The sequence below is a fragment of the Nyctibius grandis genome, chromosome 27 (assembly GCF_013368605.1).
Source record: "Nyctibius grandis isolate bNycGra1 chromosome 27, bNycGra1.pri, whole genome shotgun sequence".
In the NCBI taxonomy this organism is placed as follows: domain Eukaryota; kingdom Metazoa; phylum Chordata; class Aves; order Nyctibiiformes; family Nyctibiidae; genus Nyctibius; species Nyctibius grandis.
The window spans coordinates 4969644-5038799 of NC_090684.1; the positions used below are offsets into that span (position 1 = coordinate 4969644).

A 69156-nucleotide genomic window follows, 5' to 3' on the forward strand; every position below is an offset into this window, starting at 1 on the left:
CATAACACCACTGCTAAAAATTGCATCGTACCAGCTCCGTGGCAGCTCTCATACACAACCCTGCTTGCTCTGATGGGGATGAGATTTTTTTTGGGGGGGTCCACCAAGGGTTTTCCACACTGGGCAACCAGCTCCGGTGTTTGGATGAGCTGGTGAGGGGAAAGGGGAGGATGGGATCTCTTGGGATCTTGTGGCTGCGTCTACTCTGGGGTTCCTCTGCTTTCAAGAGACTCAAAGCCCAAAGTTTGAGCCTCTTGATCTTCTGCTTCTGCAAGAGACAGGGCAGCAGAGCTGCTTTTTCATGCCTGGCTCATCCCCAAAGTCAGCGCGTGACCTTGGTTAAATCATTTATGATTCAGAGACCACTGAAATCACGGCGGGTGACCTTCTCTCTCGCACAGGCTGAGGCTCCTGCTTCGAGAGGAGCCCTCTCCAAAGGGGAGGACGCACCAGAGAAGCACCAGCGCAGTGCCGCCGTGCTCGCCCCTTCGCCCAGCTCACGAGGTTTTTGGGTGATTCACGAACCTGCCAAGTTACCCCGACCATTTGGTGCGGGAATACACTTTAATTACAGAAATTCAAGGAATGCAGCTGCACTAACACCACCACCGGTGCACAAGGGTCGGAAACCACTACGAGACATCCTGGGCAGAAGATGGATGCAGCTCATCCTAATTTCTCCCCAAATCCAGAGAAATTTCAGCTCCAGCACTGGGTCTACCCAGTGCTCAGCTCCTGCCATCAAGCCCCAAGATCCAGCTCATGGCACCAAGTTTTTTTCCCCTTCTTTTCTCCTTCCCTTCAACTCTCGCTGCTCCACTCACACAGCTGGGGCAGGGGAAGGCAGGAAGGAAAGAAGAAAAGCAAAATAAAAGGCAAGGGCTTCTTCTTGGCCCCATGCAGGACTGGAAGGGGGGCATGTTTTGGAGATGTGGTGACTGGCTCTTCCTGGCAGCTCCTTCTACTCAGTGGTGGGGGAAAAATATAAGCCAGACAAGGCATTTAATGCTTCTTCCTTACGTAGCATCTCTTGCACTGTGGCAGCAAGGGGTTTTACTGCAGGAGGCTCTCAGCATTAACCCTTCTCTGCACTGAGGGAAACTGAGGCACGGGCAGCCTGGGAAGGAGCAGGAGGGTCCCGGCTGTAGAGTGTACCAAAATCCAGCCCCGCTCCTTCAGGGTGCAGGGACCAGCCTTGCACCAAGGGTATCCTCATTCTGCATCATCCCCTGAGCACCAGCTCTGCTTTGGCCCTCATGCGGGGAAGGGCCTGACCCCCAAAAAGCTCTTGGGGATTTTTTTTTTTCTTTTTAAACACTCAAAGCTAAGCTTTGCTCTCCATCCTCCAGCTGAAAGTCCCCAGGTTCCAGCCCCACTGAGCTGGACTTGCTCAGAGTAAGGAAAGAGGCCAAGAGAGCACCGGGATGAGAGTCGAGACCATGGCTGCACCCACCAAACCAGCCCCTTTCAGCCCAGCCACCCAAGACCCAGACACCTCTGGGGAGGCAGAGCTGGGGCGATGGAGCTAGAAATGAGCCAGAAGTCGGGGGACTGAAGGTTTGTTCTAGTTCAGGAAGACACATGAGATCATTCAAAATCATGCCAAAAACTAATATATGTGAGCAAAGGCCAGCAGTGCATCGGAGAGTTTGGTACTCCAACCACATCCTCCCAAGGATGGGGGAGGACCTGGTTCAAACCCAGCTCCCATCCCCGTAGGAATGCTCTGCCCCACCACCCTGCATCCATCTCAAAAGAAAATTCATCCCCACCACCCATTTAGGCAGCATTTCATCTCAAATCTCTCATTTCCCCACTATTCCACAGCAGCAGCAGCTTTCCCAACCGCTCCCAAGGACCCACGCTCCCCTCCCCACCACCTCCCAGCTCTTCAAGGGCGCATCCATCCATCTATTTTACCAATCCTTTATCCCAGCCTCCGCATGCTCCCGGGGCCCTACAGCCTCCCACCTCCACGGGACCTCGGGGCTGGTTTTCAAGGCTGCCAAAGCCACCTTCAGCCCTGAGACCATCCTTGAGGTTGGATGGAGAAGCAGACACAAGAGGGGAAGGAGCAAGAGTGATTTAGGCAGAGAAAGGCACAAAACAAGAGGGGAACCGCTGCTGGGCAGGGAATAGAGGTTTATTCAGCTGTTGCCTCCAGAAACTTGAGGCTGTTTTTTTTTTGCTTTAAAAAAAAAAAAAAAAGACCTAAAATTATATGAACTCAACCATTTCCAGCACAATGATATATAATTTTATGAGTCAACATGCCCTCCTTGTTTCCACCACCCTTTAGCCCAAGTGCAAACAGCCCACGGGAAGGAGGGCTCAAAGCCAGAGGGAATCGCATGGGTTGACCCGATTTATTTAGGATGAATAAGGTTTCAAGGGGGGGGAGAAAAAAAAACACTGAACAAACCTTCAACCCACTCCAGGGACGGTCCCAAACACATAGACACGAGACAAGTTCAATGGAGACGTACAGGTCCTGCAAACCAGGCAAGGGGGAGCACGGCGGCAGCGCTGGGCTGGAGAAGATCAGAACGTGCTTCTCAGCGATGGAAATGTCCCAGCTCGGTCTCCTCTGGGCACAGGCACCGCCGCGGAGATACGTTGTCGTGGGGAAGAGGGGAGGGACAGAGCGACACGACACGACAAAGCGGGATCCGGGCGGCGTTTTAGAGGATGGAGGGGACGGGAGAGCAGGGACGCCGCAGAGGACAGGGAGAGCTGCAGCGGGACGCGAGGGGAGCCAAGCCCACCGTGGATCCTGCCACACCATCTATGCTGCTTAGGCTTCGGGATTTTCCATAGCCTCGGTGAAGAAAAGGGACAGGTTAGAGCCGAGCAGCCTCTTTCCCAAGGCTCGGAAAGCAAAGAGCACCAGGGTGAGCACTGCCCAGCCCCACATCTCAATTCAACCCTTTAAAAAAAAAATTCAGGATGGGTTTTTTTTGAGGGCAACCAAGCTGCTGGAGATCCTCCAGCCCTCCCCTCCCTTCCCCTTGGCTCCCCGTGCAGTTGAGTAGCTGAATCCAGGACTCAAGAGTCATTGATGTTGGGAGACCAAATTGGTCCTGGGAGGGTGTTGGGTTTTTTGTTTCCCCAAATTGCTCTGAATGAGGAATGAGTCTGGGGAGTTCGTGGGCTGAAGCAAATGGGGAAAAGCAGCAGAACTCAAAGAAATATGGGATTTGGAAGGAGTTATTTCCCTGGCTCTGGTTTTTAAGCCGGCTGTAGCAGCAAGCTGTTGCTGACACCTTTCCTTATGGAAAGGAGCAGGTAGACGTGCTCATTATTTTCCATGAGAAATTGCATTAAAGAGCAAATATTTCTATCGCTTTAAGCATGGGAATCTTTCACACTCCCCCAAAGAGCCAGAAATATGCTCCAGCTTTTATTGAAAAGCAACAGCCAGAACAAACGCTCTCGCAGGTCAAAAGCCACTTTTCTTTCTGGAAAGAAACTAAGGATTTGCACTGAAAATTGGATTTTTAGGTCCAAACAGCAGCGCTGTTCAAAGATGAACCCCAAGATCTGCTCTCCGGATCACTGCACCTTGCAGGGACAGCTCTGCTGCCAAAATATAGAAAATTAAGGATGCTCCCGGCCGCGATGAGCCCGACCGCCCTCGCTGCATCTTCTCCAAGAGCTTTTCCCTGTTCCCGCAAGCACCAGTGAGCTCCGGAGCAAGCAAGCGCGTGCGAGCGTGTGCGCGTACGCGGGGGGGAGAGGAGGGAGGCGGCTCCCTGACAGCAGAAAAACAAGGTGATGGATGGCCCCCCTCGGCAGTGCCAAGCTCGGAAACCGTCCCAGCGTCGAGTTAATGGAGCGTCTTTGGGTTCTGCTTTGATGCGAAGGCACCGATGGCGGGTGCTGGCCCGGCCAGGCTGGTTTGGGCTTGGAGGGAGGGATTAACGCTCACACCGGAGTGATCACGGCATCACCCCCACACACAGCCCCGAGGAGGATGCTGAGACATGAGCATCATCTGGAAAAGGCTCCAGAGCACTACCTCTTTACATCTGATTTTAACTCCTCATTAAATCTGATTTTAACCCCTCATTAAATCTGATTTTTATCCCCTTTTTATACTTTTTTCTGAATCATTTCCCAACCCCAGCAGCCGGCAGGGCAGGCACGGGAGTCTTGAACCTCTTCCCCATAACTCAGCCCCCCCCAGGAGACACAGCTCCTCCACCTTCGAAGCAGAGAAAGGGCTGGGGGGCAGAGGACCGCTTGCCTAAACCTGTTGCTGACTTCAGCAAAGCTTTTCCCCTTCCCACAGGGGAAGTGAGAGCAGAATCAGGCCCCAAAGAGAAAAGCAATTTCCTTCTTTACTCTTTGGCATGAATCCACGCAGCGAGTGAGGAGGGAAGTGAGCGCAGCCCTGAGCCAGGGGGTAGCCCCATCTCGAGCTGGGGATGTTTCCCACCTCCAGCAGCTGATGCAAAGATGCCCTGGTCCCCAAAAAACCACATCGGGCTCATCCTTCAGCAAACCTTGTTCTTTTCCCGGGAGCGCTGAGGCTCTTCGAAGAGCTCACACATTTCCCTGCCACCCTGAGCCACGCGCATGGGAAGGAATCGCACCGAGATGCAACCGGTCCCTGAAAGCTTGGGGTTACCGAGGGGTCCAGCACCCAAACAACATCAATTTGGCAGAGAGTTGTTATGGGGTCGGGGCTTGCTGGAAGCCACCTTGGCGATACAAGGACCCGCTGATGTGGTTGAGCACTTTATAGGGATGCTCTTTGCCTTCTTGCTCAGATCAAAAGGTGGAAGGAGGGCATAGGAACGGGGCCAAAATCATGCTGCCAGTTTTGATTAAGTCTCAAGCGTCACAGTTTGGGGCAGCACTTCATAAAGATTCTTGAGTGCTCCAGGGCCCTTCTGCAACAGGACTCCGAGGGCAAACCTGCCCCGAGCCCAACACTTCATTTTCTCCATCAATTAATTCCCAACGCACATAAAGCCACGCTCACAGGAGCACCTGGGAAGGAGCTCAGGACTCCATCCCTGAAGGCCATCGTGGTTTTCTACCAAGCTCAGGGCCAGATGCCACCACAGAGTCAAGCTGCAAAGCGCCGGAGGATTGCGCTCTGCTAATTGCTGCCGGTGCCGTTCGTTAACGGAGCCGGTATCCCAGCAACTCGCATAGGTGCTAACTGAGGTCACCGGGATCGCTTTATAGATGGGTTTGTTGCCAAGGAGCCGTATAGAGGCATCTTATAAACAGAGCGGTGGGGCAGCGTGTAAGCCCCGGGGGCTCTGGCAGCGCCGCGCTCCCCACACGCAAACGCTCGCGGCTCCCGAGCGCACGTGCACGCTCGCACATGCTTTGAGGCGGCAGCAGATGGGGACGGGGTAATGCAAGCAGGCACCGCTCCGGAACGGCTGTGCTTGTTTATAACGGCGGCCTGGCGCTCGGCTGCGTGTTGCATGCGCTCGTACGTGTGTCCCCATGCAAACATGGGCTTGTCCTTGCTCCCCCCTCCAGCCAAGCATCGCCGGTGGACGCTCACGTGAGCATCCCCGCGCTCGACCCCACACCGCTCAAGCCACATGCCGGTCGTGGCCCTGCACTAACAGCAAGCAACGGAGTGAAAATCAGCAGCGTGATGTTCTGGCTTCTGGCAACCAAGCCAAAAATTGCCGCTTTGCAATGCCAGTGTGCCGTCACCGAGTCAGTCCCCTTCCTCCATTTAACCCCATTCCCTGTGGCTCCTCTTGAAATCCCACTCTGGTTTCAAGCACTACCTTCTAGACCATCATAACCAGTCTAGCTGGCATGGGGGATGCTGGACTCATCCTGCCTCCATATCGCTCCATCCAAGCAGAAGATGGGTACTCACATGCCAAGACAGACCCATGGCCCATGTGTCTGTGCCCCAGCAGGACACATTTTGGGGAACTGTTTAGCGCTGAAGGGAGACAAGGGGTCCGGAGCCATCCCCGGGAGCAGGGGAGCAAGGTGACACCACTGGAAGCAGGAATAGGGACAAGAAACACCTGCCACATGGCAATCCACTGCAATCCAGCTCAGTCTTCTCCAGGGCCCAGGTCCAAGGGATGGTGGGCAGGCGTAGCTCTTCTTTTTGAGCTGCCCCAACGAGACCAACCGCTGGAATCGGGCTCTAACCGTGATGGATGCTGAGATCTGCAGCATATTCCTGAACCAGCTCCATCTCCTGATTTCCACAGCTTGTACAGACATCAGTACCTGTCCCAGGATCTGACAGATGGCCATCAGCAAGTTGGGCTCAGAACCAAGTTCATCTCAATTTGCAGAGCTGCCAGCATCCCAGTACCAGAACAAACAGCCTCAGCAGGAGATAAATCAAGACCAAGGGAAGAGGCACCTTTGAGGCTCCCAACAGCTTTCAGCTGGAGTGCAGGAGGCCACTTTGACCCTCTGATCATCTCTGGTCACCACTAATCCAGCCCACACTAGAGCATTTCACCAGGGAAGACATCAACCCTGACCTCCCAGGACAGCATCCCACAGGTCCATCCCCAACAGCCCAAGCAGGATGCAGATATTGAGGTTCTCTCTTCCCAAAAGGACTCGCGCATCACTCAAGCCCCTCTGGACACCAGATTCACCTTTCTCCAGGTGCAAGGCCGTTTCAGCAAGGTGGGGGTAAGTGACCCACGTACACATGTCTTTTAGTTGTATAAAGCACCCTGGCGTTTGCAGGAAGGACACCAGAACACACCAACGAAGATCACCAAAGTGCCCTTTCCAATAGCTGTTGCCACCACCATGCATGAAGTAAATCTCCTGGTCTCCTGCAACCAAGAAATGTGATTTGGGAGCCCAGCAAGAGCATCACTGGATCCTCAGCTATTGGGTCTACTCTAGTTCTCCTGGCTTCAGTGGGACCAAGTTCAAATGGTTCAGCTGAAGAGCTGCCTGACTCGAGCTCCTTGTAAGGATGAAGATCAGCACTGGCTTTCATCCCTCTCCTTCCTCCCTTCCAGTTTAGCATCCCCACCCCAGTTGGGGCAGGACTAGAGCCCCCCCACTTCTTCTCATTAGCAGGCATTAAGAAAAGCGACCGACTTCACAGAAAAAGGCACTTCCAGGAAAAACCTGAGGCTTTTCAAGCAAATGTTTGTATAGAACCCTCCTGCCCAAAGATGTGCAAAGCTTTTCATTTTTACCCTCTTTCTAATGGACGATGCGGAGCAGAAACACCAAAAGGAATCCTTGAGATTTCCCAAGAGGAAGCAACCAGTTTGCTTCTACTAATGTAATAAATGTGATTGCCCCCAAATATCTCCCCTCGCTCCAGGGGCTGTTGGAGATCCTGGCCCAGGCCAGCCTGGGATGAGCTGGGCTGCCTTGCACATGAAAACAGGTGACTCCCCAGTGTAAAAGATACAAGGAGGCGTGAGATGAACCAGAGCACCAGGGCTGGAGGTCACAGACCCAAAGCTGAGGTCCTCCCTATGTCCCAAGCCCATCCAGTCTTTACCAACCCAAAGCAGAGCTACAGCAACAAACCCTTGAGGGCTTCCAAAGCACCAACACCACAAGCCAACAGGTCTTGGTGTGCAGCTCAGAGACGTAGCACATTATCTTTTCTCCTGCCTTGCCCCAGCTCTCATGCACCGTTCCCTGTGAGTAACTGGGATTAGACGGTACCGAGGAGGCAGATGTAGGTCAGCTCTGCAGCTACACCATCCCACACCACCCTGGACACACAAGAAAAACTGCAGAACTAAAAAACTGAGCCATGTCCTAAGAACTATCCCAGCAATCGAGGGTGCAGCTGGATTTTGTGGCACAAGGTAGGCACTGGATTTACCCTCCCAGGGGGCTGAGGTGCTGGGAGATGGGCACAGGACACGCTCGCTGGTGGAGCAGAGAAGGCTGGAGGACAGTGCGAAGGGACCAGGCTGAAGAGGATTGTTGTTTTGTTACGGGAAGAAGAGTTTTGTGTTTTCCTGACTCATCTCCCCCACAGTTTCCCATTGAACACCTCAACACCTAGCAAAGCTCACTTCCCAGACCCAGAGGAGACAGCCTTGCTGGCAGCCCGGTGCTTTTGGCAAGGCAGCACTTGACACATCACGTCTCCCCACGCTCAAACCCACCAAAAGACATCAGAGGGAGAGAGGAAAGGAAAAAAAAAACCTGTGGATTTTTTCCCTACTGAAAATCTTTTGACCACCTTCAGTCACAACCTCACCTCCTCCCCAGGAGAGATGTCCCCCTCACATCACCCTGAGACAGGTGGCTGAAGGCCAGGGAGAAGAGCTGGAGGGGACAGGAGAAGCTGGAGCACTGGGGAGCAAAGGGACAAGTGCCCCAAGGAGGGCAGTGCAGCCACATGGGGTCAAAGACCCCAAATGGTGGCAATCAGGGGAGAAGACCTTGGGGGAGGAGAAAACAAAAAGGGTAGGGCTAGCATGGAGAGACGTGGTGGATGGAGATGAAGCAGATGGAGAGGCAGGAAGACAAGTGGATTTGGGGAGCAGAGAACAACAGCTAGGCAGGCAGATGGAGATGAACCACCATCTTGGACAGATGCAATAAACCTCTACCTCACTCCTCCACCTCACCCTCCCCAGCCCACGGGCCAGCTCACACCTCCAGCATCAGCCATACCTTTCTGAATGCCTCCATCCGCTGCACAGGAGAAGTCACCCGTGGCCAGCAGGAAGCACGTGGAGGATTTCTTGTTCTTATCCCGGGTGCTGGAGCGTCGCATGGGCCGCTTCTCCTCATCGGTTGGTGACAGTGGCTGCTCCTCATCTGACAGCACCACGTTGGCCTCACCATTCTGCTTAGAGTCTGCAAGGAGGTGGCAGAGACCCATCAGGAGTCGATAAACCCACAGGACAAGGTGCTTGGGGTGGCCAGAAGGGTTTGCTTAGACCATGCAAGGAAGGAGAAGACCAGATTGCCCAGAACAACACCCACAAATTCAGGTACTGATCCCGGCCTGGACATGCTGACTTAGAGTGACCAGGGGAGCAGGACCACACCAGGATTTAATCCCAAGCAGAAAACAGCAGCTCTTACTCCTGCTGAGGGTTGTATACCCTGTGTGAAGCCAAGCAGGGTTTGCCAGGGAAGAAACACCCCCGGTCTTTGAGATCCACCCACCTAATTGGTGGGAATTAGCTCTCCAAAATTCACATTGCTGAGATAAGTGCTGTTCAGGTTAGTGGTGGAGCGCTAATTTATGTCATAAGACTCTGGTTCGTTAGCTGAGAGGATGCTATGCCAGGTGAGGGCCTGGCCTGAGGTCCTGGGTCAGTGTTGGGGTGAAGGGATGGGGATGACCTCCAGAGCAGGACAGTTACTCTCACTGCTCCACACTGCCGGGGCTCCTGGGGCAGATGGGATGCGTAAGCACGTGGAAAAGGGAGATTTATATGGGAGAACACCTAGCTGGGGCATTTGGAGCTCCCTGTGTCCCCACAGGTGAAGGACCATCACTGTTAGACACGTGGCCAGATGCACTGCTGCTCAGGGCTGACCTCAGCGAATGCCACGTTGGTGCAGGGGACAACCCCACCATGGTCCCCTCCTGTTTCCATGCTGCAAAGCCAGCTGCTCTGGAGGTGCCACTGGCAGCAAACTAAGATGAAAAGGGCAAAGCAGCCTCTGTGGCCACCAATGATACCATGGCAAGGCACTCGCAGTCCCCCAAGCTCAGCCCAAGCGATGCTGCCCACTGATGACGGCCTACAGCTAGGGCCATGCCCTCTCCTGACGTGAAGGAAAGACTGGCCAAACCCCAAACTTCACCTGAGTGCATAAGGCCAAGTAACAAATGTCTGTGGGCTAATTTTGCTCCTGCCTGAGCACAGGATTTGGAGCAGCCTTGGCCTTGCCATTCAGGGATACTACATCCGCTAGAAGATGAATGAGGAGGTGGAGTCCCAGGGAATATCCACAGATTTATCCATTTTGGTGAAGCTCGCCCTGATTTATGGTGGGAGGAAGCAATAGAAAATCCCCCCCAAGGGCATTACCAGGCTAAGATGGGAAATTGGGCAAATGGTCTTACATCTGTGAGGGCAAGAAAAAGGTTGGCTGGGTAGGGACACCTTGAACCACACCACAGTGACTTGATCTATGCCATTAGGAGATCAGGATATGGCCTTTCCCCTGGGGTGCCCACTAGATCCCTCTCCTGCATGGAGGGGGAATCTTGATCTGCAGCATCCTGGTCCACCAATGCGGTACCCAATACCCAGACACCCAAGGACCCCAGCCCTTTCTGCACCAAGTTCTCACCACCCCAAGAGCCAAGGGCCACATCCTGCAGCAGGGCAGTCCCCAGGGTCTCTGGGACATAGGAGACCACAAATGTTGCCTTGGTGGCTCCCAGAGGTCTCCCCCTCCCTTTGCCCCATCTTTGGGGTCTCACCTGACCGTTTCCGCTCAGCCGCCCCCTCCTCTACTGCCAAGGGGCAAGTGTCGCTCTGGGTGCTGTTACGGGGGGAGTTTTGCTCGGATTTGCAGTAGGTAGGGGAGTCCAGCGGGGCTGGACGGGGTATATGCTTTTTCTTCTTCTTTGGCAGCTTCTGCTTGGCCATGGCCAATGAATAGTACATCCCAAAGTTATTGACAATGACGGGCACGGGCATGGCGATGGTGAGCACCCCGGCCAACGCGCAGAGAGCCCCCACCACCATGCCCGACCAGGTCTTGGGGTACATGTCGCCATAGCCCAGGGTCGTCATCGTGACCACAGCCCACCAGAACCCAATGGGGATGTTCTTAAAGTGAGTGTGGTCGCTCCCGCGGGGGTCGGACGTCTTGGCTCCAATCCGCTCAGCATAGTAGATCATAGTGGCAAAAATCAAGACCCCCAAGGCGAGGAAGATGATGAGGAGCAGGAATTCGTTAGTGCTGGCCCGAAGTGTGTGGCCCAGCACCCGAAGACCCACAAAGTGCCGCGTCAGCTTGAAGATCCGGAGGATCCGGACGAAACGGACGACCCGTAGGAAGCCCAGTACGTCCCGGGCAGCTTTGGAGGACAGGCCACTGAGACCTACCTCCAGGTAGAAGGGTAAGATGGCCACAAAGTCAATGATGTTGAGCAGGTTTTTAACAAAGAGAAGCTTATCTGGGCAGCAGATGATGCGAACCAGGAACTCAAGGGTGAACCACAGGACGCAGACCCCTTCAATGTAGGTGAGGATGGGCTCCGTCTCCACTTTATGCGTCAGCAGGATCGTCGTGGTGTTGCCAACCACGAGGGTCTCCGTCACATTGACATCAATGTTGAAGGCCTCATGCGTCTCCAGGCAGAAGGTTGTGATGGAGACCAGGATGAAGAAAAGCGAGGCAAAAGCAACTACCTGCAAAAGCAGAAATTACACGGGCCGTTAGCTGATTTGGGTCAACCCCTCCTGATTAGTTGATTTGGGTCAACCTGTCCTCTTTGGAGGAGAGCAGCAATTTTATGAACTACCATGAGAACAACTTTGGGGCAGCCTGAGACACACCTCTGGTGTCACCTGCCTTTGGTACATCTCTTCTAATCCCTGCCAGTGAATAGTAATAGTAGGGATGGGAGAAGTCCTCATTCAATAAAAATGAGTGCAACAGGCTCGAAACACCCCAGGAGCTATGCTGCCACCACCCACTTCCCCAAGACTGAGGATGGAGAATGGGGAGGGTTCCCTGGACCTGTCCGATGAGTTGACAGCAAACCTCAGGGTCTGGAGCCATCAGTCCAGGACCTTTCTCCAAGTGCTGCGATATGTACAGGGGAAGGTGTGATGGGCTCCAGCTGTGGATGGAGATGTGCCAGAGATGACAGTGATGGGGATGAAAGGAGACCTGCAACAGCCTGGGTTTGGAGCAAGCCTCCACTGGGAACACACCTGAAAAGGGAACTTTGAGAGGACTGATTCAAAGAGCTTTCCCCCACATTCATTCCAAACCCCCCCACAGATGAGATGTTCACACCATTCACGACTGTGAGGTTTGAGGTCTGGATGTATCAGAGATGTTCTTTTGCCCCCTCCCTGCTCGCTAAGGGTCAGTGGTGGACAACGTGCCCACGAACAGTCCCAGGACTGAGAGGGCAGGACGAGGAGGAGAGAAGCAGGCAGAGCTCAGCGTCGTGCTGATGCCTGGTCCTGGGGACACCCAGACGCTCCCATTTCTCCCCTCTGCCCGACTGGGGAGACCTTTGTCCCCTCTGCGTTGCCTCCTCCCTGCAGCACGCTGCCGCTTCGCCTCGGATGTGGAAATCACAGGCTGTGTCAGAAAGAAAACACTTTGTCGTCCCCCCCATCAATCCAGCTCAGCCCTCCTCCCCGGCAGGATGAGCTCATGATGAGTCCATTACCCAGAGCATCTGTTTCCAGGAGCCCCCGAAAAAAAAATAAAGCCTCTGAGCACAAAAGCTCTTCTTCTACCTTCCTCCAGCACAAACGCACGGTGAGTTTGGCTTCCTGGGAGCAGCTCATGCTGCAGCACCTTTTGCTGCTAACCCACCCTGCCCGCATCGAGCAGGATGCGACCTTTTGCTGTCAAACCCACCCGCCCAGCTGCGTTCAGCAGGCAGCCGCACCGAGACGACAGCCCGGGTGCTCGGCTGGAGTGAATCAGCAGCAGAAACAGCCTGAGTCACGCTTGAGAAAAACCCGGCCCCGGACACTGGTGGTAACACGCTGGCAGCCCTGCGCCTGCCGAGAGCATCCTTGAGGGGTGTCCCCAAGGGCAAACCCATGTGGGTCCGGCACAGAGAGCATCAGCCCTCCAAAAAGTTAGGTGTGAAGTTTAAGCCAGGCTCTAATTGATGGAGAAACATCTGGGAGATGATTCTCCCCTCTCCCAGTGATAGACACCAGCTTGGGGATGGGCTGAGATGCTCCACACCCCTCTGATCAGACCACTCTGGACCACGTGCCGCGATGCTGCTCTGCTGGCGGCAGCTCCCAAGGCAGCCCTCGCCAATCGGACTTCCAGAATTCAGGAAGCAAACCCAACAAAAAAATGGGATCTTAAAGCAAGGCCAGTTTAACCAGACACGTGCGTCTACACAGCGGTTGCACGGCCATAATAATCCGCTTTTCAGCTGAGGGCTGAGTAACGTTCCTGAGATTCCCCATATGGGCAATCTCAGGAAAACTTGAAGAGTCACAACTTGACTCAACGCAAAGTAGGAAGAGAAAAATTATCAAGGAAGAGAGTGAGACCCTGCGAACACTCAGACAATAAAGCAGCCCTGTATGAGCTGTGTAGGTGAGAGCTGATTTAGCCCCAGGAGCAAAAGCAACCTCTAAAAATAGAAGAGTCAAGTTCACAGCCAGTCCCAACCACCGTCCCCAACTCCCCAAAGTCAATCGTGCTGCTCCAGTTTTGTGTCACCTGAAGTTCTGACCTGAGACATCTTATCTCAGCTTTGGCCTCTGCTCCAAGCTCAAGGTTTTTTCCAAAATCGTCTTAAAAATAAAATAAAATCTACATATATACTCAATGGCCACCAATACAGCACCAAAAGCCCCACCAAACGCGTCCTCCAGAACTTGCTGACGATCTACACGATCTCAACGTGCGCTCAACAGCTTGGGATGGGTGTTCCTCAAAAACCCATGACCTTCCAGGGGGTCACTAGCCTGGAAGCCCCAATGGAAGTGAGGTCAGGACCCCACAAGTTGGGCTGCAAAGGGAAAAATAATGAGGAGCTACAAGGGAGCAGACTTTGGAAGTAGAGGTAAAATCACGATCAGGGCAGTTTCTCATGGGGAGAAAAAGAGTTGTACGCTACAGTTGGGACAGCAGCTACACTAGGGACCGAATTTTTACTGAGACTGGACTAGTCACAGGAGCCAAGGTCCAGTGGGTGTCGATGCTACAAGGAAAAGAGGCTAAAAACTTGGGGGGGGGAATTTCTAAGCGTGTGCTCACGCAGTTGCCAGCTCAGGAGGTGTTGGGAGAGAGAAGTGCTGGAAGGAGGGAAAGATGGAAATAGCCAGGAGCCAACTGAGTCAGGGCCCGAGGGGCTGCTCCGCAAGCCACGAGGAGCAAGGACCGGAGAAATCCAGCCCCTGAGACTCTTTCTTAGTCACTGCTGTCGCACGGTCGAGGGAGAAGTTTTATGCGCACAACCTGGGACCGCTCTCCTCCCCACTGCTGCCAAGGTTTGCCAAGACGCAGGGGACCGGCAGCTCCGGAGCGTCCCCAGGCCAAACGCCACGGCCAGCAGCACCCCCTTTGCTCTGAAAGGGAAGCGGAAGACTCCATAATAGGGCAGAGTTAAAGAAATCTCGCTTCAGCCACCCCAAAATACCAGGGCAGCACCATGAACACCTGCAGAGATGGTCCTGAATCATCCCAGGGCTGGACGGTGACTCCAAACCAGTAATGGTTCCTGGCATTAACTGGGTGCACTAGGCAGGTTGTGCTCACTTGGGTTGGTTGCGCTGCTCCGTGCCTCAGTTTCCCCTTCTGCCAAAGCAGTTCTCCTAAGCCACTGCAAAACCAGACTGATATTTTGGAGTGGGAAAACGAGACCCAGAAGAGCCTGTGAGTGTTACTGCTGGGAGGTGACTGTCCCCCATGAGCAGTAAGGAAGCAGGGAGCTCCCAGTGCAGACTGGTCCCACTCCAACCCCAGTCAGGGCTCACATCACAACCATCTCTGCTCCCTCCAACACCCTCCTCCTGCTAAAACAAATGCCTTTCCGAGAGCAGCTCAGCACATGGGAAAAGCAGAGCCAAATAATAACGTGCAAAATCAGGGTTGAATTATCCTCCTTGGGCTGATTTTTTTTCATTTGGAGCTTTGCACCACTCAGAGCATCTCTCAGAGGCCACAAGCCCTCAGAGATGGGCAAAGGATCGGGTACCCCTTTCAAAAGGAGTAAAGCTCTTGTTGCCCGAGCATCCTCTGGACGTGCGTTGCTCTTAACGTTAACTGCAAAAACACCCCCTTGCCAAACTGCCCCCCCTGCCCTGTGCGCTGCCGTGGGGTGTGAAGTGCCTGCAGGATTTCTTACCATCGATGGGGGTTTTTTTTTTTATACCTCTAAATGCATCCAGAATTAATTTCAATCCCAAATATCTATATGTGTACGTGCGGCAGATTTATAAGCTGGGTGCGACGGGGGACACAGGCGTGGGGATGGGTCCGGATGGGTATGGCACGGCGTGGGGGGATGTCTGGGGATCGGTGGGCAGCGCTTTGGGGGTGATCTAAGAGTAGCTGGGAGAGGAGAGACGGATGCAGAATAGTGCCCGAGCCAGGCTGGGATCCCAAAGGTGTGCCAGGTTATGAGGGATATGTCCCAGGCACGTCGGTGTCTGTGGGTAGGGATCGTCTGCGTGTGCAAGGGAGGGGGTCGTGGGGGATGTGCGCACGTGTATGTGCTCGTGTGTGTGTGTATGTGGTGTATCGGGTCCCCAGGGATGCGCGGATGAAGGGGTTGGTTGGTGTGTGTGTGTTTGTGTGTGTTAGCGGCTGAGAGCCTGCGCTCGCACGTGCTGATGGGCACCGTATGCTGCGCGTGGGCAGCATCGACGCGGCAGCGGTGGGGGACAGGGGCGCGGGGACGAGGGCACTGTGCTTGCACAGACACATGGGGTGTCTTTTGGGGCTGCTGCTGGTGAAGAAGAGGAGCACAAGCTCCTTAGGGGCAACCGTAAGGATCCCATTTGCTTTAGGACCTGATTTGGGTGCCAGCAGCCCCCCACTCCACCCCTGGGCCATTAAACGTGGGTTTTGGCATGGGCATACACAGCCCAGCGAGAGGAACCAAAGCAATCCTGCCTGTCCTAGAGCATCTGGAAACTCTGCCAGGACTCAGCCCTGCCAAGGACCGTCCCTGCCAATCCCTCATCTCCATGAGCCCAGGAGGTACCCAGGCAGCACCCAAGGGTGCAAAGGGGGCAGGGAGCTGAGCTTGCCCCCAGTTTCAGCCCAGCTCCCCCAGGTGTGATGCATTGGGAGGGGATGGGGAGATGATGGAAGAGGCTTCCTGAAGGATGGGAGATGGCCAACGCACCCCATGGTAGGAGGGGGATGGCTACAGGGGGGCTCACGTAACCCACTAGGAAAGTCCCTCTCACCGATGGGGAGATGAAGACACAACTCCAGCATGGCCCCATCCCACCTCCCGCTGGCACGTTTCTGGAGCTTACCCTTGCCGCCTTGGATGAGTAGGGATCCTCAAAGAGCGCCCACATCCTGGGCTGCCAATTCCGACAGCAGCCACCCCCTCCGGCAGCCCCTGCCACCCCTGGCGGCCTGTCATCCATGCCCAGGCGTTGAAGGGCCATCTCCCTACCCCCTTCCTCTTCAGGCTCCTCTCCACCAGCCCCTCCACCAGGTTCGGGACTCTCGAAGATGTCCAGGGCCTCTTCAGCATCACGATGCTGACGGTAGGTCATCCAGCAGCAAGGCTCCACGTCCGTCTCATCGATGCCCCAGTAGGTCAGCTCCTCCTCGAAGAGGGGTCCGCAGATGTCCGCGGGGCAGTGCAGCTTGCCGGTACGGTAGTAGTTGAGCACATAGGAGAAGATCCCGGGGTGACGGTCAAAGAAGAACTCATTGCTTTTACCATCAAAGTCAAAATTGCTCTGGGCATCGGGGTCGGCGAGCCAGGCCAGGCGGGTGCCCGGCAAAGTCCGTAGGGTGCTTTTGTAGGTCTCATGCCGAGTACCACCTACATTGATGGTGATCTTGTCCGACTCTTCCCCTTTGCCCATCTCTTCCTTCAGGCATGTTTTGGAGGGTGGTTTGTTCCCAGACTTGCGTCCACGGTAGGAGGAGACACACACGGAGCTGATCATAGATTTCGGTGGATGGGAGATGCACGCTACGCGCACCCTTCCTGCGGGCGAGGAGCTGGGGGGTCGGCGGAGGCGGGAGAGGGGGGCACAGATGGGACTGGGGAGGGGAAAAGCGGGGGGCTCAGGCTTGGCTCTGGCCTCAGGGGGAGCAGGCTGGAGCCGAGCCGGACACCTCCAGCTGCTGGGGAGGCTGCAACCTCCACCCCCCCCCCTCTAAAATCACCTCCCCCCTCAATAAAACCGCCCTAAAGCAGGAGCCAGCGCAGCGCTGCCGGGCAGCAACAAGTGCGGGCAGGGGGAGGTGCGGGGGGTCCGGCAGCCCCGGGGATGCGGGCCCGGCTGGGGGGGAGGATGCTACTGCCAAGGCCGAGGAGAGGGGGGGGCCGAGCCCTGAGCCCCCCCGGGCTGCGTGTGTGTGTGTGTCCCCGGTACCTGCAGCACCAGGCGCGGGGGGGCCCCGCCGCACCCCCCCCCTCCGGCTCCGCGCTCCCTCCGCCCCCCCCCCCCCACCGGGCTGGGCTTTAGAGGGGGGGGGGGCGGCCGGGGGGCACCTCCCCGGTTCCCAGCCGAGGGGGGGGGAGGCATATGGATGCGTGCCCTCCGCCTCCCCCTGCTCCAGCCGGGTCCTGCCCTCCCCGGGGGGGCTGCGGTGCCGGGGGGGGCCCCGCTCACGCGTGGCCGGGCCGGGGGGGCCCTGTTGCACGCCCCGGCGGGTGCCTCCCGGCCCGGCTCCGTGCTGGGGAGGCGGCGAGGGCTGCTCCGGGGCTCGGCGGGGGAAGAGCCGCCGCCGCCCGGGGCTTTTATAGGGCTGGGAGCGAGCGGCGGGGTTACGGGAGCCGGTACCGCCCCGCCGGGGAACCGGGGACCCCCCCACCCCCGCCCCACAGCCCCCCGCCGCTGCCCTCCCCTCCCAACCCGCTCCTCCATCCCTGCATCCCTCCCTCCATCCTCCCGTCCCTCCATCCCCGTTCCCCCCGCCTCCCCAGACCCCCCGCATCCCCCGGTACCGGCTCACCTCCCCGCAGGGCCCGACGTGCAGGTGAGGCTCGGGGTGGGGGGGTGTCGGTGTCAGCGAGGAGTGAACCCCGGCCACCCCAGCTCCGCTTCGCACCGGAGGGGAAATGCAGCCCAGAGCTGCCTGTGGATCTGGAGCCAGCTCTTGGCAGAGGCTCGAGCAGATCCCATCCCTCCCTGGCTCTCGCAATCCCTCGCTCACCGAGAGGTCAGGAGAGACCGACCCCGAGCGTGGGGCCGTGGCCGGTGGGGAGCTGGGTGGCTGCAAGTGGACCTGGCCCTCCTCCTCTCCCCCCACCCTCCCCGAGCAGCTCTCGGTCCTGTTTTGGCTCCTGCGTGAAAGATGCCCCTTCCCCAGAGCTGCGGGCACCAAGGTTGGGACTCAGGGTACCAACCACCCCAGCCCCAAGGGCCCTTCCCCTAAATCCCCTCACCTTGGGGGGCTTTTACACCCCCCCCGGGTGCTGGTGCTGCTCTCCCCTGTCACCTGGGGAGGAGGTGAAGCGCTGGGGTGCCCCAGGGGACAAGCCTGTCACCAAGGCGAAGACCCAAGGGACCCAGTCCCACCAGTGCTGTTTACTCCTGCACTGGCACTGCTGGTGCTGGGGTGGGGGGATGCAGGCGGGTGCTTTAGGGTCACAGATGGGACCCAAGCCCAGCACAGGCCTGTTACTGGGGTGGGAGGGAGCTGAGCTGGGGAGTCAGCACTTGGATAAGGGGGTCTTTGGTGCAGGGTGAGGGGACAGTAAGTGGGGGGTGCTGCCCCACGCCAGCCTCCCTCTCTGCACCTCCCCAGGCTCTATGGAGGGTCCCCCTGCAGGGCCCCAGGTCCCCTCCTCACCCCCTACCCAGGTTTGTCCCCTCTGTGACATTCTCACCCCCGTACCAGGGTGGGGATTGGGGGTGGCTGGGGCAAACGCTCCACCCAAGAAAAACCACGAGGCGTTGAGAGCCGCGCTTAAAATCTTACCACCAAGAAAGCCCTGCTCCAACTGTAACTGCAACTCCACAGCTTCCAGGGCCGGATCCTGAGCGGGTGGAGGTTGGCGTAGCTCCACACCCAAACCACCCGAGGCTGCACCAGCGGGAGAGCTCGGAGCCCGAGGGAAAACCGTGCTGGAAAAAATCGAGCCTTGCATCACCAGCCAGGCATCGCAGCTCAGCTCCTCATCGTCGGTAAAACGAGTTTGGCCAGGAGGAAGGAATGCTGCGACCTGATGCTAATATTTTATCCGGCGACTTTCATCCCGGGGAGATCTTCATGCACCCAAGCGCGGCTGTTCCTGGGCTGGGAGGGGGTGGCCAGGCAGACAAATGGGTTGTATCTGGGGAAGGAAGAGATCTTTTAGCCAGCAACACCCGCCCAAAGCTGTCTGCTCTCTAAATATGCCTTCAGATTTTTAATGTCCATGAAAAAAAAAGAAAAAAGAGAGAGAGAGAGAGAAAGAGAGAAAATAGAAAGAGCTTGATGAATAAGGGCCTTTTTGGAGCAAGAGGGAGTCACTTCTGCAGGGACCTCCTGCAAGGCTGAAGGCATCTCAGAGAACAACCAGGTGAAGAATGGAATGAAGAGCAGGACCTGGAAGATCTCAAGGAGGATCAGCTCCAACCTGGAAAGCCACAGCCCTTGGTTGGGTCCTGAGGGCACGCTAAGGGGTCTCTGGGGCCCCCCCACTGGTCTCTGCACGGCACAGTGCCCTGAGCCCTGCCTGTGGCCCAGCACATCGGACACGTCCCCAGCTTGGCACACCGAGACCAGGGCAATGGGCCACAGGATGCTCAAAGGGCTGTGTGGCCTAAAGGAGAGGTTGGGGACATGCTGGGACCACGCGATGGTTCCATCCATGGAGAGACAGAGGAGGAAGGTGGGCTGCAGCTCACTTTAGTGAGAGACGATCCTGCTTTGGGGTCGAGAAGAACAAACCAACCTCTCCAGGTCCTTCCAGCCCAGGATCCTGTTAATAAAAACATATGTTGACCTTGGCAACCTATAGATGCTCCAGACACGGTCTCTGCCCTCTTCCCTTCATGCTTTTGGTGGGATGGGTCCATCTCCAGCTGTGGGTAGCAGCACCCATGGCACCACAGGGTGCTGATGCTGCAGAGCGGCTCCCCAGGGCACGAACCCCAAGCCAGCTTTCAGGATGCTCTCTTGGAGGTGGGTCTTCCTGAAGAAGCTGTCGCAAGCCACAGGCAAGGTTCCTTTCTGCCGTCCGCCTCTGCCGGGTGAATTTTCCAGCTCAAATCCCTCATCGCCAGCTGAGCGCAGATATTTGGGCTGCACACACGGAGTGTGCAGCCTCATCCCTCCATGACCTCTGCCTGGAAGGGGAGCTAGCTCATCCCCCGACCCCCACGTAGGACCTGCACCCCGAATTTCTCCCGAGGATGCGGGTGACAGGGTCCCCGTGCTGCTGTCACACAGTGCCATCTTGTGGGTCCTGCGACAGCGGCTGGAGCCAAGGCAAGACAGAAAACAGGCGGCGGAGGGTGGCTGGGTCCAGCAGAGAATCTGGCTCCATCCGCGGCCACGCTGATGCCATTTTGCTCCATAAAAGCAATTTGGGAGCGGGAGGAGGCTGGGCTGGAGCGGGGACGGTGGTGGTGATCATCTGCCTTTGGAATGACCCGGAGCGGTCTGTGAGCTGGTGCTGTGCCTCAGTTTCCCCATCTTTAAGAGTCGGGAGAACTGTCTCTGGTTTTCTTTCCGAGGTGCTCGGAGAACCACAGCAAGATGTGGCTGTTGGCAGCTCCACCGTGTGTCCGTACCCTGGGCCAGAGCTCTCTTTGGAGATGGGACACCCAAAAACCACCCCCTGATCTGACCATACCAGCCTCCACCTCCCACCAGGCTCTGAAGGCTCCCTGCCTCACTCTCACAGGAAATTCAGTATTTTTTTTTAAAAAAGCACATATTTGGCTTAAGTTTTACATTTGGGCCTGTTTCTCTGCGTCCTTTTTCTAGCTCCACAAGAGCCAGAATCACCCTTTTCACTTTGTTTCACTCACCTGTTTTGCAGGGAGCCCCTGGCACTGGGAGCTAGGGCTTTTTGGCTCCTCCAGACTCACTCTCAGCCCCCCTAATCCTGCCCTGCTCTCACCCTCCTGCCCCAGGGCATTTCCACATCGCCCAGCCCCGTGCGATAGCTGCAATCCCAAAGGCGCATCAGAGCCGGGGTTTGGCAGGGTTTTTGCTTTTGCAGGCAGCTGCCTGGGAGAGGAAAAGGGGATAAAACCAAACGAGGGCCCTCCGTGCTGGGGGGGTGGCCTGGGGACAAGGTGGCATCGCAGCAGCCTGCCAGCGCCTTGTCCTCAGACACAGTCTGGCTGTGGGGACACGTGTCCCCTCCCTGGGTTCAGGATTTGAGGCTCTTCCCAAGCCCAGAGTCACCCAGCACATAGCAGCGAGCTGAGGCTGGACAGCTCAGCACAGCAGCGAGCACCACGTGTGGGTACCGCAGAGCTCTGGGCATCACCCTGAGCGGGGCTGGGTGGGTGCTGCAGCCAAAATCTGCATCCCCCCCCTCTGTGCCACCTCCCTGAGGAGGAGCTGGGAGCATCTCCATCCCCGTTCCCACAGATTGGGGCTGTGCCAGGGTCACAACTGCCCTACGTGTCCTGTTGTCCTGGTCATCGCCCCTGAGGGATGTTTACTCCCAGAGCCAGGTCCTGGGTGGACTCTGAGTGAAGATAACCCATGTGCCACCTCCTGCCTCCACCAGTGCTGCTCCTCCAGCCCCCATTGCAGATGCTCTCCCCAGTCCTACACCAACATCTCCAGATGATGCAGAGGTCCTCAGAAAAACTGCCCTGCTCCTACGCAGGGTACGAGCTCAGTTCACGGCCACGGCAGTACCCCGATGGCATCCCCAGTGCCGGCGGATCTCATCTGGTCCCATCCATCCTGTTTTCTTCCCTCCTTCCTCATCCTCCCCAAGCCTGGATCAACCCTGGGAAGCCAAAGGAGCTACAAAAGATGGGAGGTTAGAGGCAGCCCCGCTCCTCACCACACCTGGTACTGAGCTAACACCCAGCAGCTGAAGTCATCTGGGGCTGCTGGAAATCTCTGGTCCTTCTCTAGGGAGGGTCTCCAGACTCCCAGTACCCCCAAGTGCTGGTCTCCAGATTCCCAGTACCCCCAAGTGCTGGTCTCCAGACTCCCAGTACCCCCAGGATAAGCCACCAGCAATGTCAGCAGGGTGTTACACAGAGGAACAGACGCTACATCTTACCAGTCCGTGTGCCCCGTAAAGCCAATGTGTACTGGTTGAACTGGTCCAGGATGGAAGATCACCTCCACGATGCTCCTGAAGCACCTGCTGGCAGCTGAGCCAGCCCCTTGCAGGGGCTGATGCTGGATGGAGGAAGAGAATCAGAGGATGAGGTGAGGCAGAAGGATGGTGATGGGACAGGACAGGGAAGGACAGAGACGTCGATGCCCATGGGGGCTGACAGCCCCAATACCCATTTCTTTACCTCTCCACAACCCCAAACCTCAGAGAGCCCCCAAAGCCTCCCCCAAGAAGGAAACCAGAGGCAGAGAAGAGACTTAGTGAGAAGAGATTTGGTAAGAAGAGACTTTTAATCAGACTCCATTACAGCTGTTACAGGGTTTCTCTCGACCGCCGAGGAGTCCGGCCGGCACGGCACGCGTGGTAAATACACCGGCTACGAGGATACACGGGACGAGTTACTACGAGCTCTGTGCTTTTACCTGTACAGGAGGGTTTCGCCAGCGTTGTGCCTGCCGGGGAAGCGGCCGCATCCTCCGCGCTGCCATGGCTCTGCCCGGGCTGCGCCACGTCCCTCCTTGGCCACCAAAGTGGCCACCGGGGCCACCCTGCCCTGCTCCCCGCTCCTGCCAGCGAGACCCAGGCTTGGGGAAGGGTGAAGGACAGGAGGGAGGCAGTGGGAGGTGCTGGGGGTTAATATGACCTACAGGGTCTGGATGGGGGCCAGGAGGTGAAGCTGGGGCTGGTTTGGAGGGATCAAGGGGAACGGGCCAAGGGACACCCGGGGATGGTGCAAATCAGCAGAGGACAGCCAGCTCCAGCCGTCCCCTCTGCTTTGCACCAGGGCCAAGGGCAGATCCAGCCCCAGAGCCCGATGCTTGGGGATGCAGCACCACAGCCCTACGGGGCACCCTGGGACCTGCAGCCCCCCCATCGCAGGGTGGGGACCCTCCTGCAAAGCTCCTCTCTGCCCTCAGCACCACAGCCCAGACCCCCTTAACCCCTCCCTTTGGGGTTTAAACCCCTCTTGATCTCCCCAGCACCTCCTTGTCCCCCAGCCAGGGACACCATCCTGCTCTGAGCAGCAGGATTCGGGCTGGGAACCGAGTGGGGAACCAATATGGGGGGACAGGAATTTTGGCAGCGGTTCCCCCCGCCTTCTCCCACCACCCGGAGGAAAACTGAAAAGTGCCTGTGCTCACAACTAGCAGCTATTCCCTGTGCCTCCGTGGAAAAAAAAAAAAGGGGGGAAAAAAGTGATTTTCAGGGCTAAAAGCCACTGGGGGTTGGCCTGATGCGCAGCCCAGGACCCCGAGAAGGTGCATTGAGGGAGAGCGGGAGAAGCCCCCAACGCAGGCTCCAAAAAGTGACCGAGTAGGGCAAGAAGTGAATCCTAAACAAACCCCACACCCACGCACACAGCCCCACGCACGGCATCTACGGACAAACACGCGCACGCCTGCACGGCAACGACACGGATCACTGCGAATTTAAACACACGCACACCCCAACACTCTGTGTCTAACACCGAGCAAACGCCACGAAGAAATAACAGTATTTTCCACAGATAAAAAAATAAAGGCGGTGTCCCCTCCTCTTCTTCCTCACTGCTGGATGCCCAGGGCAGCTGGATCCCCCCCGCCACTGGAGCTGGGTGGGGGACGGCCACCCACCACGCACGAGAAATTAAAAGGTAAAAATAGGTCCCGATATACAACGAGAATTGATCTGTACAGCACTGGGAATGAAAATAGGTCACGGGCCACTTTGGAATACGTTTTGTCATTTAACAGCATTTACAGTGACATTTACAGCATAAATATACAATAGAAATAGAGAATCTCTACGGTATTATTCCATCTCCTCTCTCTGTATATATTTTATATATATATAATATAGCTTTTTTTTGTTACCTTCTTATCGACTTTGTCTCTTATTGATGCTGCAAGAAGAGGGGAGGAAAGCGAACGCCTCCCCGGTTGGTTTGGGAATTGCGATGGGAGAGACGGAGGATCGGATCCTTCGTCCCAGGGTTTGAGGAGCATCATGCCACGGGAGAAGATGGGACCAAGCATTTCGGCTACGGGAGGTGTCCTGCTCCGTTAACTCCATGGGAGCTACGGTGGGAATCCGGCCCCCGGGCTCAGAGGCATCGGGAAGGGGATGTTGGGCAACGGTTTGGCTCAGACTCTGTTTTGCTGGTTGGGTGGAGGACACAAGGAGAAAGAAGAGATGGGAGGGAACATCTTGCCTAATGACAGGGAAATGCCGTGGGGTTTGTGCTTCTCCCATTTAAAGATGGTGCAGTGGGGATATTTCTACTGGAGATGGTGCGGTGGGGATATTCCTACTGGAGATGGTGCGGTGGGGATATTCCTACTGGAGATGGTGCGGTGGGGATATTCCTACTGGAGATGGTGCGGTGGGGATATTCCTACTGGAGATGGTGCGGTGGGGATATTCCTACTGGAGATGGTGCGGTGGGGATATTCCTACTGGAGATGGTGCGGTGGGGATATTCCTACTGGAGATGGTGCGGTGGGGATATTCCTACTGGAGATGGTGCGGTGGGGATATTCCTACTGGAGATGGTGCGGTGGGGATATTTCTACTGGAGATGGTGCGGTGGGGATATTTCTACTGGAGATGGTGCGGTGGGGATATTTCTACGTCCTTCTCTACAGGCAGGGAAAGGAGAAAGAGAGCAGAGGGGATGACGAAGGGGAAACCACTGGAGGAGAGACAAAAGCAGGGTTGATCGTGACTGCACGGGGCTGATGCTCCTCAGAGCCATCAAAGACTGAGCTGCTTTGGTTCAGTCCATGCCTTCATTTCCCCCCTGGAAAAATGGTTAATGAAGGGCCTCAGCTAATTGCCCATCAAGAGTCTCCAGGTCACCAGCCAAGCCCATGGAGAAGGACTATAAAGAAAAGATCACAACCCACAAGAGAAATGTCTTTTTAGGGGAGCTCCTGGCCCCAGGGATGCCAAGAGAAGTCAAGGATGTGGCGAATGGACCAGGTACTTTCTGCCTTCACCTCCCAGCCAAAAGGAGAATCGAGGTGGAAGAAAACCCATTGACAGGGAAGTGGAGAAGAGAAGGGCTTGTGGGTAAGCACCCACAAACTTGGCCTTCAGACTGGCTTGAAATACCACCATGCATGATCTAAGCCCAGCAGAACCAAGGATGAGAAGCTTGCCCAGCTTTTGGAGGCCATAGCAACGTGCTGGGAGGGAGAGAGGGTGCAAGCAGGCTGCTGCTCCCCTGTCCCCATGGGGAAAGGAGGAAGATGCCATGTAATACTGGTACCCTTGACAGAAATGCTCAGCTACAGGTAGGATTCAGGGAAACGACCCTCAGTCCCAGTGGGAGAGACCTGGGGCTGGGAGATCCCAACCTTTCCTAGACACCCTGGGGAGAAAGAACACAAGGTCACATCAATCTGGTCCCCAGATAACATGAATGGGCACAATAGAGGCCCCTGGCCTCTAACAAGGGCTCACCAGCCTGGATCAAGGGCTAGCGGGGACACTGGGACCTGGCGCTGACTCCCAGTAACTGCTGCTCAGTCTGCTGTCCCCAAGAGCTGGTTACCCCCATCCAAAAGCTGGTGAGCTCCTGTGGAGATGCACTGGGAGGCAACGGAGACCCCTTGGCTCGAAGTTATGAGAAATGAGGACACATGTCCAGAGATAATCACTGCCCAGCTCACCTCAGCTGGTGGGTGCAAGGGAGGTAAGTCAGGGGGTGGTTTCCTGAGAGCTAAACCAGGACTGTGGTAGGACTGGATGCCCCACAGCTTCTCTGCTTGTCCCTCTGGGACACCCAAAGATAGTGGCAAGAGGAGACGATCACCACGCCAGGGATTTTGGTTCAGCAGAGCATCCCACATGTCAGGAGTAATTCCAGGAGAGCGCTCCTGACCCCAACCACAGTAACCCTATCCAGACCCCACACATGCTCACACACCCAAATCACACCCTCACTTCAGAGGTCCTTCTGCCACTCAGCACAAGAACCGCCCAACCATGGAGCACGCTGACCACTTCATCCCATGGACGGGACATCTCCATGTCTCAGAACAACCCACAGACGCTGTCCCCATGCTGGTGGTAACAAAACAGATACCAAGGACCCACCATCCGCAGTCACACATCGCAATGTCTCAGCCAGCTCCACTCTGCTCCCTGCCAACCCTGGTCAAAATTTTGGGGTTATCTGGGTGTGTCCACAGCTATAAAAACTACAGGAGATACAACAACAACAACGGTGACAACAGCAGCACCTTTTTGTGCTATGAACATCGATGGTTAATTGTGCTCGTTGGAATAAGGCCATGACTCCTCCCGGCTAAAGGACAACAGACTGGGAGGGAAGAGCGCTGGGTTACAGGAGGAAGCATGGTTGGCTTTCCACCTGACGCCAGGTCCTTTTTCCAACCATCAGCTGCTTAGAAAAGAGAGATTCTTTGCTTCAGATTTGAGCTGCTTGAGAACAACTCTCAGAAAGATATTGCAGCATCTCTTGTTCCTCCTCCCTTCCCCTAAGGGAAGCCTGGGGGGTGCCTGCCTTTCAGACGAGGGTCATTGGAGGAGTCCTGCCCCTCCTGCAGTCCCTTCTTCCTGATGTCACCTTAGAAATGGCTGCTTTTGGTTACGATTTTAAGAGGGGTTTCTTCTTTGTCTTCCTTATGAATTAATTTTCCTGTTGCCTGGGCAGCCAGGATCCACTCCCCAGTGACCTCCTCTCCTGGTGGGGGTGGTCGGCAGGCAACCATCACAGTTCAGATTCAGGGGTGCTGTCCAGTAGGTACCCACTCCCGTATCGTCCGTTGGGGGCACTGCTCATTTCCATAGGGGAGTTGCTCCCGGGACCCAGGTAGGAACGATGTGTGGGCATGGGGGATGGGGTCTCGCTGGGCACTTTGCTCAGGATAAAGCGGGTCTCATCGTTGTCTTCCAAATTGGAGATGTCCTTCATCATCCGGCCCTTCTTGTAGGTGACAGAGAGGGCGTTGGAGCCGTCTGACACAAGGTGGAACTGCCGGAGGACAAAGACCAGAGGCAGAGGGAGGGATGCCAGGATGATCAGAGAGATGAGGATTGCCATGGCCCAGGATGGATAGAAAAGGAACTTTTCTGCAGCCTGGAAGAGACAAATATTAGTGTCAACAAGCAGTAACAGCAAAGGTGATGCACACCATGTACAATGTCTCCTAAGAGCTAGGCAATTCCTGCTGCCTCCTGCCAGACTTCATCCTCAGGGCCAACACATGAAGCTATCAGAAGGTGGGTTCCACTCAAGGAAAAGGACATGGTCCTGCACACAGCACGTAGCTGTGGAAGCAAACCAAAACCCAAGCTCAAACTTCAGCCCATGATCAGAGCTGGCTGGAGACTTCTGGGCAGCATGGACAGACCTGATTGCTTGGAGAAGATGAGCGGCCACAGGCAGGACATCTCCCACTAGGAGAGGGGAAGAGAAATGAGCAGAGCTGGGAAGAGCAGGGTGGTCTGCAGCTCCCAACTGCCCCCTGCTCAGCCTGGACCTGGGGTGGAGGTGGCTGCAGGGAAAGGAGCTGTGCTCACCTCCTCTCTGATCCATGCACTGTAGCCCGGGGGGCTGACTCCCAGCTGGATGATGCTGGCAGTCATGAGTACGGCCATGCAGATGGGAGAGACGTACTTCCAGGTGTAGTAGTAGAACTGATAGGGCCGGAAACCCAGCATTTCCGTCAGCTCCTGCATGAACCTGCCGAGAAGAAGAGATGGAGCCATGCCGTTCCCCACCTCCCAGTGAGAAACTCCCTCCCAGGAGCCCCCGTTGTAAATTGTGCTCAAGGTAGAGCATGAAGAAGAACCCAGCTGACCCAAGCAAGCATCTCAGTGTCCCTCACACCTGTGGGACTGGTTGGGAACCTCCTAAGGAAAAGGCCATTTGAGCATTAGCCAGAGCCTCCTTTGCTCTGGCCAACTTATGAACAAGAACAGGCACTGGAAGGAACAAGATCCCCTTCCAGAAGGACCTGGAAACCTCAGACAAAAGGGTAATCACAAGTGGCAGAGCACCACAGCCAACAGTAGATACCCACTAGAAGGGCCTGCTCCTAGGGCTGGGTTACTCCTAGGGCAGGGCAAGAGGATCAAGGTGAACTGAGTTCCTGTCTCTATACGGTAGCTGCCCCTGGGGCATTTGCTCCATCAGAGCTGGCCTCTGGGGAAAAAGTCTAATGGAAAAGAGCTGGAAAGAGGGAGGGTTTTTTAGCCAGGAGTCACAGCACAGTTATTCTTTTTGTTGTACAAACGCCTTACTTGTTGGTGCCGTAAATCCAGGCCACAGCGATGTTCTCCAGGATGACCACGACCGTGAGCGGCAGCGTGGCTGAATAATCATCAAACATGGTGACAAAGTAATTCCCAGAGCGCTGCACAAAGATCAGTCCCACCAGGAAGGCGAAGATGCAGGAACCAACTGTGGGGAGCAAACGAGTGAGGTCAGCAAAGCACCCCAAGGGGAACCAAGGCCTCCACCACAAGGTCCATTCCCTGCATTAGTGGGGCCCAGCACACGTCCACTATGTCCACACTCTTCTGGAGTGACTCCCCAGGACAATGGGGACCCTCCACCCCTTCCCCAGGAGGTGGCAGGAGAAAAGACCTCACCTGTGAACACTTCCTTCCGCACCTTGAAGGTGTCAATGATGGGCGTAGTGATGCCTGACATGGTCCCGATCATGCTCCCCAGCCCCAGGTTTATCAGCATCAGGAAGAACATGACAGACCAAAATGGTGAGGCTGGGAAGTGGGTCATGGCTTCTGTGAAGGCAATGAAGGCCAGGCCAGTTCCTTGCACTGACTGTTCAGGGAGAGAGAACAAAAGATGAGAAGAAACACATCAGGGACACAGCCTACAATCTCCTGCATGCCTCAGGTCTCTCCTGTCACACTGAACCACTCTTTGAGGAAAGAAAAATCAAGTCTGGTACCCCAGCCTAGAAGCAGTGATGATCCTACTAGACTTGCTGTGGGCAGACCTTTCCCTCACCCCAGGAGGAACCACTGTGTGCTGGGGAAGACCACAGGGACAGGGAATCTCCATCCCTGGAAGGTCTCAGAAAACAGGTAGACAGCTGACACAAGTCTCAGACACAAGTAGAGCAGCTCCCACCAGGGAGAGACAATGGGGTGGGTGACCTCCTGGTCCTACTAGGAATGCCACCAGGTACCTTGTTGAGTTCGTCCTCCAACAGGCAGGCATCCAAGCCCAGTTCTTTGAAGTGCCCCTCTTTCACTGTCATGATCACCCTGTACATCTCATTGTAGTCCTTGGCGGTGAGGTGGGAGAAGTTCACATGGGGTGGAATGAGGTCGTGGCTCAGCACGTTGGTGTTCAGGTAGCCCAAGATCTTCTCAGCGTTCCTAAGGGAGAGCAAAGTCTGGTCACCCAGAGATGTCCCCTTCCTCCCAGGGTGGAGGAGGGGCCTGGCCATGGAAACCCTTTGCACCAGGCAGGATGAACCTCCCCGGGTCACAGTACCCAGATCTCAGTCAGAGGACCTCTTTGCAATCTCCCAAGGTGTAAGTAAACATTGCGTTAGGCCACATGACAGAGGATGCAGATGAGGGCCCACCAGGGAATGGGCTCTCTGCGCCTCCTTCCCAGGTTTATCTCCTGCTCTGCGACTCCACACCGCATGGCCTGGATTTTTATGGATGTAGCTCACTGTCTAAAGATAACACTAGGTGTAGAAATTCACCTTCCTCCAGCTGCTGATAGGGTACAGCAGAGCAGCTCCCTTAACCTTGCTGAGAAGTAGACCCTATGATGAGCGCAAACTGGGGGAAACCCAGATGATGTGACTAGACATGTTGGCTTTACCCTCAACTTGCAGACTAAGAGCCCATCTTAGGGCTCGATTTTAGGTTGCAGAAGCCGAATACCCAGCTCCCTCAGCTACAATGGGACATCTCTGGAGATCCAGGTCTTGACCATCAGGAACATGGGTCCACCAAAACACAGTATCACCCAGCTCCAGAGCACTTACTCTATTGCCTCCAGACCCACCACAACCAGCAGTAGCAAAGACCTGCCCACCCCAAACAGAGAAAAAGCAAATCTTACTCCACCACACATTTCTCATTCATGATGTTGGCCTTAAAGCCCAGAACAGCAAACACAACCAGGGTGGCCAGGACAGACGTGAAAAAGTTGATGAAGGAGACAAGGGTGGCATCAAAGTGGCAGTTGTTGTCTTGCTTGTTGTAGCTGGAGAAGGCGATGACTCCCCCGAAGCCCAGGCCCAAGGCGAAGAAAACCTGTGTAGCTGCCTCCCGCCACACCTGGGGGTCCAGCATCTTGTCCAGCTTGGAAGGATGACATAAGAAGTAGTGAGGTGAGTTTGGTGGCCCCACAACTCATCCCAGTGGAGCCAGAGCTAAAAAGGATGCTGTGCCTACAACCTGGGGCTGGTTTTGGAGCAGCCATGGGAATGCTTTGATCTACCACGATCAGGTCTTGCATTACCCAGCACTCATAGATCCTTTTTCTCTTTCCCACAGAGGGCAAAACTGAGGCATGGAGAAGGGCAGGTGAAGCTTTGACCTGACCATGTCTCTGGGTGCTCCATCTGCCCCAGAGCCCAAGCTGGTTGCCTGATCTCCCAGTGCAAAGCCCTACAGTTTCCCAGTGGACCACCCAGCTGCCCTGGAGAGCTGGTATCCCTGTTCCCCCACCCAAGGGAGTCACACACCATCCAGCAATGGGTCTCCATCCTCCCCCAGTCATCTCCTGCCTCTGGAGCACATGGAGCACTTGAAATCAAACATCTTGGCTGGTGGGTTTGTTTAACCTCCTGTCCCCCCAGCCACACTCCCCCCTCTCCTGCCAGCCAGAGCTGCAGGCTGGAGCCCTCTGAGCAACATTCATCAAGAGATCATAATTAATATCTTCTAACAGCCTTGCTGGCTGAGCTGATTCATCTACATTTCTGCTTAATTGATTAGTTAGCTGGTTAATTAATGGATGCATACCACCAGCGGAGGTTTTGCTGCCAGCCAACGTCTTCCCGTGGAGTCTCTAAATATATCACCTCAGGCATCCTCACATCCCTACCCTGGTGTCTGGGCACCTAAAGGTGACAGGAGTGATGCTAAGGCTCAAAGCAGCTCCAGGATGGGGAGTTTGCGAGGCTCTTGGCTGTCCTGGCCTGCATTTAGGGTGCTGCTGGCACCTCCTGATGATATATCAGGATCTCTGAGGGAGTTTGGGGTTGGTACTCTGGTTTTTGGGGTGGGGAGGATAAGGGAAAATAGGGTGTGACCAGCTGGGAGGAGAACGTGCTTGGAGTCTGCTGGGCTTGGAGGCTCTTACCTTGGGTGTGAACATGTGCATGATCCCATCCACCGCCCCGCGCAGCAGAAGTCCCCGCACCAAGAAGCAAACCAGCACCACGTAGGGGAAGAGCGAGCTGAAGTACATCACCTAGGGCAAAGAGGGATCCAACATGGACGCAATCTCATTTACTGCCCGCTGAGCCACCTCCTCATCCAACCCAAGGACAGCTCAAGAGGGGTGAGAAGGGAGGGTTACCCTCCCCAAAATGAGGTCTGCTCCTCAGGCAGTGCAGGGTTAAGGTGTGGGACTCCTCTGCTACCTGCTAACACACCAGATGTTTTGCAGAGCACATCTGGAGACAGGGATGTTCATGTGTGTCCCCCAGGGGACACAGCATCCTCCAGCCACCCCAGATCAGGGCAGGAGAGCGTGGTCCAGGCAGGAAGTTTCTGCCTTGAGAACAGACCCCAGCCAGGCTCAGGTGGCCACCAATACCCACCTTCCCTGAGGACTGGATGCCTTTGATCATGGCCAAGCCAACAAGGCTCCAGGCCACCAGCAGACACAGGGTCATCTTCCAGTTGAGCCCCCCACTCTCCGAGATGGAGTTGGAGATGTCCAGGGTCTCCCGGTACCAGAAGTAGGTGGTGGCTGAGCTCTTCTCACATTCGGTCTCCACAACTGCAACCGAACAGAGACAGGAGAGCGTGAGGGAGCTGGGGGAGAGTCACTCACCATCTCTCAGGGAATAAACATCCATTAATGTCAAGGACCTGCCAGAGCTGGCCAGAGAAGACAGGCACCCCTGGAAACCAAGAGCCAGGAATTAACGGGGCTCATTTTTAGCAGGACAAAGAAGAGACACGACACAAAGTCATTGTGAGGTGAAAATAAGATGTTAAATACAGGGAGAGACATTTGCATTTGCTATAAAGTCTCCAAGAGTGTCCCAAGAAGATGCTCAGATGCTATTAAACACCATCAGCTCCATCAGAGTCTCAGTCAGGCAGCGATGAAGCAGCCAGGTGAGCCCTGCCTGGCTCTCGCTGCCTCCCTCCGTGGTCCTGGGTCAGACCCTGGCCCCGAGCACCGAGGCAGCCTGGATCCCCGAGCTCTGCATCCCCAAACTGGCATCAAATCCCAACAACGTGTAAAGACCCCGAGGTGAGAGTGTGGGAGAGACTCGTCCAACCCAAGGAAAACATCTCCATATGATCAAGGCAGCTGGGCTAGAGAGGACCCAGTGCCCCAGGAGACACCCCAACCTCTGGTGTCCCCAACCTGCGATAGCTACGGAGGTTGGGGGTCACCAGCGTCCCACAGCCCCCCTTCCCTCCTGGCTGAGCCTCCCCCCATGCCAGCAGCCATCCCTTACCAGCCACCGAGCCGTTTTTCACGATGGGGCACTCGCTCCATGGAAGAGGGTACTGGAAGGACTTGAAGAAGTAAAAGATGCTCCAACCGATGATGACGTTGTAATAGAGACCGACAAAAAAACAGACCTGGGGGGAGGAAGGATGTGATATTAAATCACAGTGGGCAGTGACACTGTCCTCAGTGCACCTCCCGCCGGGCAGGGATGGGGGGGATCCCGTGGCTACTGGGATCAGGGGCTGGACCCATTCCCACCCAGCCCTAGACCCACGGGTGGAGGTGGAAAAACTCCCCTTGACCTCTCAAACCTCCGTGTGGGACCCCTCGAGATTTGCTTCCGGGCCACCCCCTCACTTTGGAGCTTGCAAAGTCATCCCGTGCACCCCGAGGCGGGGGCCCAAGGGGACCCGTGGGTGCACTCACGAGGCAGCTGGCGTAGCCGATGCCCCCCAGGCGAGGACAGATGTAATTCCAGACGCCGATGCTGCCCCGACGGATCCGCTGCCCCACTGCCAGCTCCAGGAAGAAGAGGGGGAGCCCGATGATGACGAGCAGGACGAGGTATGGGACCAGGTAGGCACCTGGCAAGGGAGAGAAAGCTCCTCGTGGACCCATCTCTGCAGGCTCTCATGCAGCCAAGGACAGATGGGCAGGGATGGACGGGCAGGGCAGAGCTGGGACAGGCTCTGGCTCATCCATCGCTTCATTTGCAATGGATCTGGGAAGGCAGATCAGTGCTTGGGCAGCAGAGAAGACAGCCATGGAGAGGAGCAAACGCCCGTGCGTGGAAGGGAAGGGTGCAACATCCCCTGCCAGCGTGGGTACACGTGGGGTAGACCCCAACGCACCCAAAGACACGCAGCTTCAGTATGGGCACGTCACCCTGTGAGCCACCTGCGTAAGCCAACCCATGGGGACACGCACACGTTCCCAGCCCTCCCAGACACGCGGGCAGGCAGGAGCCCTCCTGTTTGCCCACGTCCTGCCTGCACACACGTGTCCGAGCCCAACCGAGCCCCCTGCACCGCCACGCACCCCCCATGGACACCCGCATCCCCGGCGGCACCATCCACCACGCCACGTGCCACGCAGCGAGGTCCTCTGAAACAGCCAGAATTAGAAACATGGTTAATCTCTGCCTAATTAAGGAGGCCGGAGAGAAATTAGCAGTTCCCGAAGCATAACCGAATGACCGTAAAGGATTTGATGATTCACGCCGCAGCGCCCGGCTGATGAATTACTCCAACCTGCTGCCAGGGGCTGAGGAACGGGGCTCCGCAGCGTGTGGCTCGCTCCCGCGGGGCAGCGGGAGATCCAAAGGCACCCGCCGGAGCCCGGCTGCTTTGAGTAAATTCCCGGCTGGGTTTACACCCCGGTGACAGCCACCATCCCTCGGCTCCGGGTAGGACCTGGTGCTGCTCCGAGCAGCGACGCTGCAAAGCGGTTCAGCCTGCAATAGTTTCCCCAGCCAGGGTTGGGGGTTGATGTGTTAGAGATGCAGGTGGGGAGATTAATTAAGATGCAGCGGCCCAGGGTGATGAGGAGGATGGAAGCAGAGGCAGAGAGCAGGGCAGAGCTGGAGCCCGGTGTGATTCAGGAAGGAACCACGAGCATCCCCATCTCTGCAGCTCCCTCCTGGGCATCCACATCTCGCCCTGCGGCTGGAGAGGAGAGAGATGGACAGATTCAGATGCAAATTGGTCCAATTTTGGAGATTTTCTTCCCGTGATCACTGGGAAGATGGGCACCAGCTCACGGCTGTGCAGCACCAGCTCCCAGCACACCGTGTCCTGGAAATTTGGCTCCAGCCCATCTCGCTACCAGCACGCAGCCGTTCTCCCCTGCAGACACCCGCTTGGGGAGCAGGAGAGAAAGCAGCAGCCAACTCCACATCCCAGGGCTGCTGAGCCCACCCAGGAGCGGGTCTGTCCATCACTCCCCAGCTCCCGCATCCGTCCGTCCGTCTGGCACCAGCCTCACAGCCCGGTGGGAAACCCAGCCGGGGGCCAAGAGGGTTAAACAGGGTGGGAAGAAAAGGCAGAAAAATCAACGTCTGCCCCATGGGACAGGGGAGATGAAGCCACTTGGCCAAAAGAAAGAGCACAGGGAAGCTCAGCAATCCGCTGCTCAAGCCAGCTCCCAGCTCCGTGCCTCAGTTTCCCCATCTGTAAAATAGTGGCGATGGTTGGGGCAGCTTGTAATGCCTTTCTTGAGATCTGCTGCAGGAAGATGTTCTACAACAGCAAGGAGCTCCTCAAACCAGCTGCTTGTCCCGGTTCCTGCCTGGCTCAGCACCCCTGTGCCCCACCGCAGGATGGGGCCGAGCTGACGGGTTCAAACCCAGCATGCCCATCTCCTCCGCTGCAGTGGGTCCCAGGGCTGTTGTAGTTTTAATTCCCTGTCCTCGCTTCATATCCCATCGGGCCTTTTGTCTGAAAACATTTGCTTAATGCTCCCCACGTACAGACAGAAAATTCAGCCCTGGATTTCTAGGGAATACAGCAGGATGAATCCCAGGCGGGGACCATGAGCTGCCCCTCCTGCTACCCAGCACCTGAGACAGCCGAGGCTAAAGCCCCACAAACGAAGAGAACAGCAGAGACCCCAGAATAAACTGAGAAATTTTCATTCATTGCACTAATTACAGTTAGTTATCGCCTGCTGTGCCAGTGGGGAAACTGAGGCACGGCTGGGTTAGGTGCTTACAGAGAAGCAGGACTCTAGATCTCCAGCCTCCGGGTCTGAGCTGGTTCCCAACCTCATTTAATCAGGAAAAACTTCTTGGAAGTCAGAGGCCAGATGCAGAGAGCTGTGTCGTGAAGCCAGCAGCGCCGTACCCATCTATCCCAGCCCTGAATTTATCCCCGGCTCTGCCTCCGACCTCCTTCAGGCAACGCGTACAACCCTCCCCGCTGCACCTGAAGCGCCGAGACCCCCCTCCTCGGCTTTGCAACGCGGCGAACGCACCAAAACCGAGCCTTGCCAAAAGCCAGTCTCACCCAGACCCAAACCAGGGCACCGGGAGCTGAGTGTGCCAGCGGCTGGGGAGATGCTGGGATGCAGGAGCGGGGCGCAGCATGCTCCATCCCAGCCAGGAACGGAGGGCGATGGGGTGGGAAGTGCTGACGGCCCAGGGCTTCGTTTGGAGGAATGACTCATTATGAAGACGACACTGGAGATGTTTTAATTATTGAGAGCATTGCGAGGCTTGTCAGCTCCAGGGCTGGGGGCACGTTGAGTGATGCAGCGCTGGGAACGAGGGGAGTGAGAGGGGGAGAGGGGAAAGCTGGGCTGACCCCAGCGGTGTCAGCGAGGGTCGGCGCTGCTGGGGAGAGGCCTCAAGGCTGGGGCTGGGTTAATGATGAGCAACCTGCCCTCTCATCAGTGTCACGAAAGGTGTCGGGTCTCAGCGGGGCTGGAGGCTGCTCCTGGAAGCCCAAGGAGGTGCCATGGGGTGGGATGGGAGGATGGGCTGGCTGGAAGGAGGGTTTGGGAAGGGGCTGGAGCCCAAACAACGTGGCTGTGGGACCCAGGGAAATGGAAGGATGCTCTCTTCTGTTTTCACCCCCTGGTTTCCAAATTGCCTCAACAGGAACTGGGAGCTGCAGTGAGAAATCCTGGCTCCCAGCCTGGCATTCGCCACGACTTTGGAGCAGGCAGGAGGACACCCTTTAGGAAAAGGCCACACTGGAGGTTCCCACATCTCTGCACGGACGCACACACAGCTCCTGGCTGCCCCTTTGCACCTCCAGAGCCCAAATAACGCCCGTCCTGCCCCAGGATCCTCACCCCGATGTGCAGCGAGGCAGGATTGGGCCATACCCTCCTCCCCAAGGGCTGAGCCCGTCCCTGCCCCATCTCTCACCTCCTCCGTTCTTCTGGCAGAGGTAGGGGAAGCGCCAGACGTTGCCCAGCCCCACGGAGTAGCCGATCTGCGCCAGGATGTACTGCAGCTTGCTGTTCCACGCCGGCCGGTTCTCCGCATCCAGCTCCTCCTCTCCATCCTTCTGCTTGTCCCACGTGTCCCCTGTCACGTTGAGGACGCTGCGTTTGTAGTCCACGGGCTCTTCGTGGGCCAGCAAGTCGGCCACCGACTCAGTGACATGCTCGCTGCTGTGCTCCCGCTGCGTCACCTTGCTGTTCTTCGGCATCGGGACGGCTCCGTGCGACCCCAAGGGTGGGATGGGGCGAGGGGAGATGATGAGTGTCCCGCAGGGAACAGCACCCGTGTGAGCTACAGCTCGGGCCTCACCTCCTCTTCATCAGCAGGACCTGGATGGGGAAGGGGTCAACAGAGGATGAGTTGGTTTTGCCTTATCCCAAGGGTGTCCTGGTGGTGGTGGGAGCAGCAGCACCGGGCGGAGAAGGGTCCCCATCACCCCACACCTTGGGGACATCCATCTGGACTGGGGGATGCTAAGGGCCCCCATCACCCTGTGCCTTCAGGACGTCCCTCTGGGCTGGCGGATGCTAAGGGCTCCCCTTCTGCATGACCAATTGACCAGAAGCAACCCTCTGGGTCAGCATTCATGGAGAAGAGCCTCCCGCGACCCACAGGAGGGAATTTCCCTGGGCTGCAGGGGATGGTGACAAGCGATGGAGCGGGTCACATCACCAGGACACCTCTTTTATCCTCTACCAACCCCATTCCCAGGCCAGGAGCACTGGCGAGGGCTAACACCACATCCAGCACTGGCCAGGGCTCTGCCCTCGCTGCACTCCTGGTCCCTCAGCAGAGCCCAGGCTCAGCCCCATGACAGCTCAGAAGCACTGCGGGGACGGTGACAAACACCCAGGCCATCTTTCCAGCCCTGGACGTTATCAGGAGTGACTTAAAAGCCTAAGAGTCTGCACCTAAATCTTCCCAGGCAGCTTTACAACAGATAACAGCTGCAAAACAGTGGCAGCCGAGGCAAAACCATCAATCCTCCCAGCCCCTCCACCTTCCCAGCCTTCACCAGGGAGAGCCATACCAGTCCCACAGCACCTGCACACGGTTACACCAGTTACACCAGTTTGCCCCCACCACCTCATTCCCAAACCTGATGGCACCAGATCCCACAGGTGTGGGGTCAAGATGGGTGCAGGCAGGGTAATTTTTGGACCCATGGAGGGAGTCCCATACTGGGAGAACTGGGATCAGACTGGCAGCTCCCGCTCCAGCTGGGACCGTGGAGCTTCACCAGCTTGGGGGAAGACACAGAAACCCCACAAGAAACCTCACATCTTGGAAAAATGACTCTCCCAAATGGCCCCACCTGCTTCTTCTCTCTCCCCTCCATTCCTCCTTCCCAGGGGACACCAGGCTGGTCACCAGCCCCTGGAAGAGCAACAGTGACCTGTCCCAGCCTGGCCTGACCACAGCATCATCTCGCCCTCACCCTGGGGGCTTTCTTCTTCAGTTCAAAGCTCGTGTGAGACCCAGGTGGCAGCTCACAGGTGACGTTGCACAAATAACCCATCAGCACTGTCCTTGGGGCAGCCGACACTCAGTGCAGGTGGCCGGTCTCTACAGGGATGGATGATGCAGGATGAACCTCCTGCTGTCCCCTCTGGCAAGCCAAAAGAAAACCCTCCCATGACTTTCCAGAGCCATCCCCAGTTCTTCTTCCCTTTGCCCAAACATCCATCTTTTTGACCCAACCCAGCTCACAAACCCCCACCTTTTCATAGCAGCGGGTTCAGCCCAGGCAGCAAAGCCCATCCCCAACCAACACACCAAGGTTCTGACCCAAGAGGGAAGCAAAGCATCGGCAGGAGGAAACCTCACCCTCACCTGGGTGGTTTTTCACCCCTGAAGAAGGTTCCCCCTTTGCCAGGCCCCGTTCCTCTCAGAAAAGCTATTTTCGGCTGTCGGCTGCATCCGTTGCCAGGCAACTGTGTCGGCTCCACATCTCCCCTGGATCCGGCTCCTCCAGAGAAGCCGTTTGAATTATTCTTTCAAGCCTGGCCCAGCGATGTTTAATTTCCTAACGAGGGCTCATTCACGTAAACTGCTCGCAGCTCAATCGTGGCAATTACCAGCACGTGGCTGCCCAGCACTGGAGCATCCTCAGCCGGGATGGGGACAGGGCCTCATCCAGCAGCCATGAAATCACTGGGATTTCCACTGATTTTTGGATCAGGTTCTGTATAGGTTAATGCAGACCTGGTTGAATCACCCATGAGTTGTTCGCTGCTCCCTGTCTGCTGAGCAGCTACTCAAGCTCCTTCTGAGCGAGGGTGACTCAGACCTTCAGGAGGACTTGGCCTCAGGGGCTAAAGTCTCTCTTTATATTAAGGATAGAGCCTAGAAGAGCTAGGATCAGCTGGCCAAGCCCTCAGAGCTCAGTGCCCCATAGTGAGGGCACCCAAACTGCTCTCCTGGGACAGCTCAACTTCTTGGAGCAAAGCCTGGGAGATGCCCAGCTGCAGGAAGGTGGTGTTGAGCCAGGCCAGCATGATGGGGTCAGGACAGACCCCACAGCATCTCCCTGTGGATCTCCACCTGTCCCCCTCCTCAGCATCTCCCTGTGGATCTCCACCTGTCCCCCTCCTCAGTTTAGGTCCCCCACAATGTTATCCTTAGGAGCTGAGAAGCAGCAGGACACAGCAGTCCTTGAGGAGCAGGTTTCTTCAAGCACCTCCAAAGGCCCAGAGCCTCTCAGCGCCTTGGAGGACACTCGAGATGGCAACGTTCCCAAAGGATTTGGGGATCAAAAGGGGTGCTTGGTTGCTCTCCCGCGACTGGAGCAAGGGCTCTCTAGGCATTGGGATGAGGTGAGGGTGAAGGAGCAGAGGTACAAGTCTTCCTCCCCATGGGAGATGCACCCAAATTGACCTAGAGCAGAAGAAAACCATGGTAGAGGTCCAAACCTCGATCCTGGCATGGCTCTGTCACTGTGTCCCCATGGCTTGCTTGGGGAGGTCCTGCTCTCTCCCAGATGGCTCAGCCCCAGCCTGGTGGTGTTGCCTGGAGGAGATCCAGGCCTGAAGGAGAGGACTCTTCTCTCCACAACAGCGATGCCGTGAGCGTACCCAGCCTTTGCCATCCGTGTCCCTGCCAGTACCATGAGATGAGCCCAGCCAGAACCAGCACAAAGCCACCAACCCACACGGAACAGGGACCCGATCCAGGGAACAGTGAGGTCAGCAGAGCTCTTCCTATTAATTTCCCCAGCATTTTGCACCAGCCCCAAGGTCCACACCCCTCAATTGAGAAAGCACAGTCCAAATCCATCCGAGAAAGATATTTCCACCCATTTCTTTGATTGAAAAGGGAATTTAATCAAAAAATTCATCTGCCAAAAATAATAACCACCCTGCGAGAAAGACGAGGCAGATCAGCTGACAATCAGGAGCTTTCCAGGCTGGAGAGAGAAAGGAAACCCTTGTCACTGACAGATGGAGATTCAGCTTGTTTACTTAGCCCTCATGACCTTAATTTTCTTAAATGTGTATTTTTTTTATTTCTCTTTAGAAGATAGATTAGGGTCTTTCAGAGCTCATGGCTTGTGATAACCTCACTCGCGCTGCCGGACCAGGGATGCTTTTACACCAACCACCTTGCCCAGGGAACACCAGTGTTGATGCCACCCATCAGAGGGACCACAGCTTTTCCCACATCAGGACCAGGGAAAGGACCAGTTTGTGCTGGGGTTGGTGCCGAGTGTCTCTAGAGATCACTTGAGAGCAGCCAACAACATCCCGCGGGGCGTTACGTTGGGGAAAGCATCACAGGGTTGTCCCTGGGGGTGACTTACCTCCTGCCTCTCCCACCGCTTGCTGTCCCTAGGTGTCTCCTTGGATGGGATTCCCACATTCACGGTCCCCAGTGGGTGCCTTCATGTCTAACCCCTTGCAGGACATCAGCCCCCGTGCAAAGCAGCCACCATCCCCTGAGCCCCATTCCCACACCAGACTCACTGGCTGAGCCCAGGGCTCCTGCTTGCACCAAGTGACAATCCCCCATCCATGTCCCCCCCACCCAGGTGACACAGGAGTGGCCTCGACCACCGCATCCCTTGGCACTGACAGCCCAGGAGCCACCGCTGCAGTGGGCTGAAGCCACGTGGCGATGGTTTGCCGTGGTACAAGCTGGATTCACCCCACACCGGGAAGGGGCAGAGATGGAGAATCTCCTGCTTTGCTACACCCAGGGGGTTTGATCCCTGCCCGGAGGCTCCCATCAATCCCAGCTGGAGGTGGAAACTGGGGGAAAAGCTGCTATTTGGGATGAGCGAAGACCTCGGGGAGCCAAGGGCACCACGTCGCCCAGCCCAGCCCCACCAGCAGCATCACGCACGGTTCAGCGGAAGAGGGATGTCAGAGCCACGCGTCGTGCCTCGGCCCGGCCTTGCTTTCTCGGGAAGGCGGCTGGGGAGCAATCAAGCAGGCTGGAAACGTGTCAGCAAAGCTCTCAGCTAGGCCTGGGAGCGCAGAGGCAGGCGGGGAGGAGACGGGGATTTACAGCAGCCTCCGAGGAGAGCAGTCACCAGCAGAGAACATGCTCTGGGTCTGAAGGACGGGCACAGGGGGGAAGATTTCTCCTCTCCTGTGTCGAAATTCTACTCTTACACCCTGTTTGGGTCCGTACAGGGGAAACTGAGGCAGGAAAAAACACAAGCTGAGATTGGGTGAATTGAAAATTAACACGTAAACCATGAGGACTCTCTGCTGGTCCCTCCCCACCTGATCACCTCTCCTCCTTCAGCGGCCACCCTGCCACGGTCAGCTCCCAGGCAAATCCCCCGCAGCACCTAAAGGAGAGGGGAAAGATGCTCCTGGCAAAGCATCCAGCTCCCCAGGCCCGGGAAGGTCCGGCTCGCTCCATCAAGGTCACAGAGCAGGGAAGGGAGGGAAGAACAAAGGGGCCAGAGGCACAGAGGGACTTCAGGAGGTGCAAGGCCACTCTCGGGTTCGGGCTGGGAGATCTGAGCATCAATTTGCAGCTCCCTGACACTCACAGGGCCAGAGAAGCCTTGTACCCCAGGCCAGGCTGTTTGATGCAGATGGGGAGACTGAAGCAGAGAGAAGGGATGGATCCATGGTCACCCAGAGAGCCTGGGATGAAGAGGTGGAGGGAAGGAGCAAGCATCCCTCCTGTCGTCCCTCTGTACGCTGCAAAGGGAAAAAGCCCTGGGTGCACATCCCGGCTTTAAAACCAAATCATGAGAAAACTGGCTCCAGGCCCCTGCCTGCTGCTGCCTGCGGTGAGGAGCACCTCTGCGATGGGAGAGGGATCACCCCCACAGAGCGGGTCCTTCGGGACATGTCCCACCTTTACTAGCCCCAAGAAACCACGGGCAGGACCCTCCCAGCAGCACCCAAACTCCGCTTCAAAGCCCCAAGAAGTGATTTTTTGCCCAACGCAGAAGCATTGCTGTTCCGATCCCCCCAGCCCTGCTCCAAGGACCTTCCTGCAGCCTCTGCCACGCAAACCTCCCTTTCACAAACCAAGGCTGGTCCAAGACGCCTCCATCTTAAATCTACTCAGTGCTGAGGTTTGCTCCTCCCTGCTCATCCTCTCTGGCTCCATGGGGAAGGTTTTTGCCATCTGGGCTCATTAGGGCTGCTCCCTCTCTCCCCTTCCTTAAACAATCCCTGTTAATTAGCACCATGCTCTCACCACCCTGTGGAGATGACACCAGGTGACTCAGTCCCACCAACCGAGCCGCATCCCAGTGCGCTCTGTCCCTTACACCCACGTGGGGAGAGGCACAAGCTTTGGACGGGGTCGGCATGGGCAGATGGGGGAGTGCAGGGGTGCCCGAGGACAAGGCCACTGGCAAGAAGCTTTCCTGGAAGCCAGGCTCCCAGCGTGGGGCTAAGAGCAGCTCAGCGGCACGCACCCAGCGTTCCCCCGCCGAGGAGATGCTCTGCGCCACATCCTCCCCACACGAGCTCTCAGACCCGCTTTAGCGTCATGACACAGGAGCGCTTCACGTTGGCTGGTGAATCAGAGCTGCCTCCGCTTCTGGCTTACACCTACCTCAGTGGCTTTCACCAGCAAAAGCACCCAGCTGTTATAAATAACCCCCAGCTCCTCTCAAGGCTAGCAGAGGTGGGGTTACCCCAGCCACCACCACCCGCTCCACCCCAGAGGGTGGGTGCGTTTCCCACCACCCCCCAGCTCAGGTTTTTGATGCGGGTTGGGACACAACAGCGACTCTTGTCTTCAAGAGGAGCCAAGAAACCTTGGGAAAGGGCAGTTTTGCAGATGGGTCGTGAGACAGACACAACAGCACCGGAGGAGGGGAAGCCTTGGCACTGGGGTTTGTCACGAAGCGTACGAGCCCGTTGATTCACTGGATTTGGTTTCCTTTCATCTCTCATTTAGTACCATGAAAACATACATCAGCTGCAGCAGCGTGACACCGTATCAAAGCCAACCATCATATGATTCCTTCAGGGCTCTCTTTGATTCACCAGATGATCTTTTCCCAGTTAGGTCTCGTTGATCCCTCTTAACTCACCCGCTCTGGCTGATGGTGAGCGACTTGAACCCAAAACCAGTCCAGGTTTATCCTAAAAGGCACCAAACAGGCAGGATCCCAACCCTTCTGCCAGCTCTGCTTTTCCCTATTGTAATTCATGAAGCTGCTGCTACGTTTGTAAACAAACAAGTCCAAATGTGACCCAGGCTGGGGTAAAACCAGAGCTTCTCCTCCCAAGGTAGTGGTTTAGCCTGGATGTGTGTAGGTCAGCATCTGATCTAGGGTGAATTTGATCCTCATGACTCCGGCTCAGCTCTGGTTTAACTCCAAATTCCCTGTGTAAGCCTGAAGGAGCACTGGAGTCACTCCAGATTTCAACCAAACCCTTTTAATTCCTATTGACTTCAGTGAAGCCAGCTCCAATTTATCCCAGAGGACAGCTCAGACCCACCTTTTCTTTTCCTTCCGAGCAGCTGAGCTGCAATCAAACCACCATCCAGGTTCCTTGACCTAGTCCCGACACCTCTAGAGAGATACTCACGAGAAACTCTACGCCCTGCCGAGAATAGCTCGCCTGCCGCGGCGTTTTGGGTTTTTTCCTACCAAGCCCAGAAATAGCTGCCTCAGCTCCTGCTGGATTCAAACCTCAGGTGCCTCAGACACAAGATCTGAGAAGCAGAAGGATTTCACCTTCTGGGTCCTTTACAAAGAGCTGGGGCCAGATTTCTCAGCTGGTCTAAGCCACACGTCCCCGGAGTGATGCAAACCCACACCTGGCTGGGATGTCAGCTGGAAACATGCACCTTTGGGCACATCCAGGGGTGCAATAAATTAACAGAGGGAAATAAGGACTCCAGACACTGAGAATTGCATGAAACCAGGACCCCAAACCCCATTTTTCCACCCCAAAACCAGCCATCGACATTCAAGGAGCAGCATAAAAAAAAAAAGAGGGAGTGAAAATAAACCCCCAACGTTTCAGGGGGCCAGGAAGGAAATATTCAACGTAGCCAAACGCTTTCTCCTCTCCCAATGTTATTGTCAAGGTCAGTCTTGAAGATGCATTTCTCCCCATCCTCAGGCAGCGGCTCAGAGGGGATGAGCCCCCCCAACAACCTGAGCCAGATGGCCAGTGCCACCCCCCCGGTGGCTACCCCCAGCCTCTCCGGGGTGGCTTAAAGCCATTTGCTACCTCTAAATGTGTGTGTGTGTGTCCCACCCCAGCCCTTGATGCCACCACCCTTAGGACCACGCCTGATACCTCCAGATATCGGTGTGGTTCCCGCCCCCCCCCCCAGCTTAACCCTGAGCACTTTCCCCCCAGAAAAGCCCCGGTATTAGCGGTGGGGAGGGGGCAAACAAAGCGAGCAGCACCCGGTGAGGGGGGGGGAAGAGCCCCGGGATGGAGGGAGCAGCCTTACCTCGGCGCTGAGCAGGTTCCTCCGGCCCCGGTGCAGGGAGGGGGGGGCCGGTACGTGGTTACCGGGGCTGCACGGACCCGGAGAGCCGCCAGGAAAGCAGCAGGAGCCGCCGCTGCCTCCGTGGGTACCGGGAGCTGCCGTCGTTCCGCGTCCCCCCCGCCGCCGCCACCGCCCCGGCCCCAGCTCCGCGGATGCGCGATGGGCTCAGCCCGGCCCCGCTCCCCTTCGCCCGAGGCGGGGGGGTGGGGGGTGACTCCGGTCGGCTCCGGGAGATAAAAAAGAAAGGAAAAGCACTAAAAAAAAATAATTTAAATAAATAACTACTAAAGGACACGCAGACCCTGACGCAGGCTTGAGTCACAGGGCTGCGCGTCAAAGCTGGGGTGTCAGGTCAACCCCCCCCTCCCCACCGCTCCGAGGGGGGCTCTGGCACGGAAAAAAATAAAGCACTGAGTCCTGGCAGAAGGGGTGGGTTCAGCTCTGCCCACCCTGGTGCTGGGGGGAAAGGCAAACCCCCCTTTATAACACCCCCTCCCCAAAAAAGGGCAGCCCCAGAGGGGCCCTCCCAGTCGCTGCTGTGGCTCTGCCCTGGGGAAGGGGACTGCTTTGGGGGGGAGGAGATTGGGTCAGCCCTTTCCTCCAAGGATAATTTGATATATTAGAGGAGTCACTTTGTCTCAGACCACACAGGGAGGCAGGAGGGACCCCAAATTCCACTCCCCATAACTTGGGTGTGAATTGATGCTCAGGGCTGCCCCAAAGCCCAGCGACACTCAGAGACCCCAGACCCAACACCAGGCTTGGAGAACACCACATCCCCAGCCACACCAGTTCCCTCATCCCAAAGCTAAGCCCAGGAGCAGCTCAGGCTGGAGCAAGGCTGAGCCAGGGGTGTAAGGACGCTTTGGAGGATGAGATATTTACATTCATTAACCCACCTTTAATGCCAGTGGTGAAGTTCTGCAGGCAAAAGGGTCCCACTCCCCATCCCAATGGGACAAGGTGGGATACAGCAGCACCAGATATTTTATCAGGAGGAAAGAAGAAATACACGTGCACAAAGAGCTCTTCAGGGCAAACAACCCCCAAATCCAGCTTCTTCGACAGGCTTCATTTATCACAGCCACCGAGGCTGCTTTGATGCTGTGGTGTGGTTAGCAGAGAGCCCAGGCACACCTGTAGAGATCAGCTCTCCCCTTTTATTCGGTGCTGCCCTCAGAAAACATCTAATTGGTTTAATCAGGAAAGCCAGAGGGCTGTTAGGTTGGTTTACTGATGGGGAAAAGGAGTTTTCAAAGGAGTTCCTTGCTGGTTCAGCACCTGATGGAAACGATTAAGGCCTCTGGGTCCTGAAAAATCCAAATTCAGCCCATCCAAACCCCAGCAGTGTAGCCTGAACGTATTTCTCCAACCAGTGTGTTACTGGTGCTGGGGATACTGGTACCAGTATCCAGCTCCTGGGTTACCTGGAGTTTGTGAGAAACCCTGACAGGAGGAAAAACACATTCGGAAGAGACAAACCGTGGAGGATTCAGACCTCGAGCCCCAAACCACGCTCCTTCAGCTCCTGGATCTCAATGTTCATGCACATTTCTGGCCTTCGGACCCGTTTCCCTTTCCAGCCTATTAGGCACAAAATGACAATTCTCGAGGTACTCGGGAGCTCAGCCAGCGCCGAGAGCCAGCGCCGAGAGCGACAGTCGTAACTCTCCCTCCTGTCCACTGAAATGAGGCCACACTCCATTAAACCTGCGCCTTTACCCATCCCGGGCAGGGGTAACGCAGCTCCACGCGGTGCTCGAAGGGGAAGAGGCACGTTGTCCTCGTGATTTACTACTGTGCAAAATCCCCTCTGCTTGGCGTATCGTGACGTCTTTGCACATCTCACGGGGGCTGATGCACCTTGGGAGAGATGGAGTGCGGGTCAGAGCCTGCCAGGGGCTCCTCTGGTTTGCTGTCAGCCTTCGTGACCTCTCTGAAGACTTGATGCTTTCTGTGTTTTAAACATGGCATCTTGTCGCAGCCCTTCCTGCAGATCATGGTTTGTGGGTGATAGAAGTGAGCGTGGCGGGCAGGGATGGGAAGGGAAGATGAGACTTGGAGCCATCACAGCTGGGACACCGATGGGGTCCCCTGCTCCCTCCTATGGGGACATGCAGGGGACAGGCAATGGCAGGGAGATGAGCAGGGAGAGAGGAGTGTCCCACACAGCATGTCACCTCCGTACCTCCCTGGGGAGCGAGAGCCCTCTCGGGGATGCTCCCTGCTCTGCTCCTACGTGGGACCCAGATGCAGTCAGGGGTCTGGGATAAAACCATGGGGGAGAGGGGCCAGGAGACATCCCAGCGTGTGGAGGAGCTTCTCCCTGTGTGAAATTCAACCACACGCAGGGTTGGTGTGAGACGGACTCTGCCCCGGCTGCGAGGAGACAGCCACCCCCCGTGCAGAGCACTGTCAGGCTCGTCACACGCCCTGGGAAGAGCCCAGCGATGGGAGGAAGGCCCTGCTGTCTGCAGGCGTGAGAAAAGCTTCCTAATTTCCAAAGACTGGGATTTTTATTGCATCCCGGCGCTGCCTCTGTGGGGAGATGGGTACGAGTTCGGGAGGGCTGGGGAAGGGGAGCTGCAGAGCCCGTGGGCTGTGAGCACCCGCAGCGTAAAGCCCTCTGCATGCTCAGAGATTAAACAAAAGAAGATCTGGTGACCTTATTAAGGGGGTCTTAAGCAAAGGGAAATCAAGCAACCTTATTAAGAGGGGCTGAAGCAGCCATTCAGCTCCCCTGCTCATGCACATCTCAGCGGGGAGCTGGGATGAGCCTACCCAAGCCAGGGAGGGTCATGGTTGGCTCGGTGTCACCTCGAGGTGTCATAAATCCTCCCCTGAGGATTTAATGATCTCCCTTTGGCTGGCCACACAGCACCGAAGCGTGTTGCCAGTTGGTAAACTGAGGCACAGAAAGGTCCCCAGCTGTATCAGAGCTGAAAAAAAAATAAAAGACTAGACAAGGCTGGATCTGGGTTGTGCTGTGAACACACACTCTCAGGACCAAAATTTCAGGTTCTAAACCAGGTTGTCACGCTGCAGAGGGTGCCAGCAATCGGCACAGAAGATGCCACGTGCAGATGCAAGAAGCTCTGGTTACGGCTGCGTTTGGCTGAGGCTGATCCAGAGATTCAGGCTCAAAAAAAAAAAAAAAAAAAATACCCCAAACCCAGTGAACCCGGTACTTTTCCAACACCAGCCCGAGCAGCGGGAACAGTCTGGATTAAAGCAGAGCATGAGTAATGTCTCTCCTGGAAGAGCAGTGCCCCGGAGAGCCAGCGCAGGGCTGATAGCGCGGTCGAAGATAGACGCATTTCCATAAACGCTGGAGCAGCAGCCTATAAATAACCGGCTGAATGTACCGCTGCTCTCATGTGACCCTGATCCCCGCATCTTCGGCTGCCATCTGTCACCATGGAAATGGCATCACAGGGCCACCAACCCATTCATTCATTCATAGGACTGGGCCAGGGGAGGGGGCCTGGCTTGGGGGAGGCATCAGCAAGGCGTTGCCTCCATCCTTTTTTTTTAAAGGATTAAAGTTGTGATTCGGGGAGGAAAAATACAGCAGGGAGGTTTAGAGGGAGTGGGTGAGGATGGAGGGGGTGAGGATGGAGTGGTCCTTCCCAAGAGGGATGCAGCAGAGCCTGCGTTTCCAAACACGCTGCAGCCAGGCAGAGCTACGGGAAGAGAGGGACAGACAGACAGACAAGCCCCGACAGAGAGAGAGCAGGGATGGACAGACATCTGCAGGGAGATCAGGGATGGACAGATACCTGCAGGGAGTACAGGGATGGACAGACACCAGCAGGGAGCACAGGGATGGACAGACACCAGCAGGGAGCACAGGGATGGACAGACACCGGCAGGGAGCACAGGGATGGACAGACACCGGCAGGGAGCACAGGGATGGATGAACCCGTCCCTGGTCAGCCCCCTGGCAGGCTGGAGCACGAGGGTGCTGCCAGCATGGGGAGCTGCATTTATTGCCCTGTCTCCTCCCCAAACCTCTCCCAGCCTTTGGGACGAGGTGGCTGCCTTAATAATTCACCTTAATGCCACCTCTACCGGTGAACTGGCCCCTAAGCCCAGCTTTACCCCTCAAAGCAGGGTGCGAACAGGGTGGGAGATTAACAGGACAGTGAACGTGGAGCTGTTGGTACGCTCAGAAGATGATTTTTCCACCTAAGCTGTCAAGCCGACCTACATTCGAGTGATGATAATTGAAGGGGATAATGCCCTCCGGTTTCTAAATATGTGTTTGCCAGCGAAGCCAGGGCCTGTCGTGGCTCGTTCGAGGCTGGACAGAGGGAAAGGAGCAGAGCCTGAGAAAGGAGAGCCCGGCCTGACGCAGAGCAGAGGAATTTCTGGCTCTTACGGAGCGTTTTCCACCCAAGGATCCCAACTCGCCGTGCCAAGCTGCTTCCTTCATCCCGCGGGGCGAAGGGATGTGCCCAAGGCTATCGGTGAGGCGGCGGCACAGCCGGGATCCCCACTGCGATATTTCCCTTTGGCTTTGCCCTGCCCACCCCAGGGATGCCCCATCCTCATCATCACGAGGGGGCACACGGACCATCAAGCCCACACAGATGTGGTGACACTTCCAAGGGCTCCCAGGGTCACCCAGGAGCAGGATGACAACCCCACAGGGTACCGTGTCCCCCAAAAAAAGGGGTAAATGCCAGACAGCCCCAGCTGGAAACATCAATAAACTGGGAGAAAATGACCTTTAAAAGAAACATCTATGATTTATTAGTGATCTTAATGAACCCAGCCCTGGTGCCCCTCCGTGCTCTCACCTGTTGGCTGTTTCTCCCCGGGGCAGCAGGGAGGGAGCTGAGGACCATCTATTTTTGGCTCGGAGATCACGTCTAAAAAACCAAAGGGTGGTTGGGAGGAGGCAACGAGCCGCGTCTGAGCGCAAGAAGAAAAACCACACTGCTTCGTTCAGCCCCGGGAGGGACAAGCATGCAGGGAATAAAGGGGACTCTGCACAATAGAAGGGAAAATAATGAACCCCAGCACAGGCGTAGGAATGAGAACCATGTCCCATCGCCCTTGGGCGAGGGCTCCTAGCAGCGGGACAACACGCTTTAAAGAGCTGCTGCTCCTGAGTTCTGGTCTTAATTTTCTCCGCTGGCTGAGCTGCCGTCGGATCAGACACGGGCGAGTCGGCGTTGTGCAACGGGGCGAACCCACGCGCTGGCTCGGGCTGCCGCGGCGGAGCGGGCTCCGTGTCCAGGTGGTTTCGGTGGCCTCGATGGGACTTTCTGGAGGGGCTGAGTGATCGCCAGGGGAGGTTCAGGTTGGATATTAGGAAGCATTTCTTCTCAGCAAGGGTCATTAGCCATTGGAAGGGGCTGCCCAGGGAGGTGGTGGAGTCACCATCTCTGGAGGGGTTTAAGAAAAGCCTGGACATGGCACTTAGTGCCCTGGTCTAGTTGCCATGGTGGTGTGAGGGCAATGGTTGGACTCGATGATCCCAGAGGGCTCTTCCAACCTCATTGATTCTGTGATTCTGTTATCTCAGAGAAGGTTTTTTGAAGGCTTTGCCTGTAGCTTGGCTGATATTGCCTTTCCCCCCCCCAAAACCCGATCATGCCCCTCGCTGCCTGCACTCCTCACTGAGCCATCTCCGTCTCCCTGGAGGGTTTGCAGGGGGACAGACCCCAGAAGCTCACCCTCACGGCCAGATCCAGCCCTCCCTGCCCAGCACAGAGGCCTGAGTCAGGGATTTTGGACAGACTGTGGGGAGCCACAGGGTCCTGGGACATTTTGTCCTTGGGAATGAAAACAAAAACCCTTCAAAGAGCTGCTCAGCCTCAGATCTCCTTGCACAGCCGCTGCCGGCTGCGCCCTTTATTCCTGGAGGAATAAAGAGAGATCTCAGCCTGCCTTTGGGCCAGCTTCTTTGAGAGGGGACATGTGTCCCCTTTCTGAGTCCAGGGAGGGTGTTTGCTATGGCCTTGCCTGATGCTGCCCAAACCAGCACATGGCTTGTTCCTCCGATGCTCATTCTGACCGTGCAACCTGCCTGGCAGACTGACCAGGGCTCAAAGTGCCAAAACCAGAGGATTTTTCACCCCAAACAGCATCCCATGAGGAGAAAAAAGCATGTCCTGGGCTCTTGAGCCAACCCCGCCACGCTGCTCATCATCCCCTGCCCTCCCCGGGGAGCTAACCCCCAGCATCGTTCTCTACCCAGCTAACGAGAAGCAGCCAGACACCATCCAGGCAGTCCCCACCAGTAGCTGCTTTCACCAGAAATCACCCAAGAACCACCCCAGGGCTGTACAGCCGGGGAGCAGATGGGAGCCAGCCGGCCACCTGCCATCCCCACGGCCACCTGCAGTCCCCATGGCCACCGGCCAGCCCTCCCCGCTGGCCCTCAGCCTGGCAATGCAGCTCCCGGGTGATGGCAAAGGCCAGGGAGCTGCTGGAATAAGGGAGTGGAGAGAGCAGAGCTGCCGGCTTCAGCTGGGGGACGCTTCCCACCATCTCCCCGAGGCTCCTGCGGCACTCAGAGCCCGTCGGCTCCGGTTTCACCAGCTGCCATGTGATTTTTGCCCTGGGTATATTTTAAGCGCTGCCTTTGACGTCACACCTTCTGCCCCAGGATGCTGCTTTCTATACGTTTCCAGGCAAAACATCTCCCCCTTTCAGCTTCCCCCCATCAGGCACTGAGCTCCCCTGGCCCAAATTTCCCCCATCCCCTGCGGTACCGGCTCCCCACAGCCAGGTCACCCCTTAGCACGGGAACAGAGCTGAGGATGAGGGAGGTGATATTTAATAACTGCCTTTGGCAGAACAAGGACAAGGTGGGAGAAAAAAAACCCAAACCACAGGCTGTGAGATGCTCAGCTCACCCAGCAATCGGACTCAGAGCAGGATCAATCCATCAGCCCCGCAGAGCGGCCGTGGGAAGTAAGGCCTCAGGAGATGGAGCTACCCAGGGTGGTGGATTCACCCCACTCCCTCCTTGTTTTTGGAACTGGGTACAAGTGAAAAATCCTTCCCGTGCCCCAACTGACCGCCCTGACGAGCCCCATTGGGCCTGACAGGGTCTGCATCAAACTGGGAGCCAGACCCCGTCCCATCCCCTCCATCCCAGCTGCTCTCCTGGATTAGTCCCAGCCCCAAATGAATCGTTGGATCCTGCTCCAAGCCTCCAAATCCCTCATCTCCCAGGCCTGGGCACCTCCAGGAGCAGGATGTGGCCACATGGGGAGAAGGGTTTTTCTCTTTGAAACCCCTGGCCATCACCCAGACGGGCATTTCCCCGGGCTCTCCTGCATCTCGCTTGCCGGTGGGATGTCTCCGGCTGTGGTACATCCCCCATTGGAGCCGTACCGGTGCAGGAGGATAACACAGAAGGTCTCGGGGCTGCAAGAGGTCACTCAGAGGACTAAAGCAGCTGATAAATAAATCCCACCCCAGTGTTTCAGCTGGAAACCATCATCTGCGTGAAGACAAGCGGGCTGGGACGTGCCATCCTGCCCCTCAGCCCTCCAAGCTCCCCGCACGAGGGGGTTTCACCGCGCTTTAAGGACAGAGCAAGCCCCAAGGTATGTGAAACACTGCTGGAGAGAGGAGCCTGGATGCCGTCCCTCACCCTCCCTGCTGAGCTCCCACCCGCAGACGGGGCCGCCTCGCCCCTGCCTCGGTGCGGAGAAGCCGCTGATGCTCGGCCCCTCTGGAGCCCTCTCCCATCGGGAAGAGCTGGGTTGCCCCACTATAGCTGGCACAAACGAAATCATCTCCCCACCATTAGTCCCCTGGGGTTGATTCTTCTTCTCTTCCACCCAAAAGCCGAGACCCAGCCCAGCTGCAGCAGGGCCAGAAGGAGGAATCGGGCTCGGGAGAGCTTTGAGGAGCGTTTCTGCCTGGGCAGCATCTCCTGGGCTGAGCTGTGCGGGTCCAACGTGGCCCCATCCCGCTCACACCAGGGATGCAGGCTCGTGCCTTGAGCATCCTGCACTGAGGCAGGATTTCCTGCAGCTTTGCAATGTGTTAGCAGAGGGAAATTTTTCAGCCAAGGCAGGGTTTGCTGCAGCTTTGCAAGGAGTTGGGAGAGGGGGATTTTTGTCCCCAAGTCTCCTTACCTGGGCAGGGGTGACAGCAGGAGACGGCTCTGGCGAGGGGAGATGTTCCAGCCACACGGTGTGATGGGTAGTACCCCCGGCCGGAGCGGGGCTGGCTGTGGTTTGGGGTCTGGCTTTGTACCTGTTCAATCCTCCCATGTTTCTGGTTTCTCCTTCTTTTCCCCAGCGCCCAGAGCTTTCTGTGCCGGCTACCAAGTGGGGGTTCCCCTGCCATACCCCAAACCTTCCCCTGAGGCTCCGGCACCGGAGCCAATGCTGAGATCAAGCAACACTTGATGGGATCAGGGAAGGTTTTACTCAAAGAGGACTTTCCTCCCTGTTCAACAGCTCTCAGAGCTTCAGCCACAGCACAGTGTGATGCCAGCTGGGACCCCCCCCAGGGCATCCCCCTACAAGAGCACCTCGAATCTGGCCATTCAGGGACCTCCCAGGGCATCTTCCAGTGGAAACACCCATTCAGCTCAGCCTTTACGTGGGAAACCATCCAAGTAGCAACCGCCTGTTGGTCCCCATCCTGTCACCCCCCCCCCCCCCAGCATCCCCACGGCTGTCACCACGCATAGATATTGCCAAGACAGCAGCGCGCTCCATTGTCCGGGTCAGGCTTTACCCGCTGCCACCCGAGAGGAGGTTTGGACACCCAACAAAACTGGCAACGCCAAAGAGACCCTGGAGGAGGTGAAGAGACAAACAAATGGAGAAATCAACCCCAAAAAACAATGCGTCTCTTTGTTTTTTTGAGGCCCCGGATAAAGCCCGTCGTCCCCGCTGCAGGGCTCGACCTCGGCTCAGTGACACGGCCACCGCTGCTGAGAAAGGGACCGCGGAGGAATGCGGCCGCGCAGGGGTCCCCCAGGGAGGAGGGGAGGGGACACGGGGGATGTTCGTGTTCGGGAGAGGGGGATTGCAAAGCCCGTGGCCTTTTGAGCCACAGAGCCGAGTGCTTGTGGCTCCGTTGCGGCTGCACCAACTGGGAATTTAACCCCTGCGCAGAGGCGGGGGGGGCTGAGCACAAGCCAGGAGCTGGGGAGGGGGCTGTGAGTCAAGGGGAGGGTGAGGGGGTGCAGAAGGAGCTTGGATAAAATAGGAACCATTCAACCAGGCTGATTTTACAGGCGTTTTAACCTTCCCTTCTCTGTGTCACCAAGAATTTACAACCACTTCAAGAAGATGCTCCAAGCTGGAGCCAAGGGCACAAACACGCGGCACCATCTCACTGTAGCTGGGGAAGGTGGGATGGACCCAGCAGGTCCCAGCCCCATTCATGCCTTAATTTCTGCACATATGAAGGTATCTCTCATCTAAACACCCAAGCTCAGTGGATGGGGCTTTGGGTTTGCACCCTGAGCCACCATTCGGGGTGGAAATAGGGGCTGGGGGTGCAGGAGAAGGGTTGGGAAGTCCTGCGGGGGGGGGATAAGTCAGCAAAAACAAGACTAAGAGGAGTCAGGAGAGAGGATGAGGAAAGGGAAGAGCGAGGAGGCGGCGGTGGTGAGGAGACAGACTGCACCGACCATCTGCTGCGGGTGCTTTTAATTGCTTGGGCTCATTTCAGCTCTGCTGCTTCGGCTTTGCTGCAAGAGGTGCCAGTGATGGGAGCTGGTCCCCGGCACCAGCCTGGACCACAGGGGACACTCAGGGGTGGGGCAGGATGAGACCCAGCCCTGGAGCAGCCCAGGGGTAATGGGGGGGAAGAGAGGAGCCGGGTTCTGCAGGGCTGTGCTGGGGACAGCAGCATCTGTGCCAAGGATGGGACCAGCCAGGGCTCCATCACCCAAGCACCAGCTGGGGCCAGGGACCTCCGGCAACCGGCCCCAGCAGAGCCACGCCGGAGCAGGGGGAGGAAAAGCTGCTCAGAGCTGCTGCGGGTGCTTTACACAACCCAGCAGATGCCCCAATCCCTCGCAGCTTTTCCAAGATGCCTCAATTCAAGCACTCAAGCTTGAGAAGGGGACATGCACCTGGGGCTGCTGAGCTCTGCTCCAGACTATAATTAACCCCCCTCTCCTCCAGCAGCTCTTTCTGTATCATCTGCACCTCCCAACACCTCCCTCCACCCTGTCGCCCCCACAAACCTCCTCACCCAGGGGTCCCCATCCCTTCAGTGCTCCTTTCCCCACACCCCCAAATCACCTACGCCAACCTGATGCCAACCAGCAGGAGCAGGCACAAAAATCACCAGCCATAAATTTGGGCATCCCCTGCCCTCCTCAGTGGGGGATCTCTCTTGTCAGACCAGGAACCCCCATCAGGGGACCAGCCAAGGCCACCGGCCCCTGCCCCACTGCAGCCCGCTCTGGGGGTCCCCACCATCACAAAGGCTGTAGCCCACGAGGTCTTTGCCTCAACCCTACCATAACACAAAGAATAACAACAAGCCCCTGTGCTCCCCACAGCCCTTTTATCCCCTATTTGGAGGGTCAGGGTGGGAGGGAAACCCCAGCTGTTAATTATCCCTTCATCACATATGCAAAAAGCCAGCTGCCCATTGGCTGTACGGCATGAATCTACTCACACGATGGAGCATCCTCTCTCCCATTGGCTTAGTGACCAGCACTGATTTATGGGCTGGGCATCGCCTGCCCTTTGGGGCGTCCCCATGCTCCTGAAAGGCCCCAAATCCCAGATCTGCCCCCCCTCCACCACAGATCCCATTAACTGGAGCCTGTTAATTGTTTGCACACAGCGGGAACAGCCCCGGGAGGAAAATGGGGGGGGGACAATGCTGCACCATGACCCACACATCTCCAGGAAAAACTGGCAGGACCTGCACATCCTGGCTCTGTGGCGGGGGTCCCAGTGTATCCATACTGGGAGCACTGGGAACGTGGAGCTCTCCGTGTTGTAACATCACCTGTATCCTGCAAAAGTGCTGGCTGTTGGGATTAGGAGGGGAAAAGGCAGCCCTTCTCCCCGTGCCGGAGGTGTGTGCTGGGCAGGAGGGATGGGGGGGGTTGGGTCGGGAAGCCGAGGGGCTCGGCCAAGCGCCGGAGCCGTGCAGCCCTCGCCCGAGCGTTTACAAACAGGATTAGCGCTGCCAGCAGATTACATGTGTTGTGCCTGGGGTTTAATTTCCTTCCTTGGGGAAGTTTGATATTGAAATCCAAGGCTACAGCGCGCTGCAGCGTCCAGGTCCTGGGTGCCAGCTGTGATGAGCATGTCAGGCCTCTGCTAGTGCACGATCTCTGAGCCGCTTGCCCACCGCGGTGGGTGAAATCATCCTGGTAAAGCTGAAAGCTGGGGATGGACCTGGGGGCATCGGTGGAGGTGAGAGGGAGGGGATTTGGGAGCCAAATCAGTGTCCTGTGTTTGGGGCGGAGGGGAGCCAGCAGGTCCCTGAGCCCAGCCAGCTCCTTTCCAAAAACCTGCCCCGAAGGGACAGCCCGGGTGAAATTTGGGAAGATCCATCCCAAGCGATCGCTCACCAAGCGGCTTAAGCAGCTTAGAGCACCGCCGAGAAAAAGCCACGGCCGAAAGACCGACGTCTTAATATCCTTAATACTGGAGCAAATCCTGCTCCGAGCCTGCCCCATCCATCCCTTTGGGACTTCACCCACCTTTTTTTTCCAGCATCCCAGGAGGGTTTATCCATGTGGATCGTGGGGAGAAGGGTCAGGCTGGGGACATCCGTCTGCAAACACGTGGGAGGAGAGAGGGAGCCGTGGGAGATGCTCTGTGACCCCAGCACGGGGAAATCTTACAGGTAAGGTGGCAGCTGGGGTGGGGGAGAGGGGCTGGTATTCGGGCACAGCCACCACTGCTGGGGTAAATCCCAAAGGTGAGGAGTTTGAGCATTAAAAAGGGAAAAAAGGGTGGTTGGAAAGGGGTGCCTTCAGCTGCTGCGTGAGCAGGACGCGGCGACACTGCAAACAAGGGTCCCCTCCCCGAGAGGGACAGGGTCCCTCCTCCTCATTTACCCCAGGACCAGCCGGGAAGGGATCCCACGAGCAGCCATGCACACCAGGCTCTCATCCTAGCTCACGTCACCAGGTAATTGCCTCTCCCCATTACACAATTAGCGTGAGCAAAGGTAATTGCAGACTGGAGGCGTATAATCGTACAGCAACCGCGGTGACGTCGGGTGGCAAAGTGAGGAGCAGGACGATGCTGGGAGGGAAATCGCCTCCAAAAAGCAGGGGAACGGGGACGATGGGCAGCCCCACGCACAAGTTTGCGTGGTTAATTATCTTAATGGGTTAATTATCTTAAGCCACACAGGTCCTCTGCCCCGTTTCTTCCTTTTCTTCTTGGGTTTGTAGCGTTTTTTCCACTTTTTATAATCGCCCAGAGGCCGGCTGGAGGGATAAATTGCAGGGCAGCTGCTAGCAGTTTAGGATTGCGACGTGTTAATTATGTTAAAGGCATTAAATAATTTCACTGAGTTGAGGAGGGAAGAGGTGGTGGAGAGGATGCTCCAGGAGGCTGTGGCATGGCCAAGGCGCTGGAGGGAATCGGGTACCTACAGGCACCTCGTTCCCATCAGCTCCTTGGGCAAAGGGAAGTTTTTCAAATGTAATAATAGCTTGATCTGGAGAAACCTTTCCACTGGTACCACCGACCTTCCCTCTCCAGGGTCCCCTTGTCACTAGATGGCAGTGGAGCATCTCCGTGAGGCTCTGGGGGAGCCCGGACCCTCTGGAGACCCCCCCAAGCCTCTCTCATCCCCTCTGGGCAGATCCTGGAGTGATGCCCGGACTCATCCCACCCCTGTGCTCGTCCAAAGGGATCCCAGCTTGGCTGGCAGCAAACCCAAGCTGCGAGGCACCGGCGTTGCCCTGGATACAGCCCGTTTTCTGGCTGAGGTTTTATTTGGGTGGAAAAAAAAAAAATTAAGATCTTGGCTGCTTAACAGGGATTTCTTCTGCGACGGGCTCGGTTCTGGACTCACGTGCACTGGCCACGTTTCTGCTCGACAGAGCCCAGGCGTGAGCGTGATGCAGATCCCAAATTCCTCGCTCAGTCCCGGTGCTGCAAATAAACCGCCCAGCCCTTGCGCAAACCCCGTTGTCCCCCTCGTAATGGGGACAAGGCCAAGTGCAAGGACCCCGTGTTATACAAGCTATGAACAGGGGAGGCAAGATAAACCCTGGAGCTGCCATCCCTATCCTGGGCTACCACCTCTCTGGGGTAAAAACAGACTCTTTAACTCAGGCACTATCCCATGGGAACAACCAGCCTCGAGGAATTAAACTGCCCGGCCAGGCAGAGCGGCCGACACCAGCGCTCCTAAATGAGGAATCCCTCAAGAAAATCAGTTTAGTTCAATCGCAGCTCCATTAAATCAGTGTAATTTCTGGGCGTGCGTCGGGTCTGGTTTTACACTCCTAGAGTGGACTTTTTTTGGAGACGTCAGGTTATCCTGCCTCAGCATCGCAGGATGGGGCAGTCCCAGAGCTGAATCCATTCCTGCTTGGGAAAGGGAGAGCAAAACCTGGAGACGATTTCTCTCTCCACCGTGATCAGGTCTGGGAAGTGCAGCTCCAGACAGAAACACCTGCTCAAAATGGACAGAAACACCTGAAAAGGGAGAAATTCACCCCAAAATCAAGAGTAGCTGGGAGGACGAACCCCCCCCCAGACCTCGGGGGGATGTCACAGCGCAGGGGACCCCGCAGCAGCGGGGTGCAGGGATGGGGTGAGGTCAGGGAACAGACGTATCCTGAGGGTTCATAAAGGATGGGAAGAAATAAGCCAGAATTGCTCAGCTCTGCGCTGTGAGGAGAGCATCGAGCTGCAGGGCTGGTGTGACACAGGACATCCCCTCCCAGCCCAGCAAAACCAGTATCCCACCAGCACCTTCACCTGGCAAAATCCACAGCACCCACCACCTGCCCAGCGTGGGCGCTCAGACCAGCTTGGGAGGGAGATTTTAGGGTTTCTCCTTCCTTTTGGGCATGGCCAGACCAGGTGAGGTGAGGAGGGATGGGAAAACCAGAGGGAGCCTTGCTGTGCCACCCCTGCCTCAAACCTTACCAGGGAGCAGGTGGGATCCACGAGTCCCTGGGACTTCAGCGACCGCAGCAAAGCCTAAAAAAAAAAGGGATGAGAATAAATCACGACAAACACCCAGCTATTTATGGGGTGCTTCAGCAGGCACAGGGGTGCCTGGCAGCTTTTAACCAGGTAGAAACCAACACTGCGGGCAGAAATCAGGGTGATGCCATCCAGCAGAGCGGCACTAAGACCACATCCACCCTCCAAAGGGATTTACCTCTTTGGCAGCGAGAAGGAGGGAAAGCAGCAAGATCTACTCATTCTCAGCCACGTTTCCACACTCCCCCAGGATTTGTGTTCCCTGATACCAGGGCGTCAGATTTCCACGGCTGAGGATCAGCCTCTTATCACCGGGGTCTGCAGGAAATTGGGGCTGACAGGAGGCCCTGGGAGCCAGGACGGGGTTTGGAGGTTGATGCCTTCGGAGAGAAGGCACCCGTTGTCCCTTTGGGGCACCAGCCCTATGGACTGGGTAAAACACATCGGGGTGCACCCCAGGGTGGGGCGTTTGGGATTTACCCTGGGGATTGCCTGTTTGGGGAGGGTACAGCACTCACCTCCTGCCTTCTTCCATCACCGCGCAGGTCCTGGGATGGGCACGTGAAATAGGGTAGCGGGGAGAACATGAACCTGTGCTGGGCTCTGTAGCCAGCGTGGCAGGGAGCCCTTCTCATCCTCCTCTTCCTCCTCTTCCTCCTCCTCCTCCTATTCTACAGGCTGCAGAAGGAAGGAAAGATGTTTGCAGGGAGCCTCCAAGAAAACAAACCCCAAGAGTGTGACCCCATGTCCTGTTACCCCTCAGGAGCTGGGTTTAGCCCTCAACCTCTGTCCTAAACCAAGAAGAAAACAGGAGCTGGTGGCTGTTGAACAGGAGCCCTTCCACCTGCTGTCAATCACCCCGCCTGAGGACAGTGATTGACAGCAGCTCAGGATGGGGCTGAGCCCCTCGGCCGGGCTCTTCCCAGCCCCGAGGAGGAGAGCTTCCCCATGCCGGATCCGTCTGCTCCGTATTTATTAAAACAACAAACAGGGGCTCTGCCTCCAGGTGCCCCCGCACATTCCTGCGGGGCCGGCAGAAGCCGGAGCCGGCGGCGGGTGCCTTGGAAAAAAAGCATCATCCCAAAGGCAGCTGCTTGGCGCATCCCACCGAGCCGCCCCGTGGGACGGGGGCTGCCCACGGCAGGTCCCATCGAGGTGTCTGGGTGAGAAGCCAAGGGGTGGTGGGACGATGGATCTCGTGGTGATGCACGACTCCTGCACCTGCCTCCTGCAGAGCAGATGCATTTTTCTTCCTATTCCTCTTTCTGCCCCATTCCCCCCACCCAGGGAGGGTATTTCTGCTGCCCTTTTGTCCCCTTTTGGGGCTGGATACAACCCCTCTTTCCTTCCTGGGCTAAACCACTGCCTTGAGCGGCTGGTCAAAGGCAGAAGGGGTTGAGTTAGTGGGCAAAAGTTGTGTTGGGGCGGGGGGGGGCGGAATTAATCCTCTGTGTGCAGCCAAGGGGGTCAGCTGGGCTGGGAGGTGATGGCCCCGCTGGAATCAATGAGAGGGTGGATTTCAGCCTGCAAGACATCGCAGCCTCGGGAGGGTCAGCGTGTCCCAAGCTGCCAGGGTCTGGCTGCCTTTGAATGAGAGAAGTTAATGAAATTACTGCGAGGCGGAGGGGCACAGAGGAGGCTCTGTGCCTTCCTCCGCGCAAAAGCCTTCCCACATTCAGCTCACCAAGACTGCCTCCGTGCCAGGGACCATGGGGGATGCTACGCAGGGCAGGAGTGAGGGGATGCTGTAAAATCCCCCCACCCTGAGCATCCCCCTGCTCTTGCCTGCGCTGGTGGGTGCTGCTGGATGGGGCTGGTCCAACAGGCAGAGAAGATGCTGCTGTGCCGGAGGGATGGAGAGCAAATCAAACAGCGAAGAAAGATGCTGCCAATTAACCTTCCCGTGCCATTTCATCCTCTGCCCCGGATCAGCAGGTCCCCAGGAGCGGGTTTGAGAGGATGGGGCAGCCCCTTCGCGGCTCCTTGGGGAGCAGAGGCACAGAGAGGGGGGTTCTGCCTCCCCCTCCGCCGCCGCCGGCCTCGGCTAACAGCCGTGACTCCTCGGTGCGGCGAAGGAAGCGGGGTTAATGCCGAGGCTGAGCCCAGGCCCTCAGTGAAGTTATTGAATTTACTTCCCCCCCCCCGCCCTCGATGAACTGAAGGGAAGAGCAGCGGCGGCTGCCGCAGGGCACCCCGAGCCTGGGAGCCAGGTGGGACCCATTAAACCCCATCCTGGGGACGAGGCGGCATCATCCCACCGGTCACACGTGCCCCCCAAGTGAAGGGTGAGGGCTCCGTTTGCTCTTCTCACCCCAGCAATGTCCTCCTGAAAATGGGGCCGGGAGAAAAACCCCAAGAGCAGGGAAGGACGGAGGGACAGACAGAGGCTGGTGTGAAGGAAGGAGGGGAGCAAGGGGGAGCTGCTGGTGCAGGTCAGATCCTGCTCGTGGGGTGACTCCATCAGCCACAGAGTGGAGGTGCTGGGATCTGCATTACCCAGATCAGCAGCTTTAGACCCAAATATGATGGTCACTCAAGCTGCTAAAATTTATCCTGTGTGAGCACCTCTGTGCTCCAAGAACCTCATCCCCAATTAAACCACCTCATACAGAGGCCCCCCCACCCCACAGGGTCCCCCCACACCCCAGCACCCAGAGACCCATGTGCCCAGCACAAAGGGCTCCATCCCCGGCTCCCTCCACCACGAGGGTCCCTGCTCCAGCTCCTTGCTCCAGCTTTCGGGGCTCTGCCCAGCCGAGCTGGGGTTGGGAACCCCCCTCAAAGATGCTCAGAAGAAGCAGCAACAAAAAAAAAAATAATCACAACTCTTTTCCCCCACAACGGCCCGTTCTACCAATTTCAAATGAGGAATGTGGTGCACAGACACCCAGCATAATTTTTCCCCTGACCCAACCCCCTGTAACTCTCCCTTTCCCCCAAATTACCTGGATTTGATGACTTTCCCATAGGCTGCACATCCTGGGATCTCAGTTCTCTGGGCAATCCCTCCGGGAGCATCCTCTCCTCGGTGCTGGACCACGGGGTTGGCTGCTGAGCCCTTACCCCCTGCTCCGGGAGGCAACAGCCCTCTTTTCCCCTCAGCTCCACACAGAGTAGGGCTGATCCTGGCTATTTTTTCCTCCCCAACTAGTCTGGGCACAGAGATTTAATATGAAAATGCTGTGGGTTGTTTGGGGAGCGGGAGGAAGACATCTTTTACTCCAATTTGGCAGGGGTTGCCTCCACTTATTGCTCCGAGCTTCCCCCCCTGCTGCTCCGAAGGCTTTGAACCGCCTCAGATCCCATTAATGGGGTTAACCAACAGCAGGGAAAACGTAGGGTTAATATCAGAGGCAATATAGGGAGCCTGCTGGTGTTTAGGGCCTGATTCTGTGGGACGCTCAGGCTCTCCATCACCTGGGACAGCCCCATGTTTCATGCCGTGGAACTGTTATTGATAAACACCCAACGCAGGGAAAAAAACCCCGGCGTGGAAAAGCTCAAGGCGTGGAAACCAAGTGAGGATGTATTTGGGGTGAGCACCACGGCACGCCGCTCTCCTCCGCCCCGTGGGCTCACATGCAGCGAGATGGAGCCCACGTCCACGCCACAGCGAGGGGAACGTGGTCCCGAGAGCTGTAATCCACTTACCGGGGTCTGAGCACCCACCAAGAAGCAGGACCTCTGCCTGATCCCCCCTCGGAGCTGAGCACGCTCCCCTTCGCAGAGCCGCCGCATCTCCTGCTGTTGTGTTTATACCAATTAACTTGCTCAAAGCAATTAATGAGCTCCAACACCTCCAGCCATCGCCTTCCTATAACAGCGGCAGCCCAGAGGGTGTAAGCGAAGAGCAGGGCACGTCACCGAGCTGGACCGCGCCGCTTCGGGGTGGGGAGGCAATCAAGGATGGAGATTTGCTTCTACAGGCGCATCGTGTGTCTGCTGAAATCCCGGGGGTTAAATCATCCTTCCCCAAGGAGCCCGTCTCGTGCAAACTTGCACCATCACTTCTCATCCATGGTGGCCCGTCTGTCTGTCCCCAGTCCTCCTGGGGCTGGCAGAGGTGAAGGTCTCAGCATAATCAGGGGCTCCTACTCTCAGAGAAGAGGAAAGGAGGTGCCCAGTTGCCCCCAAGCCTTTGCACCCCGTTGCTGGGTCTCCACGGGTGAGTGCAGCAGCCAAAAGGGAAGGAGAGAGCAGATGACCAATGCTCCAGACAACCCATCAACCCAAGACACCTCTTACATGAGGTGCACGCGCTGTCCTGGTTCCTCAACAGGGTTAAAACCACCTTCACTTGAGGTTTTTTTGGGTGCCTGAGAGCTTTTTTGGGGTGAAATTGCTTAAAAGTTCAACGGCACGGTTTTTGTTTCCTATCAAGGGACCTTTGAGATATGGAACAGCTTGCGGCTCCTCGCAGGGAGATTTGCAGTTGAAAGGTCAAAGCTGTTTCTGGTTCTCCTTATCAGTGTTGGCCGAGCAAGAAGGAAACCTTTCACCGTCTGGGTCGGGTAGGGGAGGTCACGGCGGGGACAGAGCACCGGGGCACCGGGGATCCGGAGATGAGGCGCCGATGGCAGAAGGTGGGAAGAAACCCAGGAGACAGGAATTATGCCCTATCTCCAGACCTACAGCAAGGCCACAGAGGGGAAGGTGACCCTTCCCACCACCCTGGCAGGCCCCACAGTCCCATCCGCTGAAGAACTAAAGGCAGTGGGACGCGATGGTTTGGGGGATACCATTGCCCAAAGTGGATTTGGCCACTGCACCCATGGGGCTGGCCCCACTGGTGGCCACTCAGCTCCCTGGACCTGCTCCATGTCCCTCCCAGCACCGCTGGGTTTGGTTTGGCTTGCACCATTGACATGGATGAGGCCCCATGTTGGGTTCAGGTGCTGGGACCCCTCCAGGGTGGTGGCCAGGCACAAAACCCCCGAAGAAAGCCAGAAGCAGCGTTTGCTTTGCAAGACCGAGTTCTCCTGAGCCTAAACAGAGACCTGGCCCTGAGGGACGCGTTTCTCCACCACCAAGTGACACGATGTGTGTCCCATCCAACCACCTTTGCCATCCTGACCCAAACAACCAGGTGCTAGAAGCATCCTCAGCAACAGCAAAGCTTAAATGCTCCTGGACTCAGCTCTTACCCGACCCTACCTTGTTCTTAGCCTTCATCCTCCTCTTTCCATCCATCCATCCATCCATCCATCCATCCATCCATCCCAGACCACATTGCCGATCCAACCAGTGCTTCGAGCTGTTGGGCACTTTGAGCTCCCTTTTCCCTTCCTGCTCCTTCCCGTTCCCCACACAAGCTGGTCCTCACACACCTTAAATCAGGCTGGGAGCTGGAGCAGGCGAAACAAATCGGTGGGAAGCAAGAAGCTTTGACAACCCATCTGGTTTTCGCATGACCCACCCCCGGCGCTCTTGGCGTTGTCACCTTTCATTCATCCTGACAGGTACAGAGATCACCACCAGCCCGATCTCTTGAAGTTTTGACATGCACAAACCCATTACAGAAGTACAAGAGCTGCCGATGTGCCTTTGGGGAAAGCAAAACTCTCTGCAAAGTCAGGAGGAGTGGAAACCACACGGCGAGGAGGGGAAAAACACCCCCTGAGCTGCATGAAGGTGGCTCCTTGGGGTCAACCTCATCTCCCCTGGCTTCCTCCCAGTTGCAAAGACAGCCGAGCATCACCAACCCATCAGCAAAACCACCCAAGGTGGAGCTGGTGAGATGTTTGCAACCCTTAATACCTACGTCGGTGTCCCCGTGCCTCAGTTTCCCCATCTGAAACAGGAGCATTTTGTCTCCTTGATGGGACCATGAGCGTAAGGATACATCCACCACCTTAAACATCGATGAGACAGAGCATCCCATGTACATACAGCACCATGCACGCTTCTTACTGCTTCCGTCTGTCTGTCTGTCCGAGCGGGTCTCACGTACGTGTGAGCCCCACGTCCGGGTGAGACCCGCTGGGACGGACAGACGGACGCGGTACGGGAGAAATAATAGCGAGAAAATACAGCTCTCCTCCCCGCAGAGCCCCCGGGGACGGCTCCTTCCCCCCTCCCCAGCCACCAAAACAACAAAAAAAAGCCGATTACTTTCAGGTGTCGGCCAGTTAATAAAATAAATCTTCCCCTTAAGGAGAGAGGAGGTTTGCAAGGGGGGGATTGATTTTTTTTCCTCCTCCAAAAGCTAAACGCAAACCAGAAGGCGACGGACTCCAGCACATTGGCTCCACTGTCCTTTCGGGACGTAGTTGGAGATATTTGGCTTTATTCTTTTTTTTTTCCCCCTGTTTCATCCCCCCCCCAAAAAAATCATCCTGAATTTTTAAGGGCTGCTACGAATTTATCCCAGTAATCGCACGGCGATGCCATCCCGCCGGCTCGGCCCCGGGGAGATACTCGCGTCGCTGTTACGGACTCTCCGGAGAAAACTTTTCCTTTCCTTGCAATAAATTTTCCGCTTAGATTTTAAGGGAAGAAAATGTTTTCCGGTGCTTTTTTTTTTTTTTCTGGGAATGATTACTCCCAGATTTATTGGGATTTCCAAGGGAGGCGGCGATACCTGGGATCTCCGCAGCTCGCCGGGATAATGATGCAGGCAACACTTGTCAGCCTCAGATCTGATTTATGGAGCAAGATTTCAGCCGTCCCGGTGCGTATAATTTACTGGGCTCTGGAAATGGCTCGTTAGGGGATGAGATGAATAAATCCATCAATCCCCCGGGGAGGGGAAAAGCTTTGTCCAGCTTGAAAAAAATCCCAAAGTGGGGTTTTGGGGGGGGGGGGTTTCTCGGTGGGAGCTGGATGGGGAGCAGGGCCCGGGGTAATGCGGCATCGCAGGATTAAGTGAGCCCCCAAGGTGGGGGAAGCATCTTGGGGTGTCCCCAGGGACCACGGGGGTCCCCTGTGACAGGGGGGTGAATCAGGGGGGTGCAGAGCCCCCCCCCCAGTGTGATGCTGGGGCCGGCTCTGAGGATGCCAAACAAGGAGGGGAAGCCGGAGCCAAACGCGTTCGCTCTTAAAAGCTGATTTTTTTTTGGAAGGGTTTGGATTAATTCCCGATCCCTCCTGGGATCAGCGAGTCAGTTTAGCTGGAGGCTAAACCCCCCCTGCCCCAGCACCCCAAAAACATGCCGCACATCACCCCCCTTTTGCCTTTTTTCCCCCCAATTTGCACCATTTTCCAGATTAAAAAAAGCAAACCCACAACAACGGAGCCGACGGCGAAAGGCTCAGCCCAGCCCTCACCGCCGGGGAGCAAACCCCCATCGAACCGTTCCGGGGCCAAACCCTGCTCCCCGTTACACCGACACTAAACCCAAAGTGACCCCATTTATTTACCACCCTTATTTCAGATTTACGCCGCGTTAACGGCATCCCTCTACAACGAGAAACTCGAACCCCCTCGAATCCTACCACTTCCCGGCGGAGCAAATCTGGAATAAATTCTCTTTAATCCCTCGATGGATTCAGGATTTGGCAATCACTATCAGATTTTTTTTTTTTAGGAGTCAGAAATCCTGTTCGGCTCCCAGTTACACGTCTTTTACTGGGATTAATGCCATAAGGAAGCACCAAGCTCAGCATCTCCCCCGAAACCTGGCCGCCGCCGCTTCCAGGCTTCATTTCATATTTTTTTAATTATTTTTTAGAATATATAAAATTCTAATATATAGATTAGAATTTTATATATATATATATATATATTTGGAGCAGCTGGAAGGAAAAACAAGCCTAAACTTGGCGTCCTGAAACACTTTTCCAAGCAGCCTGAAAATTCCCCACACAGATGAAATATCTTTTTCCTTATTAAAACAAAAACCCGCCCGGGTGTAACGACGCGGCATCGGGACGGTGATGGGAGAAGGGCTCCATCCCTCCGGCAGCGCAGGGTTCCCACGTCCCCTCTGCTTCCCAGCGTAAAAATCGAGTTTATAGAGCCCGAATTAATCAGCGGTGTAAATCCATGCCGTGGCCCTGACTGCAAGGATGGGGCCAGATCCTCGTTTAAAGCAGCCCGAGGGAATTAAGTTGATTTATTCCTGCAGCTCCTTTAAAGGCCACTCCATCGCCAAAGCACTTTATAAACCCTTGGGGTTTTTTTTATTATTATTATTAAGCAGCTGCAAAAAACTGCTCGTTTTTACTTGGTTTGAATCAAGCCAAAATAATGTTGATTTTTTAATTATTTTTTTTTCAATTTTTTTCGACTTTTTTTTCAATTTTTTTTTCTTTCCCCCTGATCTATCTCTACGAAATGCAAACGAAAACAAAAAGCGATGGGGCTCGGCTTTCCTGCCAGGTTGAATCTCATCCGCAGTTTGTTTTTTCACGGGTTTTTCTTTCCTCAGTTGTTATTTCTATCATTAATTTACGGCACGCTTCGACACCGAACGCTACTGTGAAGCGGTGCCGGGACAAAAAAGGGAATTTAGATTTCAAGAACCAAAAAAAAGAACTTAAAAAAAATTCATAAGAAAATTGCAATTTAAACAAATTCACTATTTTCTGTAAAAAAATCCCCCCCGCTTTGCCAGCGCTGAGGTTTTAAGCATGTTATTGCAGCCGATGTATATCCCACCTCGCTGCATCCTCCAACCCAGCTCTGCAGGGCTGGACGTATAGACGATACCATCATCATATATTCGTATAAATTTAGGTATTTATGCAATTATGTGGGTGCGATTTCTGCCCCTCTCTGCAATCCAGACACAAACTTACAGGATTTTTTGCATCCGTGTGAACTGATATAGAAATACACCATGTTTGGGTGCAGAATTTAATACATATTTGCACGGGATTAAATTATCTGTGCATATAATTTATAGCCATATCTGGATGGCTATAAATACGCATGGGTATGTAAATATGCACACGTGTATAAATGTGCATGTATATATAAATATGCACGTAAAAATAATTATGAATGTAAAAATAAATATGCATGTAAATACAAATATGCACGTAAATATAAATACGCCCATAAAAATGCACATAAAAATAAATATGCACGTATGTATACAAATATATATGCATGTACATAAATATATATGCATGGATGTAAAGCACGTGTGTGACACGGAGGCTGTCGCCTGCCTTTGTGCATCGTTATTACGTGTGGGTGGATGTTTGTGTTTGTGCTTTGCTTCGGTGAGACCTGGAAACGGGATCGTTTTCAACGTCGTCAGCCTCATTAACTAACGAATCTGGCCCCGGCTCGGACCCGATGGGTCTCTGGCAGGGTCAGACCGCGGGGCTCTGTCTCCCACTCGCTAACGTAAAACAGGGGAGATTTCCCCGGGTGAATTAATAAAGTCGTTTTTCCTGCCATCAACGTGCCCGTTCCTGAGCGAGATCGAACCGCAGCTTGGGATGAAGCTCTACAACGGGTTGGATGGGAGGAACTGGAGGATTTACTGGGATCTTTGGGAGGCAGAGAGGGATGTGCAGATGGACAAGGGCTGAGGATGGAACCCACGACAGCTCTGCAGCTTTAGCAAAAAAAATAAACGTAAGCAAGGGCAGAGATTCCCTCAGGGCTGAGATTATCGTCCCTGGGCGACAGAGGTGCAGGGGTGTGCCCAAGACTAGAAGCCCACGCTGGCACCCTGGGTGTAAACCAGCCAGGGATGGATCTCCCCTGGGGATGAGGAGAAGGTCCTCACCGTGGGGCACAGAGCCTGGAGGAGCCCAGGCTGGGGACACAAGCCCAAGAGCAGCCAGCGTGGTCAGCTGAGCCCCACAGCTTCCTCGGGCAAGGGAAGAACCTCATGGGCTTCCCCAAAATGCACGTCCTTGCAAAGGACAGAGGGAATGGCCTGCGTTGTATTGTCCCAGCTCCTTTTGTCCCCCAGTGGTGTTTCTCCAGGCTGAGGACCTGGCCTGGGCACAGAGAGGAGCAGGAGAACAGCCTCCAAGCCCTAGTCCAAGCTTGGTCAGCAGTCAGCCAACACAGCTGGGGCTGCTACAGGCTGGAGGGGGCTTTGGTGGTCTAACAGTGTCATCAGGAGGACAGTTGTCCCCATACTCTGGCCTTTCTGCCTTGACCCTGAAGCTCACGTGCCAGAGCCACGCTGAGCTGAGCTGCCTCCCTGCTTTCCAGAGGAAAGCCCTCGCTGTTTCTCAGCAGGCTCCCAGGGAGAAAAATGCAGAGGAAAAAAAATAAAATAAGAAAAATCAACCCCCTTTGAGGAAAAGCCCATGGGCTGGACCCCGAGTGCTGGTCCTCATCCGCGCTGCTCGACCTTCGGGCTGGGAGGGGAAGCACGTCCCGGGAGAAGGAGCAGCTCGTCCCCGGTGCTGTACGTTAGGCGTTGCTCCGTGCCCCGCCAGCATTCCCGAGGCTCTGGGGAACGTTGCGAAGTCTGGGCTGCGCAGGGACGTTCGTACAAACCAC

The 69156-nt window shown here is 56.1% G+C and overlaps 2 protein-coding genes across 5 annotated transcripts; both read right to left on the reverse strand.

The window, feature by feature from the left end:
- Positions 1-2681: 2681 nt before the first annotated feature.
- Positions 2682-18906, reverse strand: KCNC4 (potassium voltage-gated channel subfamily C member 4). Of its 3 annotated transcripts, XM_068419355.1 has the most exons (5): positions 18760-18906; positions 16125-16872; positions 10394-11330; positions 8620-8805; positions 2682-2818 (listed from the first exon to the last, which is right to left on the reverse strand). In XM_068419355.1, exons 2-5 carry the CDS (start codon positions 16773-16775, stop codon positions 2682-2684), a joined length of 1911 nt encoding a protein of 636 aa, XP_068275456.1. In that variant the 5' UTR covers positions 16776-16872; positions 18760-18906. The 3 variants fall into 3 exon arrangements, with proteins under 3 accessions (XP_068275456.1, XP_068275454.1, XP_068275455.1); XM_068419353.1 differs by lacking the exon at positions 18760-18906 and having other exon boundaries at positions 8620-8785; positions 10428-11330; positions 16125-16691; XM_068419354.1 differs by lacking the exons at positions 8620-8805; positions 18760-18906 and having other exon boundaries at positions 16125-16775.
- Positions 18907-26798: 7892 nt separating this feature from the next.
- SLC6A17 (solute carrier family 6 member 17) lies at positions 26799-36880 on the reverse strand. Of its 2 annotated transcripts, none has more exons than XM_068419301.1 (11): positions 36595-36880; positions 33153-33310; positions 32731-32857; positions 31855-32036; positions 31392-31502; positions 30144-30385; positions 29248-29440; positions 28685-28877; positions 28334-28493; positions 27611-27773; positions 26799-27167 (listed from the first exon to the last, which is right to left on the reverse strand). In XM_068419301.1, exons 1-11 carry the CDS (start codon positions 36878-36880, stop codon positions 26799-26801), a joined length of 2184 nt encoding a protein of 727 aa, XP_068275402.1. The 2 variants fall into 2 exon arrangements, with proteins under 2 accessions (XP_068275402.1, XP_068275403.1); XM_068419302.1 differs by having other exon boundaries at positions 28685-28867; positions 29241-29440.
- Between the last annotated feature and the right edge of the window lie 32276 nt (positions 36881-69156).

What these genes read in the sequence shown, in the direction of transcription:
- KCNC4 (XM_068419355.1), bottom strand. Translation starts at nt 16,775, where the DNA reads ATGATCAGCTCCGTGTGTGTCTCCTCCTACCGTGGACGCAAGTCTGGG. An exon ending in GGCTGAGCGGAAACGGTCAG is followed by an intron (nt 8,806 to 10,393) that starts GTGAGACCCCAA and finishes ACCTCCTTGCAG; the next exon opens with ACTCTAAGCAGAATGGTGAG. An exon ending in GGATGGAGGCATTCAGAAAG is followed by an intron (nt 2,819 to 8,619) that starts GTATGGCTGATG and finishes TTCTTCACCGAG; the next exon opens with GCTATGGAAAATCCCGAAGC.
- SLC6A17 (XM_068419301.1), bottom strand. Translation starts at nt 36,880, where the DNA reads ATGCCGAAGAACAGCAAGGTGACGCAGCGGGAGCACAGCAGCGAGCAT. An exon ending in TCGGCTACGCCAGCTGCCTC is followed by an intron (nt 32,858 to 33,152) that starts GTGAGTGCACCC and finishes TCCTCCCCCCAG; the next exon opens with GTCTGTTTTTTTGTCGGTCT. An exon ending in TGCACATGTTCACACCCAAG is followed by an intron (nt 30,386 to 31,391) that starts GTAAGAGCCTCC and finishes CATCCTTCCAAG; the next exon opens with CTGGACAAGATGCTGGACCC.